This window comes from Salvia hispanica, chromosome 2 (assembly GCF_029641045.1).
Source record: "Salvia hispanica isolate PSC_SH4W2 chromosome 2, Shi_PSC_v1, whole genome shotgun sequence".
Taxonomy (NCBI): domain Eukaryota; kingdom Viridiplantae; phylum Streptophyta; class Magnoliopsida; order Lamiales; family Lamiaceae; genus Salvia; species Salvia hispanica.
This window is the reverse complement of record NC_142693.1, coordinates 13086867-13158538: the sequence shown is the minus strand read 5'-3', so window position 1 is coordinate 13158538 and position 71672 is coordinate 13086867. Positions and strand designations below refer to the sequence as shown.

General features: G+C 37.2%; 6 protein-coding genes and 1 non-coding gene across 8 annotated transcripts in view; 3 read left to right on the top strand and 4 right to left on the bottom strand.

Annotated features, from left to right (window-relative positions):
* Window positions 1–13708: 13708 nt before the first annotated feature.
* Window positions 13709–15912, top strand: LOC125211648 (glucan endo-1,3-beta-glucosidase 2-like). The gene is made up of 4 exons (XM_048111532.2): window positions 13709–13806; window positions 14180–15382; window positions 15491–15524; window positions 15597–15912. The coding sequence occupies exons 1-4, from the start codon at window positions 13749–13751 to the stop codon at window positions 15736–15738; spliced, it is 1437 nt and encodes a 478-aa protein (XP_047967489.2). The 5' UTR covers window positions 13709–13748; the 3' UTR covers window positions 15739–15912.
* Window positions 15913–34608: 18696 nt separating this feature from the next.
* LOC125200953 (THO complex subunit 4D-like) lies at window positions 34609–37603 on the bottom strand. Its single transcript, XM_048098801.2, has 7 exons — window positions 37384–37603; window positions 36736–36977; window positions 35835–35978; window positions 35682–35750; window positions 35288–35475; window positions 35126–35179; window positions 34609–34989 (listed from the first exon to the last, which is right to left on the bottom strand). The coding sequence occupies exons 2-7, from the start codon at window positions 36934–36936 to the stop codon at window positions 34812–34814; spliced, it is 834 nt and encodes a 277-aa protein (XP_047954758.2). The 5' UTR covers window positions 36937–36977; window positions 37384–37603; the 3' UTR covers window positions 34609–34811.
* A 9979-nt stretch (window positions 37604–47582) lies between these two features.
* On the top strand, window positions 47583–47689 carry LOC148931606 (small nucleolar RNA R71). Its single transcript, XR_016136076.1, has one exon. It is a non-coding gene; the product is annotated as a small nucleolar RNA R71 (small nucleolar RNA).
* A 5199-nt stretch (window positions 47690–52888) lies between these two features.
* On the top strand, window positions 52889–58402 carry RAD4 (DNA repair protein Rad4 family). The gene is made up of 14 exons (XM_048098799.2): window positions 52889–53008; window positions 53130–53171; window positions 53278–53390; window positions 53659–53925; window positions 54014–54106; window positions 54283–54375; window positions 54465–54566; window positions 55023–55072; window positions 55444–56214; window positions 56326–56671; window positions 56766–56960; window positions 57055–57210; window positions 57482–57691; window positions 57852–58402. The coding sequence occupies exons 1-14, from the start codon at window positions 52969–52971 to the stop codon at window positions 58248–58250; spliced, it is 2877 nt and encodes a 958-aa protein (XP_047954756.2). The 5' UTR covers window positions 52889–52968; the 3' UTR covers window positions 58251–58402.
* A 933-nt stretch (window positions 58403–59335) lies between these two features.
* On the bottom strand, window positions 59336–60665 carry LOC125200954 (HMG-Y-related protein A-like). Its single transcript, XM_048098803.2, has 2 exons — window positions 60471–60665; window positions 59336–60019 (listed from the first exon to the last, which is right to left on the bottom strand). The coding sequence occupies exons 1-2, from the start codon at window positions 60519–60521 to the stop codon at window positions 59588–59590; spliced, it is 483 nt and encodes a 160-aa protein (XP_047954760.1). The 5' UTR covers window positions 60522–60665; the 3' UTR covers window positions 59336–59587.
* Window positions 60666–61921: 1256 nt separating this feature from the next.
* Window positions 61922–64380, bottom strand: LOC125188588 (mitochondrial carnitine/acylcarnitine carrier-like protein). Of its 2 annotated transcripts, none has more exons than XM_048085649.2 (3): window positions 64176–64380; window positions 62956–63357; window positions 61922–62573 (listed from the first exon to the last, which is right to left on the bottom strand). In XM_048085649.2, the coding sequence occupies exons 2-3, from the start codon at window positions 63345–63347 to the stop codon at window positions 62072–62074; spliced, it is 894 nt and encodes a 297-aa protein (XP_047941606.1). In that variant the 5' UTR covers window positions 63348–63357; window positions 64176–64380; the 3' UTR covers window positions 61922–62071. The 2 variants fall into 2 exon arrangements, with proteins under 2 accessions (XP_047941606.1, XP_047941521.1); XM_048085564.2 differs by having other exon boundaries at window positions 62956–63347; window positions 64176–64378.
* Window positions 64381–68319: 3939 nt separating this feature from the next.
* LOC125214630 (senescence-associated protein AAF, chloroplastic-like) overlaps window positions 68320–71672 on the bottom strand; it is a 3820-nt gene continuing 467 nt past the window's right edge. Inside the window, exons 2-12 of the mRNA XM_048115736.2 lie at window positions 71210–71438; window positions 70550–70623; window positions 70173–70249; window positions 70009–70080; window positions 69678–69746; window positions 69500–69546; window positions 69301–69418; window positions 69158–69226; window positions 68975–69078; window positions 68722–68797; window positions 68320–68647 (exon numbers count right to left, since the gene is read on the bottom strand). Of these exons, the coding sequence (XP_047971693.1) occupies window positions 68471–68647; window positions 68722–68797; window positions 68975–69078; window positions 69158–69226; window positions 69301–69418; window positions 69500–69546; window positions 69678–69746; window positions 70009–70080; window positions 70173–70249; window positions 70550–70616 (876 nt within the window). The 5' untranslated portion in view covers window positions 70617–70623; window positions 71210–71438 and the 3' untranslated portion in view covers window positions 68320–68470. The remainder of the gene's footprint in view (window positions 68648–68721; window positions 68798–68974; window positions 69079–69157; window positions 69227–69300; window positions 69419–69499; window positions 69547–69677; window positions 69747–70008; window positions 70081–70172; window positions 70250–70549; window positions 70624–71209; window positions 71439–71672) is intronic.

Genomic DNA, 71672 nt, shown 5'->3' with positions numbered 1-71672 from the left:
TCTTGCGATATCCCAAGTGCGACATCTACTTTGCGATGATGGGAGTATCATGCAGTTTTCATTTCCTCTACACTACTCTGTATGGAGACAACTCAGACGAGGGTAAACGATTCCCTAAAGGGGAAAAACGATTCTAGGCGCAGAGTTACAGCGATGCAATTGCTTTGATAACTGATAGAATCTATATACTTAAAGTAAGATTTTATTTTTTATGGTATTCACTTTGTCATATTTGAATTCGACAGTTAAATTATTGTTAATTATTCTTTTCTTATTATTTGAAGCCATAACCAAATCATGAAGTATATGATTCAAATCATGCCTCCAAATTTCTCACCCACGAAGAAAGATTGTCCAAAACTTCGCTAGAATTATTTATGGATCTCGTATGAACTAAATATTATGCACTTTTAATTGGTAGTAGAAACAATTTTTTTTTTTATCGAATCTTATATGGCATGTCGGAATATCTGTGTGGCTCAGAGCAGCATCGTATTGGCATGTCGGAATGTCTACCTAGACCATAACATTTTTTGGTCCACCTTAGTAATATATAGTAGTAGGAGTACTATATTTTTACATCCTCCTATCCTTCTCATCTCAATATAACTCCGTCTCATTCTTTCTCTCTATCTCATCCGTCGGCCACCATTCACCATAATAGCCAGTTGTAATTGCCGACAATCAGGATTTTCTTAAGAAGAAATCAACCGATGTGGGGGTAGGATCCTCTGTTGTGTACAAGTGCACAGCAACCCATGCTGTTCCTCACAATATAATAAAATACTACTCCCTCCGTCCACGATTAGGAGTCCCGGTCACTTTTGCACACCTATTTTATAAAAATGATAATAAATAGTTAAAGTGGAGAAATTGTAAAATAAAAAAGAGAATAATGTTGAGAAGACTCTTGTCAACATTATTATCTCTCTTGCTTTACCATTTGTCCACTTTAACTATTTTTTATTATTTTTATAAAATAGGTGTGCAAAAGTGACCGGGACTCCTAATCGTGGACGGAGGGAGTAATATATATTTATTTGATTTATTTAATTTAAGTTATTTGAATTTTTTTTAATGTAACAGCAGAGGCTGCTATGCATTTGTGTTTGTGCACAACAGATGATCCTCATCCACCGATATGTCACATTTGAACACCGATTTGGGAAGATGCAGAGTTGGCATATGTTGCTATGCAGCAGGGATGGTCGATGACTTAAAATGTTCGTCCGTACGTAGCTAATTCAACCTTTTCTAGAGAAGCAAAGCAATTGATGTTTGAATTTTATTTTAATTTGAAGAAAGAAAGAAGAAAACGACGTCATGGATAAGTTATATTTTCATCTTAATTTTCATTTCAATTTTGATATATTGATTTGTCACTTCAACTTTAATTTTGCCACATCAGTCCTGATTTGGCCAAAATTCTAAAAATGGGAATATTAACTAGTACTACTTACAACATTAAAATTTATGGCTTTTATGTCTAACTTTTTATGTTCATAGAATATACATAAACATTATCACGGTTCGTGATTTTACTAAGTATTCCTACTATATAGCTAATAAAAGTCCAATTTATAATAATAAGTGACACTTCAAATTTACTCGCACTTATATATACTTTCCTCCACTGGTTTACCATGGATTTTTCGTCTATCTTTTAGTAAAAATATGATAGGTTGTCTTTATTTTCCCTATAAAATATGCACCACTAATCTGTCGCTAATTAGGTAAGTAAAGACTATCTTAAAAGTCAAACACAAAACGTTAAAAAGTCAACGTAAACTCTTTTGAAATCGTAGACCAACATGTTCAGTCGTCGAACTAATTCTAATATTACATTATCAGTATAATATTATTATACAGCTACAAATTTTCAGCTCGAATACGTGTTTAAAGTTCAATATATTCAGCTGAGTGGATAAAAATTAGTATGAAATGTTTACTTACCCTTAAAAGTCAATGTGCACGGTTCACTCTTCAACGATGTAGACATATTCATCGATTTAGTATTTACCAAAAAGCTAAAAATATCTTATACTTGTACTACTCAGTACTTACTAGCTATTAAATTTAATACTCGAATTTCAAATTTTCGTCCTACTAAGTAATTATTGCAAAAAAATTTCATTTTGTTGTTCGACACTTTGTTTTTCAATGCACATAGATAGATGTCATATCATGGTCTTTGCACGGGCAACAACACTAACTATTTCATTAATAAAAATATATGAGGATGTAAGATTAGGGGAAAAAGTTGAAAGTACGATACATTTGAATTTTTGGGTTGTTTGAAAAAAATTGAATGATAATTAACATTGACATGCTAAACTAATATGAACACGGATCATTGCCCAGAATATATATATAAATAAACTTTGACTATGGGAACATCCATCACTTAAAGAAACAACATCTTTCATTTTATCCATTCCATTTTTTGTACATTTTTATATATTTTAAATTAAATTAAATATGCAAAAGATAATACTAATAGGCTAATTATATTAATATTCTAATAAAAACGTGAAAATCAAAAAACAAAATTAAACAAAAAAAAGAGTTAAAAATGAAAAATAAACCAAAATAGAGAGTTGAGTTGTAAATCCATAACCTTTAGATTTGACCAAAACACATCTTCCACTAAACTAAGCTTTGATTTTGTATTTAGATTTCCCTAGTGTGTAAAACTAATAACCCACATCAAAGTAACAAGCAAATACACTAAGGAAAACTAGCTTATTAAACTTACCAAAAATGCACTACAATATTTGCTAAAATTTTGTCCCACATCGAATACATAAGTAAACGAGGTGGACGCTACGTATAATAATGTATACAAATGATATTTTAGTCAAATAAACTTTTTAAACAAAATTTGATTTTATAATTATAGAGTTTTTTCAAATAAAAATTTTAAATCCGGAATATTGATGCTCACCAGTAGAGCCATGACGACTACTAAGTTACACCCCTTAATAGAATTAAGTAATTTGCTAATACAATATTTGAATAGTATTTGTAATACTTTTGCCTGTGTATGTAAAACTATATTAACACATGTTAAATTCACCACCATGAAAAGTAACACGGTTTTCAAGTAATTTGTTAATACAATACAATTAATTTATTATTTGAATAATATTTGTAATACTTATGCCTATGTAAAACTATATTAATTATTAACACATGTTAAATTCACCACTATGAAAAGTAACACGGTTCAAATAATTTGCTAATAAATTTTATTTGAATAGTATTTGTACTACTTTTGCCTATGTAAAACTATATTACCACATGTTAAATTCACCACTATGAAATTGAAAAGTAACACTGTTCAATTCCTTTGATGTGATCCATTTCGGATATTGTTTGAGGAAAGTTCCATTGTAAAACCGCGTTTCTAGAAGTCGTATTAATATCTGTATGATGAATGATGTAATGGTGTGTAGTGAAGTCGTGGGAGTTGAACTGATTTCTTTTGAATTAAGTAAAAAGCGCGTTACATTTGCAGTGTGAACACGGGAAGTTATGACGTTTTTGTTGAACTAATGCTTTTATAATATACCTATAGCCGATTCCTTTCACATTCTTTGTTACTACGGTAAATAAATATTTTGTATATATTCAATCCATAAAATGAATAACAACCGCATACAAATGTACTATTCTTTATTGAATTGGCCTATCCTATCTGTTTTATTCCAAGTTTCTTTTAAAGAGATTGAATTGGTCGAATATTTGACCCAATAATCCAATTAAATGACTGATTCTATGCCCTATTTGGTTGATTATTGTAGTTATACTAGGATTGTATTTTGTACAATTCCTTTCTTGGCGATTATACGAATACTCCTAATATGCCCAGACCAAATTAATGAGTGAAATTCAAATCGGCAATGATGAAATCTCCTCTTCAATAAGACCCAAATTTTATGTAAACACTAAATGAGTAACAAGGACGTCAATGGCACTCTTTTTTCCTTGTAGTTGGAATTTTGGATGTCAGAAATTAATGTGTTCGTGCAATGCCAAGAAAAGAGAATTCAAAGAAAAAAAAAGAAAAAAAGAAAAAAAAACAACACACAGAAGAATCCCAATAATTCCATATCAAGTCAATTATTCGTATGACACTTTCACCATTCAAATAAATCAATAAAAAGACAGATCGATGCTTAAGTGCGCGTTGAGACGTCCTCCGATAAATAAACAACATTTGAGTCATGCTATATATCATGGAACGTGATCAAATGAAAACTCTAAATATTCTACAAACTCAAAACTATAATCTGGACTATTAAAAATGTCAACAGATCACAAAAAAACATCAGCATGAAATTGTCTCAACAGAATTTCAACGGTAGTCAATAATTGATGTTGTGTTGACATTAAAATCTTGAAATTTTACACTGTATTGATATTGTATTGAAACTGTGTTGAAGATATGTTGAGAAGTTTTGAATCTGTACAATATATAAGTTTGCATTTTATCACTGTCATACATATCATATATTCATATATAGTGTGTATGTTCATTTTGAGCAGTGATATTATTTAGTTTTGTTCTTTAAATTTGGAAAAGTAATAATACTCATATTTTATATTCGATTCCATTTAGTTTATTTTTAATTACTCTATTGTAAAAATTCTACTACTATATAGATGTGATGATCTTATAGTCTAATTTTAATACTCACACGCATACATTAATTCATATATATATACGATGATAGGGGAGTGTTAGGGTGCCACCACCTCTTAAATTAACACCATACCATCATTCCTAGCCAATCATTTGTACACGTGGACGAATAATAAGCTGTCACGTGGTAAAAAAAATTCTAAAAAAGACGGTCAACAATATTTTGTACACTATACAACAATTTTTCTTGGCCAGCAATATCCAACACGCTATATAGCAATCTATATTGTTGTGTAGCGTTTTAATATTGTTGTGTAGCATTTATAATATTGTTGTATAAGTGGTATCACAGTGTCACTTTAAAAGGGGTTGTCATTTTAACACAAACCTGAGATGATGTCATATATCTATATACTTCTATTTGATTATTTCTAATATATATGCATGTGAGTGGGCGCATGGGCGGACCCAAGTATAATGGGGGAGGGGCTTAAGTCCTCAATGATTTTTCTTTTTACTTTTTTTCTATTAATTGTTTTTAAAATTTATTCAAATTTAATGTAAATTATAGTGTAAAAGTCTCTACAAATTATCTATATTTTACTCAAATGTATACTTTAAAACAAAATTTAGAAATTCCAGCCCTATCAATAAATATTTCTGTGTCCGTCGCTGAGTGAGCGTGAGTTTGTTCATTGGTAGAACTGAGAAACGACCTTTGCCAAGAGAGGGCTTGGTCGACTAGAACAAGGAAAAGTATAATACAAAAAGGAAAACTCTTTTCCGTGTTCCAAGCTATTTAAAGTATTTTCTTTGAATAAAGAATTTTAAGAAATTAATACTTAAAGTGTAGAGATATTAGCTTCTAATATCATGGAATTTTCTAAAGTTTGATTTTTCCCACGATCTTTCAACTTGATATATAATAATATCACGAACTTTACTAGAGTTTGTTATTTCCCACCAATAAAACAATTATGGCTATATTAATGGATTGAAGAACAATTTTGGAGAGTGTTTTAAGAAAATTTATCTCAAAGATTGAAGAACTTGAAGCTCTTTAAGTTGTTGTCGGAAAATTACGAAAAAAAAATTGTATCATGATATTATTTGTCAACTTGAAAGTTCGTGTAAAAAATCCAACTTTTTGAAAGTTTCATATTATTAGGGACCAATATTCCTAAAGTTTAATAGAAAAAAGAACTAAATACGAAAAAGAATAAAGTAAGATAAGGAAAGAGATAATAAAATAAGAAAGAGTGTAAACCTTTTTGTCAAAAAATGAAATAAATTAAGTAGCTTTGGTCAACATTATAATCAAACGATTCAAACCCACATGATAATCAAACTCCGAGTAAGAATAATAAAATAGAAGATTCAAGGTTTAAATCAAATGATAAAAGTGATGAAAGTTGCAAGTCGTCCACCGTGAAAAGAAGATTGTATTCACCTGATCCAAAAGAACATCATAGGAATAGGATCTCTTTATTCAGATCTATCCCTTGATTTAGGAAAGAGAAATATCACAAAGAACTATACAAATTTAGATCATTCTTATAGGTAGAATTCAAAAATTCTGATGTTGTATAACGAGGAATAATATGCTACATACCTTATGTGAACACCACTCTTGTTTGACGCGCGTTTAACATTGTTTGTTTCGATTTATATGTATAATATGATTATAATATATTAAAAAATATTATTTAAATTTTTAATATCACAAAATTCACAAAATCAAAAGCACAAGCAAGAAATAGTAAAGTACGTAGATGATGGAATAAAGTAGGAGTAATTGGATGTTTTGTTTTTCTCAGAAAAAGGAAAGGACACAACTTAGTTGCAACAACTAAAAAAAGAAATATGACTCAATTTAGTTGGAACGGAGTACTTGTTTATATAATTCTAATTGCATTTGTTGTTGGATGTAAATTCCATTTTAAAATCGTACTGTAATTCAAATAATTTTTTAAAGTCATAATTCTGCATATGAAAAACCCTTACATTTTTTTTTGTGATTATGGTGATTAATTAATGTTAAACTGGAACAACTAAATTTGACATTTACTCATAATTAGGTATAGAAATTTAATTTGCAAACCAAATGTTACCAACTCGATTAGTACTATTGGAACTAAATTGAGTTGAACCGATTACTAATTTATCCATAGTTGAAAGTTCTAAACCATACCAAACTAGGAAATTAACAAACCAAATCATGCCAGGAAATTGACATATAAATGAAGTACGATATATAAACAATTTTATAGATTGCGATCGAGGCTGGTAATTTGGTTAGAATCGGAGTTGTTTAATTTGTCATCTTTATGACTATGAGTAGGTATATAGAATTAGATAATCATATAGCACTTTAAGAGTAGGTAAATTCACAAAGAAATTGATCATAATTATACTAATTACTCAAACTGAAAAGTGCATAAATTGGATGAAACATTGCTCTTGCAAGCATTTCATAAGCATAACATCAAACACATAGTACTCCATTAATCAACCAATTATTTTAAGGTAGTGATCTATAAGTCCCACATAAAAAATTGATGATTGCTTTTTTAAATGTCCTATCTATCTGCGTCACACATATATCATCACTTAATGAAAAATTCTAAAGTGGGAAGATCTAAGTCTCATTGCATATTCCACAACAGCCACCAAATTAAAGGCAATGTCCAGACAAATGTGGCTTCGATAACACTAAAAAAGTATTGTTTAATTAGTATAATTAATCCAAGTTTCTGTCAATTTTATGATCTTGATCACATCCAATTTCAATGCAACAAAATAATTATCGTTGATTAATTTGTAGGACAAAAGTTACTCATGCGGTACAATATATTCTTGCCGACTCTTTTACTTTATTTTTTCAAGTTGGGAATTTGATTTGTCAACATATATATTTTCGTATTTGTATAAGAAACATATATATACTCCTATTATATTTTTTATTATTATTCTAGACAATTAAAAGGGCTTGAAATCATATTACTAATAATATCTATCAACAAATTCCTTTTAGATCTGTTAGTACCAATAATAATGAATTTTCAAGTTTAAATATCCACCTTATATTTAAACTTAAAAATTCGATATTAAAAATTTAAAATTTATATAAAGTATGGCTTCTATTTCATTCAATATATTCAAGTTTAAATATCCACTTTATATTTAAACTTAAAAATTCGATATTAAAAATTTAAATTCATATTAAGTGTGGCTTCTTTTACATTAAATAAAGTTCATTGAACTAAATAGTACTCCCTCCGTACCACATAATTTTACCCAGTATTCCATTTTAGTCCGTTCCACATAATTTTACGCATTTCACTTTTATCATTTTTGGTAGTGGACCTCATATTCCACTAACTCATTCCTACTCACATTTTATTATAAAACCAATAGTACTTTAAAAGTAGGACCCACATCCCATCAACTTTTTTAACTCACTTTCTATTATATTTCTTAAAATCCGTGCCAAGTTAAATTGTGGAAAATTACATGGGACGGAGGAAGTATATATTTTGACTATGTGGCGGTAAATATTTTAATAAATGATTACGTTAAATCAAGTTGGTGGAACAGATATGTGAAATGAAATAAGTTATCCAAGAAAGTGAAGTTTAGTTATTGACGATTGGTGTATATTTTGAAATGAGTGAACCATATTATTGTTAATATATCAACTCATGAATACAAAATTCGACATTCTTATTATGATAGTCAAGTTTGAGTCAAGATTTTAGTTGATCCAAGTCGCAATCTTATCCTAATGTCCAAAATGCCCCTACCAACTTTACCTAGGATGACATCAGCATGATGCAGTGCAAGGGCCGGGACTGCAATTTATTACTCCATCTTCCCACTTTAAGAGTCTCATTTGAGTTAAGGGTTTTAAGAAATATTAAGGAAAGTTGGAGAAAGATAGTGGAATGTATGTCTTATTTTTATATATTAACTTTTCAATAAAATATGAGTGAAAAAAATTAGTGGAATATGATACCTATTAACATTTATGGAATATTTCAACCACGACTCCTAAAGTAGAACACCTAAAAGTGATAAATCGAGACTCCTAAAGTAGGACGGAGGGTGTATACGTGATGTATAGGGATGTCAGTGCCGTCCGAGACATGTGACTCGAACAACCCTAAATTTAGAGGGTTAGAACTAAATAACTATTGAATAAATATAATTATTAATTACTATTGAATAAATGCAAATGTCAAACTAAACGTTATTTAATGTATCATAACACAATAGCTTAAGTTTGGCCAAGTGATCTATTTGGGAAAGGATATACTATTATTTTGTAGGTTCTACATTCTTCTTTCCACTCCCAACTACTTGCATAAACTATACATAAAGTATTTCTAAGTTCTTTAATGGATATAAAGGTTTCCCGAAATAATGAGAGCGATATCCCAAATCGATGACATTTGCCCCTAAATCGAAAAGGTCTTCACTATTATAGACAATTGGAAAAGCAGAAATTGTAGTGGAACAGTGAGATGGCTATAGATTATAATCCGTTTGATAATGATTGGTTTTTGGAAAAGACATGTAGAAAAGTTTTGGTTGGTAAATATATAATATACCTATCCATACAAGAGGACGACGGGGTTGGCAAATTAATTTCATTTTGGATTTATGTTGATGATCATGATACTATTTTATTCGACTAGAAAAATGGGCGTGGGATAAAATTATGTACGGTTGTCTCACGAATTGAAAATACAAATGCATAGGCTTTTCTTGTATAATCCCGTCCCCAAATACGCACTTTGGATACGGCACGAGTTTTAATGTAAAATTGGTAAAGTAAAAGAAAGATAGAGAAAAAAAAGTAATTAAAGTATTATTAGTGGAGAATGAGTCTCACCTCATTAGAGATAAAAGACTTTTTAAAATTAAAGAGAAAGATAGAGAAAAAAAAGTAATTAAAGTATTATTAGTGGAGAATGAGTCTCACCTCATTAGAGATAAAAGACTTTTTAAAATTAAAGAGAAAGATAGAGAAAAAAAAGTAATTAAAGTATTATTAGTGGAGAATGAGTCTCACCTCATTAGAGATAAAAGACTTTTTAAAATTAAAAAGTGCATATTCTTGTGGAACGGATTAAAAATGAAAGAGCGCATATTCTTATGAGACGGAATGAGTATATTGTAAAAATGGATCACTCACCGGGATCAGCGTTAAGTCGATATGGATTAAGTCAATACGGAACAAGAATGGAGGCTTTCAACACGCTCCTACATGTGTGGGCCGAAATGCGCATCACACTTCTATATATACAGACAAAGAAAGAGATTCGCATCAACTTGACTCTATTTGGATACTATGTAGAAATTTGTTTCTCCTCTCCCTAAAAAAATTTGTAAAGGAAGAGGATTATCAAGTGCTCCTATATATTTATGAAACATGATTATCATCAAGGATTCAAGGGTTTCAACATACTGCGAAAATGTAACAATGCATTTTAGTAGGTTGCTTTATTTTAATTTTGATTTCAATTTTAATTTTTGGACTGGCTAATGGCTATTCTGAAAGCTTATGCTCAATTACATTATGTTGTATCATATATCTGTGACTATGACGCACAAATAAAGTTCTGAAAAAAATAAAAACACGTAAATATAATAGAGAAAGGAAACATGTTGATATTGGGGCGGTTACCAAACCACAAGAGCTTTCTCCCATGCGTACATTTCTACTGGCTTCTTTGAGTGGAAAGCTGGTCCCAATTTTCTCTATTTTATCATTTTTGCTATTATTACGTGCATAACTGTAGTACTAATTTATACGTGTAATTTTATCACTTCCTCATATATCGCCTGTTTTTATTTTGGATACTCAAATTGCACATAAAATTTAAAACCAAAACCAGACTGTCCTTGTCAATTCTCATGCAAACTTAAATACTAGTATATGCTTACTCTTTCTGTCCCAATTAAATTAAAATGAGACAATTTTTTTTAGTTTGTCTCAATCAATATAATATAATTTTTTTTAATAAATTTCTCTCTCTAATTAATACATTTTACAACTTTTTTCTTTCTCCTACATATTCAACTATTTTTTTCTCTCCATTTAACATTTACACTCAATCTTTCTCTTTTCAATTAACCATATTAACCAACAACTTCTAAAATCTCGTGCCAACTAAAAATGTGTCATTTTAGCCGAAATGAGGGAGTGCATAATTTGGTGAGGGAAAATAGTCAAGAGTGGAGTATATTTAGTGGGTATGTATTAATAGCCATATTATCATGTTGCAGTGTGTTATAATTATTGAAACATTTTTATCTCTTTCTTTTACTCATGGGTTTTATTTGATCAAAACAATTTAAAAGGGATGAAATAGTATTCTGAGTACATCCTCGTAATAAATCCAAAATAGAGTAGAAAAATAGCTCTAATTATTCTGCGAAATTCATCCTATTTCAGATTTTTGAACAAAATATACTCATTTTTGAGTTTACACTATAACAAGCACAAATTGTTTTTTCAAATTTTATTAGTATAAATGTAAATGGAGAGTGTATTATTTAAATTTTAATCTAGTAGAAATAATTATAGTAAAATTACTACTCCCTTCGTCCACAAATAGGAGTCTCATTTCTTTTCAGCACGAATTTTAAGAAATGTTAAGAAAAGTGGGTGGAAGAAAGTTAGTGGAACAGGGGTCCCCGCTTGTACATATTATTTTTAAATGATATGTGATTGAAATGAGTTAGTGGAATGTTAGAGCATCTCCAATGGTCGGCTAGCGACCGGCTAGCCGATTCGCGGCGCTGGCCGATCGGCTAGCCGAACCATTGGAGGCGGCCAGCGCGAAATCGGCAAGCCGATCGGCGTGGGCTGGCCGATGCGCTGGCCGCCATTGTGGCGGCCCGATCGGCCAGCGCCGAATTTTGTTTTCTTTTTTTTAATTTTTTTTAATTCTTTAAAAAAAATTAATTCTTTTTTTTAATTTTTGAAAAACTATATAAACGCGATTTTCACTATCTCTAAATTTTTGTACAAGAGCAACATCTAGCGATGGACAACAACAACTAGCCCAATACAAAATTAAGACCTAAAACAGAAACATGTCATACCGTCGGGACCCCCGTTCGGCTAGCGGCAAACTATAACAGATTCAAGGTGGCTCGTGTGTGGAAGCCCAGATTTTTTTTTATTATGTTATTTTTATGATTTTTAGTTAATGTACTTTTTTTTATTTAAATAAAATTAATGAATTTTCCCGTATATGTCTCGTAAATTTAATTCCGTATTTTAATCGTAATTTTAATTCCGTAAATGTAGTATATTTTGAATTATTTTTATTGCGGCTGGCCTATGGCTAGCCTATGGCTGGCCTAAATCTGATGTGGCAGGTGGATTTTTTAGTGTTGCTGACGTAGCAGGGAAGAGAATGGCTGGCCTATTGCTGGCCTAAGCACCATTGCGGATGCTCTTATGCCTTTTTACTATTTATGGTAATCATGAACCGGAACTCCTATTCGTAGATGGACTAAAATGAAAAAATAGGGCTCCTATTTATGGAAAGAGGGAGTATTTGATATTACTATAACATTTATGCTGAAATAGATTTAAGTTTTGGCGTAAAATCACTATTTAACGCATAAAAAGTATTCAACTTATAAAGTTTATTAACTTTTGATTAGAAAGTTATCCTCATCATGCATACTTACGCGAAATGTCCTCATTAAACACCACTGATTAAATATGTACGAATATTCAAACTAGCAAATTGGCTACAGCCTAGCATGATAGTTTTTTTTTCACTGTAGGTAAATTTCCTAATGGCTAATGTGCAAAAATGGTTGTTAACTACACCATTTTTACTGAGAGGAAAGAGAGGACGCACGTTGATCTTAATCACTTAGTATTTTTCTAAATATTGACCGTAGTAAGTTTTTCATTGACCGTAGTAAGTTGATCTTAACTACACCATTTTCATTATTTTATTTAATACTTTATAAAATGATCAATCTAAAAAGATAGTGAACTAGTAGTACGAAAGCAATTCAGAATATAAATAATATTAAATGAAAATAATAAAATTAGCGTTCTATCTAAAACTGGTATTAAAAAATGGGTAACGTAATCAAACAAGCATGTTATATCACAACATTATCCGTCGATCTTCATCAACCAATGAATAATGGTCTTATAGTAACTTTAGACAGGATGAGAAAAATAAATCAAAGATAATTATTGGATGTTGCTTATCAATTCAATTAGTAGCCATATTTTAAGACAATTTTGAGCAAATATGTTATGTTAAATTAAATGAATGTTCTGGATTATTATTTTTTTTAATAGTGTGATTTTGATGATTCGTCGTAGAATTTTGCCCCAATCCAAGGAGTGGTTTGGGCTATTTCATTGGGTGAGAAAGGATTGCAAAGTGGTTTGGGCTATCATACTACTCAAAAATATAAGTTATAGCCCACTTTATTATAAGTTGAAGGCAAACCCTAACTACAAATCCAAGTTAAAGAAAAACTAATAGTAACAATTAAATTTCAGGTTAGATTTATGATATAATTATGTTAAATCGAAAATCATCTAACACCGTGCTAAAGCGTTGTGGAGCAATCGGCTAGGTTGGATTTTATTGACATAGTTTTTGTCATAAAGAGACAATAATAATATTACTAATTGCAAATTAAGAGGCCAATAAATAACCATATTTTAAGGCTATCATATCATATACTCCACAATTACCTCTCCAAAACTCAATGTAGAATCATCGAATCAGACACACATACATACTGAAACTGACAGTGGATTCTAACGAAAAGATTAAATTCCAAAGTGAAAAGCATTAAAGAGTAGTACATGACAAATGAGGATATTTCTTTATAATTTGGATAATACTTTTTTTTACTGATGCTCACTAATTTTAGCCTCCTAAATTCCCTTTTTTCTTTTGCATTTGCACTACTTTATTAAATTTTCTAGAAAAGTTGTTATTCCATTTACTTTTTAATTTTTTCCCACACCCTTTTTATCTTCTTAAATTTTCTTGCTTTTCCACATTTGTTTTAAGAGCCTCTCAAGCTAGAAGAAGAAGCAAACATGGATATACTAGTGTTGTTTCTTTTGGTCTCCACACTCTCAATTGCTGCTGCTGAAGGTATAAATTACAACATCTTCTCATATAGACTTAGTATATAAAAACACACATTTTCTAATACTATACAAGATTCTTAACTTAATAAATTTGAAATTTTGTCAATTTTTTAAATCTTAGCACCCTTGTTACATGAGACAAAATTATAAGTGCATAGCCGGAGCTAGGGTGGGCTCGAGCCCCCTCGTTTTTCATATTTTGGTTTTAAATTGACTCTCACATTTAAGATTTTATCATGAAAAATTGATCTTAGCACCCTTATTGCATGCGAAAATATTATCAATGCGTAGCCGGAGCTAGGGTGGGCTCGAGCCCCCCCCTTCTTGTTTTCATGTGTGCGTGTGTGCGCATTAACAAAACGGCCTCTCTTTAACAGAAGTGTTCGTGGGCGTCAACATTGGAGCAAATATCTCGTCGATGCTACACCCGACGGAGGTGGCGGCCCTCCTCGAGTCCCACCAAATCAACCACGTCCGCCTCTACGACGCGGATGCCGCCATGCTCCTAGCGCTCGCAAACACAAGCATCGCAGTCTCGGTCTCCGTCCCCAACGACGAAATCCTCGGCATCTCCCAATCCAACTCCACCGCCGCAAAATGGCTCTCCCAAAACGTCCTACCACACTACCCTCACACAAACATCACAACAATCTGCATCGGCACCGCCGACGCCCTAACGCCCCTTCTCCCCAACGCCCTCAAACACGTGCACTCTGCCCTCTCATCCGCAAATCTCGAAAAACAGATCAAAATCTCAGCACCTCTCCCCTACACAACCATCCTCAACCCCTTCCCTCCCTCCCAAGCCCACTTCAACAAATCCCTAAACCCAATCCTCATCCCCCTCCTCAAATTCCTACAATCCACAAACTCCCACTTCATGATCTCCATATACCCCTACCTCGAACACGCCCGATCCAACGCCTCTGTCTCGTTAGACTACGCGCTCTTCAAGCCCCTCCCGCCAAATAAACAAGTTGTCGATGCAAACACCAGCCTCCGCTATGACAACGCATTCGACGCGATGGTGGACGCCGCCTACTCTGCGATGGCTAGCCTCAACTTCAGTAACGTCCCTATAACCGTGTCAGAGACCGGGTGGCCGTCCCAAGGCGGCGGGAACGCTGATGCCACGTCGGACAATGCGAGGACCTACAATACGAATCTAGTCCAGCATTTGATGAAGAACAAAAGTGGGACCCCCGGGCGCCCCGGTGTCGCGGTCAGCGCCTACATTTACGAGCTCTACGACCTAGCTTCCGGACCCGAATCTCAGAATTGGGGATTGTTTGAAGCAAATGGAGAAGGTGTTTATACGATGGAATTCGGGAGCTCGAATGAGAGTTACTGCGCGGCGAAGGCGGGGGCCGATGAGGAGGCGGTGCAGGCGGCGCTGGACTGGGCGTGTGGGGCAGGGGGAGTGGACTGCTCGGCGCTGATGGAGGGGCAGCCCTGCTTTGAGCCGGATACGTTGTCCGCGCATGCCACGTATGCTTTCGACTCGTATTATCAGGCGATGGGGAGGGCTGAGGGGAGCTGCGACTTCAATGGAGTGGCCACCATCACTTCCACAACTCCGGGTAAAATCATACTACTACAAATTAATTTTTTTTAGCATGATTAATTAATTTGTGTGGATTTATTATATGGTGTTGATTGTTTTTATTTTATCCTAATTGTTGATGCAGATCATGGTTCCTGCATAATTTCTGAAGCTGCCAGGTTTGTATAACTAGTAATTTTACGATTGAAAAGGTTCATTTGGTTAAATGAATAATTAATTTGTTTGTGCAGTGATAAAAATGGGAGTAGGCTTAACAGCACAGCTCCGGCTATGGATTCGGAGAGCTCTTACGACTCTTCTGCTAGCTTGGCTTATGGTTATGCGTTTTCAGCTACTCTTGGATTTATTGGATGTGTTGCTCTTCTGTTTTGAGGTTTTAGTGTGTGTTGCTTGTGAAGTTACTTAGGAGGTGATGAAATTAAAAGATAGTGTGGTTTTATTTTAAGATTGATTTTGTGGGAATAAAAGTTGTAATTTCATTTCAATTTCAATTTGTGAAATCTCAACGGACACAGAACTAACATGAATATGGATTTCGTATTTTTACTAGCGTTTCAATAAATAATGAACTACATAAATAGTACTACGAAGGTAAAGAAATTAGAAAGGTGAGTACTTTGTAAAAGTATGGTCAAAAATTGTTTAACTATGTGATGTTCAATGGAGTTCGATAAAGTTCTTTTTTTTCACTGCTTCACAAATAAACGGGTATAGTTTTGACTAATCATGAATTAATATAAATTTATTGCTTCCTATGTCTATAATTTTTTGCCATTTTATAGATATTTTTAATTTTCATAAAATAATTGATAGTGCACATAGAATAAGAGTCTCAATTTAAATATGTGATGAATATTGCAAGTGTTGGCAATTGAAACTAAAAATATAATATATAACTGTCCCACATCGGTGTCAAAAGAAAACTGAAACTAGTATATAAGTCTCATGGACCCTCCTCCTATCACCAATTGGTTTTAGGATGGAATCCATGGATTTCTATCATGGCGTCAGAGCAGGAAATTTTTTGGCTCAGAAAACATTCATCATAGTCGGAGAATACCAATCTCGACCTTTTTTTTTTAAGCCCAACCGACCAGAATAGCCAGAACCCTACAATACCAGAAATATGTCAGATACCGAAGACACCAAACACGATCCAAACAGCCAACGAAGTTGAAGAACAGCAAGAATGTCATCGTGGCATTCAAGCTCAATGGAAACAACTACCCATTATGGTCAAGACTTATGAAAGTCAAGATCGGAGGCCGAGGGGCCTATTCGCATATCAGAAACGAACCCCCTGTACCCGGGAGCAAAGGGTACGACGACTGGGAAGAAGACGATTTGGTGGTATTTTCATGGATCGTCGATAACATCGAGAACGAAATTATCGCCGATTTCGCTCACCACCAGACATCAAAAGCACTCTGGGATAGTCTCGCTGTGACATTCGAGAACAAGGCAGACAAGTACTTGATCTACGACCTGGAAGAAAAGGCAATCGAGTTAAAACAGGGGAACCTGGACTTGGAAACATATTACCGGAGAATCCAAGGGCTGTGGATCAACATCGATCGCTGCCAGAAGCAGCCCATTACGTGTTGCGACAAAGGAGTTAACCAATACAAAACGCATTCGAATGAGAAGAGGTTGATCAAGTTTCTGTCTGGACTCAATCGAGAGTATGATTCGACCAAACGGGAAATCCTCAAGGAAGATCCCTACCCATCAGTTGAATCGGCCTACGGGTGGGTGAAGACGGAGGCGGCTCGACGTCAAATCATGCCACCGGCATCGCCTCTGCCCACCATAGATGCCGCCGGCGATAACGCCGGGAACTCATCACTTGGGGAAATCGGACTTGGTCTCGCCGCCCAGAACAGTCGCCCGCCGCAACGGAGCGGACCGTCTCAGCGCCCCACCGCCACCAACCGACCAGGAACCACCAATCGACCGGGAAATCGCCAAGATACATCCAAGCTATGGTGTTCCCATTGCGGCAAACAAAAACACACCTGGGAAACATGCTTTCAGAGGGTAGGATACCCTGAATGGTGGGAGGAAAGGCAGAAGGCGAGGGCGGCGATGGCGAAGCTCGCCGTCGCTGACGGGGCAGGACAGCCGCGCCAAATCACAGCCGGAAACAGAGAACCAAGCGGCGGACAGGGAACGCCGACATATCTGGAAGGCAATCCCGGTGGGGGCAACGTGCGGGGAGCCGGAAATTTGGCCCAGAGGACGGAGATGGTGACCGGAGAATCCTCACAGAGGGGGAGTGGCTGCGGCGGAGGTAAAGGGTTTGGTTATAAACCAAACCCTATTTCACCTTTTGCTTTTAAATCCCCAAATATACTTAAATCTCAAATATCACCCCATTTTATGAATATCCGCCCCCCAGACTTCCAGAAATTAAAATTTGAACCCCAGACTCTTGAAAAACATGAATTGACCCCTAGGCTGAGTATATTTGAATCCAAAAACCCCTTTGCACCACTAGAACAATTTTCCGCTGCATTTCACGTTCAAAACGGGGCTGAGAGTACTAATACGGGATGGATTTTTTATTGTGGGGCAACTGACACTATGACTCCGTTTAAAACTGATTTTAGCAGCCTGGGTGGAATAACAAAATCATATATTAGAACTGCAAGTGGTGATTTGATTACAGTTGAGGGGTCGGGCACCATTGAAATATCCCCCACTCTAAAACTTACGAATTGTTTATATGTCCCGACCTTGTCACAGAGATTGATGTCTATTAGCCATGTAACGAGAGAGTTGAATTGTACACTTCTAATGCAACCCAGTTTCTGCATTTTACAGGATATTCGGACGAGGAGGATTATTGGGCGTGGCACTGAGAACCAAGGACTCTACTACGTGGACGAGATAGCTCAAACTGGTACTGCAATGCTGGCTCACGGATCCACGAGACAAGAGACTTGGCTATGGCACCGAAGACTAGGACACCCCTCTCCTGGTTACTTTAAGCTCCTTTTTCCAAAACTATCTATTCCTTCTGATTTTTGTTGTGAAACTTGTGTTTTGGCCAAGAGCCACAGACAGTCCTTTAAACTTACAGACACTCGTATGAATTCCATATTTTCTTTAGTACATGCTGATGTGTGGAGACCTGCACCTATTGTTGGGGGGAATGGCTTTCGTTATTTTGTGATATTTATTGATGATTGCACGAGAATGACATGGATTTATTTTTTGAAACATAAGTCTGAAGTAGTTGATAGGTTCATCCTTTTCTTTAAAATGATCCAAACACAATTCCACACCACAATCAAAACACTCAGATCCGATAATGGGAGGGAATTTGTGAACAGTGCTATGACCGATTTCTTTAAGGAAAAGGGCTTACTCCACCAAACCTCTTGTGCCTACACACCCGAACAAAATGGGGTAGCTGAAGGGAAAAATAGGACGATTCTAGAAATGACCCGTGCCCTAATGATCGAATCCAAGGTACCCAAACATTTTTGGCCTGAAGCTATTGCTACCTCTGTCTACCTCATAAATAGATTACCGACAAAAATCCTAAACAAAAAGACCCCCCTCGATACCTTATCCAAAATGGCCAAAATCCCTGACCACCTAAACCTCTCACCCAAAGTCTTTGGATGTACAGTATACGTCCACATCCCAAAACATGAACGATCCAAATTATCCCCTTGTGCAACCAAATGTGTTTTTTTGGGGTATGGGCAGAACCAAAAGGGATACCGCTGCTATGACCCTGTCACTAGAAAAATCATCACCACCATGAATTGCAATTTTTTTGGAAACCGAATTCTTTTACCTCACCCACCTTAGTAGTCAGGGGGAGAGTGATTCAGGTAGTTCTACGGACTATCTAAGTTGGGTCGTGCCATTGCCAAGTCCCTCTATTGAGGAACCAACCGAGCCAGTGGTCGTCACTACCGCCGAGCACGTCTCATCTCCACCTGAGTCAGCTCATCCATCTCCCTCTGATCCTCCTCAGACGATATCCGAGGTAACTCTAGACTCAAACTGTGGTGTAACTCTAGACTCAAACTGTGGTGAGAATACGGTTTCCACTAATCGTGTTGGCACAGAAGAAGACAACACTATTGATAGTGACACAGGACAGTACAGACTTCCGTATAGGAGTACACGGGGAGTGCCACCAAAACGGTACTCACATGAGAAGATTGGAAAGAAAAGCAGATACGGAGTGGCAAACTTTGTGCAAGGAAACCTGACCAAGATGGCTCGAGCCTTTGAGGCAGCACTATATGAAGATGAGGAAATTCCACAGACAGCAGAGGAAGCCATGAGGCATAAGCATTGGAGAGAGGCAATGTTTATTGAGATGAAGGCCTTATTGAAGAATAGTACATGGGTGAAAGGCAAGCTACCAGATGGTGCAAAAAATGTCGGGTGTAGATGGGTCTTCACGATCAAACGGAGACCAGACGGCACGATAGATCGCTACAAAGCCAGACTTTTTGGAACCGGCAGCGGAAGCGGGTGCATAAATAACAATAAATCAAATAATAATCAGATCTATTTAGCAGATTATTTAGACAAAAGCTATTCGCGTAATTATCACATGTATCATGCTCATAACTTGAATTAATCATGCTTTAAGAATATTGAAAACCTAAAACATGCTTTTCTACGGAGCAGGAAAAATACCTAATTAATTCTCCAAAGAATTGAAGATGGCTAGCTACTTCTCCACGTGATGCTTTGAGTACTAAACCACAAATCTTCTCTCTGGTTCCCGAACTGTATCCCAATATCAGTGTGGGCTGATCTTACTAGAATACTAGGACTTAAATAAAGAAGACAGAAGAAATCCTTTTTGGAATAGAAGAGGAATTCGAAAATCTCTACAGCTTGGAGCTATAATTTTCGAAAATTACACTAATCTGAATTGTGTTATTTCTGTCTCCTTTATTCTCCTATTTATATTAAGTTCCTTTTGGGCCCAGACAGGGATCTATGGAAGGTTTTGGATATGGGCTCATCCAATTTACTTTTTACTAATTAAATTGAACCCACAATTTAATATAAGTTATAATTGGAATATTACGAGCAGCCACTACAGAAGTAATATTGAACTCTCCCCATCCAAATCCGAAATTATAAGTAATCCGGGTTTCCGTTTAACTTTCATTTCCCGTGCTTAAGATTAAAATGTTCATTAATTAATTAATGTCTGCTATTGACTTAATTAATTAACTTCTTATTAGTTCCAAGAGTGGACTTAGCATGAAACACTTATTTATTATTCATAGAGTAATCACACTCCAACTAGCTAGGTTCCGAATAATAAAACCTCGTTTCGCGCTCCTCTTGTGGACATTATCAAGCGAGACTCAGCTCGCGCACGATTCAATATAATAGCAATCCTAGCACCGCTAGATATTGATCACCACTACCCAATATATCAGGATCATTGGGTTACGAAAAACCCGCACCATTTGATAAGTCAAAGTAATGCATAATCAATACCGTATGCTCAATGCTAACCTACATTGATTAAGAAATAAATATTTATCAAGACCTCGCCTTTCAGTAGATAGCCTAAGGCAAGTCTTGCTGTTAGATCCGTTCAGTGCTATACCACACCAATGTCATCTTATTTCAGTAAGGCTTAGAAATATGCGGACTGACATTGCAACCTTTCTCGATGGGTAGTCAAATTCCATCTAGGTTGTGAAATTCATCTTTTTCTTTGTTTAGAACTGACCGTATTACCTTAAAGTGGACGACGCCCACAACCGGTCTACTAAAACAAAAGACTTAGACTTTGTTAAGTTAACTTATACATTCAAACATGCATTAACATCCATTAAATGTAAAACATAACAACATTATGACAAAAATAATCTGTTTTATTTATTGGAAAATAAAATAAGAGTTTTACAGTATTCAATCACTCGAAACGTGATTTCTAGTATACAAACTCTAACAATCTCCCACTTATACTCAAAACACTTTCGAGTATACAAAAAATGTGCTAACGTCTAATATTCTCCCACTTATACTGAAAGCGGATTGAGGTCTTGAATTAGTCGAACTCCCATTCCTTCAACATGGCTTTCATACGGCTTTACCGCTAATGCCTTCGTGAAAGGATCTGCCAGGTTGTTCTCTGACTCAATCTTGACCACTTGTATGTCTCCTCTCTGCACTATATCTCGAATGATATGATACTTCCTCTCTATGTGCTTTCTCGCCTTATGAGCCCGCGGTTCCCTCGAATTTGCCACAGCACCAGAATTATCGCAATAAATGGTGATGCTCTTGGGCATATTCGCGACCACTCCTAAGTCCAGAAGGAAGTTCTTAAGCCATACAGCCTCTTTTGCAGCCTCCGAAGCGGCCACATATTCGGCTTCCATGGTAGAGTCTGCAATGCATTTCTGCTTTACACTCTTCCAAATTACGGCTCCACCTCCTAAGGTAAACACATATCCGGAAGTTGATTTCCTCGAATCTACATCAGATTGAAAATCTGAATCTGTATATCCTAAAGGACAGAGCTCGGCTGCATTGTAAACTAGAACATAGTCCTTAGTCCGATTAAGGTACTTGAGTATGTTCTTTACGGCAGTCCAATGTCCTTGGCCGGGATTAGATTGATATCTTGCTACCATGCCAACAGCAAAGCAGATATCGGGTCTAGTACAAAGCATAGCATACCTGAGACTACCAACTGCCGAGGCATATGGTATTCTTCTCATCTCTGCTATCTCAGATGCTGTCTTAGGACACATCTCTTGAGATAAATGGATGCCATGTCTAAAAGGTAGAAAACCTTTATTGGCATCTTGCATGCTAAATCGTCTAAGCACTGTTTCGATGTAAGATTCTTGGGATAAGCACAACATTCTCTTAGCTCGGTTCCTAAGAACCTTGATACCGAGAATGTGTCCCGCTTCACCCATATCTTTCATCTCGAACTGGCTGGACAACCAAGTTCGCACTGATGACAACATCTTTTTATTGTTTCCAATTAGAAGAATGTCATCTACATACAAAACTAAGAACACAACATTTCCTTTTTCAACCTTCTTATACACACAGCTTTCATTAGGGCATTTTTCGAATCCAAACTTTTGAACTGTTTGATCGAAACACTGGTTCCATGATCTAGATGCTTGCTTGAGGCCATAAATGGCCTTCTTAAGCTTCCAAACCATGTGTTCCTTGCCCTTTACCACATAGCCTTCGGGTTGTTCCATGTAGATGGTCTCCTCAAGACTCCCGTTTAAAAACGCAGTCTTAACGTCCATCTGCCATACTTCCCAATCCATGTAAGCTGCTATAGACAAAAGTATACGGATCGATTTGAGCATGGCCACTGGGGAGAAGGTCTCATCGTAATCGATGCCTTCCTTTTGGGTATACCCCTTAGCCACTAGTCTTGCCTTGAAGACTTTAACTCTTCCATCGAGTCCACGTTTACGTTTGTATATCCACTTGCTCCCAATGGCAGTACAGCCTTCGGGTAGGACAGACAAAACGTAGACGTCTTTGTCTACCATTGATTGTAGTTCCGAATCCATTGCTTTCACCCATTCACAATGATCGACATCTGCCTGCGCCTCTGCAAAATTCCAGGGGTCAAGTACATTGCTGTCCGAGGAGTGATCCATGCACTCACCCAAACCAATGTATCTATCGGGCTCATGAGAGACCCTCCCACTGCGGCGCGGCACTACAATATTTGGAGTATCAGTTGAAATTTCTGGAATTGTTGTTACACTAGGTGATTGTTCTTGGTTAATGGAAGTTGTAACTTGAGTGAGCTCTTCAAGAGCTATCTCACTGCTGGGCTTATGATTCATTACATAATCTTCCTCTAAGAATGTGGCATGGGTGCTCACAATCACTTTCTGATCTCTGAGACTATAGAATTCATAAGCTTTCGTTCCTCTAGGGTATCCTATAAACACACAAACCTCCGTCCTAGATTCCAGCTTAGTTGGATCCTTTTCCAATACATGAGCCGGACACCCCCATACTCTGAGATGTTCCAGATTGGGCTTACGCCCATTCCACAACTCATACGGGGTAGTAGGAACTGATTTAGAAGGTAAGTTGTCTAAAAGATAGTTTGCTGAAAGCAAAGCGTGACCCCAAAACGAAACAGGTAACCGTGCATAACTCATCATCGATCGGACCATATTCAATAAGGTCCTGTTCCTTCTTTCAGCCACGCCATTCTGCTGGGGTGTGCCCGGCGCAGTCGTTTGGGATTCAATTCCCGCCAATGATAAATAGTCCAAAAACTCGGCACTTAGGTATTCGCCTCCGCGATCAGATCGCAGGCATTTGATACTCTTACCATGATGCGTCTCTACTTTAGACTTAAACTCCTTGAACTTGTCAAAAGTTTCAGACTTGTAGCGCATCAAATAGACGTATCCGATTTTCGAGTAGTCATCTGTAAAGGTGACGAAATATCGAAAACCGCCCCTTGCCTCGGTTGACATTGGTCCACACACATCAGTATGAATGAGCTCAAGTACTTCCTTGGCCCTATTTCCCTTTGACCTAAAAGGTCTCTTAGTCATCTTGCCTTCGAGACAGGATTCACACTTCGAAAATGGTTCCTTCTCAATACCTTTGATAAGATCTTGATCAACCATCGCATGAATTCTTCTTTCGTTGGCATGGCCAAGTCTAAGGTGCCATAAGTACGTTTCATTCATTGAAGTTGAAGGTTCTTTTCTTTTCTTAGAAATTTTCGATGCATTATTGAGTTCTGATTTACGTTGATTAAATTGTGTAGAAGTGATTGTGTACAGATTATTTTCCATGATACCATGACAGATATAAGAACCATCTTTCTTAATAACGCAATTGTCATTAAAAGAAATCGAATATCCATCAAAAGACAATTTAGAAACTGAAATTAAATTTCTTCTAAAAGAAGGTATCAACAAAACATTCTTCAAAATAAAAAATCTATCACTAGAAAAACGTAAATAAACGTCTCCCACTGCAACGGCCGCCACTTTCGTAGCGTCGCCCAGCTGGACTTCGATCTCACAATCATGTAGCCGTCTTGTCACCTGCATTAAGTCAGGATCAAAACATATATGATCAGTTGCTCCAGTATCAATAACCCAAGTATGAGTAGATGTCGAAGCCAAACATGACTCGACTACTAGAGCATGGTGCATACCTGTAGCCTTGCCCTTTTTAGGACAGTCTGGCTTCCAATGACCTTTCTCTCCACATTTGAAGCACTTTCCAGTTTGCTTCTTGTCACCCCGCTGTTTCTTCTTTCCCTTAGCATTCTTAGCTGCCACTGGGTTCGGTGCCTTTTTCTTTCCTCTTCTAGGCTTAGAGCCAGAGGAATTAGGCGCCAAACTCAACATGGCCACCTCAGCTTGAACCATGAGGTCCTCCGCCGACTGAAGTTCAGTCAGCAGCTCTGCCAAAGTGTAATTCCGCTTGTTCATCTCGAAGTTGAGCTTGAACTGTTGGAAGCTAGGGGGAAGACTCTAAAGGATAATAGTAACCTGGGACTCGGGATCGATCGTCCCTCCCAATACCTCAATTTGGTTGAGGTGACTCATCATCTCGAGGACATGTTGCCTCACAGACGAGCCTTCCTTCATAGACTTCGTCATGATACTCCGAAAAGCTTGAGACATAGCCGTTCGATTCTGAGTACCAAAAAGATTTGCGAGATTTGTCATGATCTTGGCGGCAGTTTCCATGGCAGAATGCTGATGCTTGAGTACTGATGACATAGAAGCCAACATATAGCACTTAGCCATCTCATTCGCCTTATGCCACCGTCTATGCGCATCTCGCAATGCTTGCGCGGCATTAGCTGCCGGCACAGCTGGGCGTGGAGTAGTGAGCACGAACTTGTACTCTTCGGCTGTGAGAACGATATCCAAGTTTTGTTTCCATTCGATGTAATATTGGCCTTCGAGTTTGTTTTCTTTGAGAATGGCAAAAAGAGGATTAAAAGACATCTTGACGGATTTTATTGCACTGCAAACAGAAGATTTTACTATTTGTCATAAACTTATGTAAGGAAATTGAGTAGATTAACCATAAAACTTTTCAAAATCTTACAACAGCCAAATTAATAAATTGTATCCTCCTCTGGAGGTTAATACGCATTAAAATTTTGACAATTTACTGGTCACAACACCGACATATCAATAGCTTCCTCCTCTGGAGGTCGACATATCTAATGCTGCCTAAGCACGACCATCAGGTTTAGCATTACAGAATTTTATTTCTACAACACACTCCCATAACAATGTTCATGTGTTGATAACAAAACCAAGCTATCTCATAAATTCTGATTGAACCCTGAAACTCGTAGTTCCTTAGGATTATTGTCCTTACTCTGTAGGTGGCGATAATATTAGGAACCACTTTCTAGTTCATTCTATTTATTACTTGAGAAGTCCGCCCTTATGAACTTACTGTTTTCGTAGGATTATTGTCCCTACTCTGTAGGTGGCGATAATATTAGAAAATCAGCTTCACAAAATTTGGCAGTCCAACCGATGGAGACCATATATAAACTTTTAGTTCATAATTATCGCTTAGATATTGAGTTATGGTTTTAATTAATTATCCTTTAGCCTTAAGGCAGATTAAGACTAATTAAATTCTGTTGGTATTTAATTTGACTGGATAATTAAAACTTTTATTATCTTTAATATCTTAGTTTAGGAATTATTGTTCTAGAATTTAATTCTTATTCATGTCATACTATAAGATATATCTAAAATAAAGTACATTATTTATAATCTTAATTAAACATGAGAAATTAAATTCATATAATTTCCAAGTTCAAGATTACGAAGAAAATTAAAATATATTATTTAATGTAATCTTATATATATCTTATCTTATTATAGATTCTAGATATATTATATTTAGGAAACTATTAAATTATTCTTATCTATATCATCTAGGATATAAAATATTCATAGATATAGAAAATAATCCTAATATTCCTAAAATCTAGGGAAATCTTCCCTAAATATTTTATTTCATTAAATAATATTATTTTTAATGATTTCTATTAATTTAGGAATTAAATAATTATTAAAATAATCTTTCGTCACTATCTTGCGATTCGAGATTTGCACGAATCATCACGACGAAGATTTGAAGATTCCGCCCGGAGACTCTCGCCGGAGCCGCGTGTTCGCCGCCCGACAGCAGCCGGCAGTTCGCGCCGATGGCGCGCTGCTTCCTTCTCCCTTCCGCGGCATCGCCGCATCTCCCTCCGTCGACGTCAAGCAGCCGCGCAGCCAAGGCTGCCCAGCTCCGTCGAGCTCCCACTGCTCCGGCGGTCCTCGCGAGAACCAGCAGCTGCCTCGAGAGGCATGGCTGCTCTTGGTCCAGCGACGTCAGGGCTAGGCGACTAGGGTTCTAGGGTAAGGGTTAGGGTTTCCGGCGAAGAAGGCCGGCGCTACTCTCGGACGAGCAGCGCGTTCCGCCTCCTTCCACCGCCGATGCAGCAGGTTCCGGCTAGGGTGTGTGGTCTCGATCGGCGGCACGCACGAACCCTTGCTCGTCAGCGCGTCGCCGCGTGATCACTTCCCTCGGCTCCCACTCGTAGTCGGTCATCGTCGAAATTGATCGGGGCCGTCTAGGGTTTCGACGGATTTTGGCCGGCGTCGCGCGCGAGCCCTTGCTTGCCGGCGCGTCGCCCCATAGTCGTCGACCCTCGGCTCCCACTCTATCGACTACCCTACTCCGATCGCACGTAGTGCGATTCGTCCCGGCGCAAGCGCCGACGAATCGCACATCTCGCCCGTTCGAATAATTCAAGTTCTATGATTCGAATGTTCTTGAGTTCATCATGCAAAGACATAAATAATAAAAACACAAGAACATGCTTCGTAATCAAGTAATACATGCATACATGAATTTCGCGAAATTTAAATCCAAATAATCAGAGCCAAAGACTGGCTCTGATACCAATTTTTGGAACCGGCAGCGGAAGCGGGTGCATAAATAACAATAAATCAAATAATAATCAGATCTATTTAGCAGATTATTTAGACAAAAGCTATTCGCGTAATTATCACATGTATCATTCTCATAACTTGAATTAATCATGCTTTAAGAATATTGAAAACCTAAAACATGCTTTTCTACGGAGCAGGAAAAATACCTAATTAATTCTCCAAAGAATTGAAGATGGCTAGCTACTTCTCCACGTGATGCTTTGAGTACTAAACCACAAATCTTCTCTCTGGTTCCCGAACTGTATCCCAATATCAGTGTGGGCTGATCTTACTGGAATACTAGGACTTAAATAAAGAAGAAAGAAGAAATCCTTTTTGGAATAGGAGAGGAATTCGAAAATCTCTACAGCTTGGAGCTATAATTTTTGAAAATTACACTAATCTGAATTGTGTTATTTCTGTCTCCTTTATTCTCCTATTTATATTAAGTTCCTTTTGGGCCCAGACAGGGATCTATGGAAGGTTTTGGATATGGGCTCATCCAATTTACTTTTTACTAATTAAATTGAACCCACAATTTAATATAAGTTATAATTGGAATATTACGAGCAGCCACTACAGAAGTAATATTGAACTCTCCCCATCCAAATCCGAAATTATAAGTAATCCGGGTTTCCGTTTAACTTTCATTTCCCGTGCTTAAGATTAAAATGTCCATTAATTAATTAATGTTTGCTATTGACTTAATTAATTAACTTCTTATTAATTACAAGAGTGGACTTAGCATGAAACACTTATTTATTATTCATAGAGTAATCACACTCCAACTAGCTAGGTTCCGAATAATAAAACCTCGTTTCGCGCTCCTCTTGTGGACATTATCAAGCGAGACTCAGCTCGCGCACGATTCAATATAATAGCAATCCTAGCACCGCTAGATATTGATCACCACTACCCAATATATCAGGATTATTGGGTTACGAAAAACCCGCACCATTTGATAAGTCAAAGTAATGCATAATCAATACCGTATGCTCAATGCTAACCTACATTGATTAAGAAATAAATATTTATCAAGACCTCGCGTTTCAGTAGATAGCCTAAGGCAAGTCTTGCTGTTAGATCCGTTCAGTGCTATACCACACCAATGTCATCTTATTTCAGTAAGGCTTAGAAATATGCGGACTGACATTGCAACCTTTCTCGATGGGTAGTCAAATTCCATCTAGGTTGTGAAATTCATCTTTTTCTTTGTTTAGAACTAACCGTATTACCTTAAAGTGGACGACGCCCACAACCGGTCTACTAAAACAAAAGACTTAGACTTTGTTAAGTTAACTTATACATTTAAACATGCATTAACATCCATTAAATGTAAAACATAACAACATTATGACAAAAATAATCTGTTTTATTTATTGAAAAATAAAATAAGAGTTTTACAGTATTCAATCACTCGAAACGTGATTTCTAGTATACAAACTCTAACAAGACTTGTGGCGAAAGGGTACACCCAGACATACGGCGTAGACTATGCCGAAACTTTCTCACCAGTGGCAAAGATAAACACCGTGAGAGTCATGTTCTCCATTGCAGCCAACAAGGAGTGGCCATTGCATCAGTTCGATGTAACTAATGCCTTTTTACATGGAGAACTGCCGAAGCCTGTGTATATGGAACCTCCACCTGGTTTTTCGGAAGAGTTTCAGGATGGGGAAGTCTGTCAGCTCAAGAGAACATTGTATGGGTTGAAACAATCTCCGAGAGCGTGGTTTGGAAGATTTACTGAAGTGATGAAAAAGTACGAATACAAGCAAAGCAACTCGGATCATACCTTGTTTCTCAAGAAGAGGAATGGCAAGATTACTTGTTTGATCATCTATGTAGACGACATGATTATCACTGGAGATGACGAAGAAGAAATAGCTGAGCTAAGAAAGAATCTTTTCAGAGAATTTGAGATGAAGGATCTAGGGCAGCTCAAGTACTTCCTGGGGATCGAAGTATTGAGGTCGAAGAAAGGAATCTTTATCAATCAAAAGAAATATGTGCTTGATCTTTTGGCAGAAATAGGGATGCTAGATTGCAAACCTGCGGAGACTCGATGGTGCAAAATCATGGACTTCAGATTCGCAAAGAAGGAAAGTTGGCGGACAGGGGGAGATATCAAAGGCTGGTAGGTAAATTGATCTATTTATCTCATACGAGACCAGACATTGCCTATGCTGTAGGAGTAGTGAGTCAGTTTATGCACCTGCCTCAAGAGGAACATTGGGAAGCCGTTCTAAGGATCGTTCGGTATTTAAAGGGAACTGCAGAACATGGGTTACTATTTGAAAAACATGGTCATATGGAGATACATGGTTTCACAGATGCTGACTGGGCCGGAAATCCGGTTGATAGGAGATCGACTGCCGGATATTTCACCTTTGTAGGAGGAAACCTTGTTACGTGGAGAAGCAAGAAACAGAAAGTGGTGGCACTATCTAGTGCAGAAGCTGAATTTCGGGGAATCAGGAGTGGACTGACAGAGATATTGTGGCTAAGAAGACTTATGACTGAATTAGATCTCCACTCGTCACAACCATGCAAACTTTTTTGTGATAACAAGGCGGCAATCAGTATCTCGGAGAACCCAGTGCAACATGATCGAACCAAGCATGTAGAGGTGGACAGACACTTCATTAAGGAGAACATTGAAGCGAAAGTGGTGGAAATACCATTTGTGAAATCCGAAGATCAACTGGCTGACATTTTAACGAAGGCGGTAAACTCGAAGTCCTTTCGTGAAGTACTGTGCAAGTTATGTATCGGTAATCCCGTTACTTAACTTGAGGGAGAGTGTTGGAAGAAAATCATGTGAGATCCGGAAGATCACAATTAGAGGATATTGATTTATTCTATACCATACTTAGAAGATATCAATCACTGTAATTATGCTAATTAGGTTTTCCTTATGTGGATACTCCTAAGTCTATATAATCCTTGTATCTATGTAAATCAAAGTAGAAGCAAATAATACAAACTCTTTTCTACCGATCTCGGTCTCTTCTATCATGGTATCAGAGCGGGTCATCGACTGTGGGTCAAATTTAACTGGCCCAGCAGTATATCTGGGCTGAAACCGAAAAAATGACTGACCCAGCAGTATATCTGGACTTAAAAATTTGGGCCAAGTGGTCCAACCGATCAAAAAAAATTGGGTCGATTGTCCAATCGATTAGAAAAAAAAGTCCAACCCCTCCAAGGTGAAAAAAAGTCCAACCCCTCCAAGGTTCACCTTGAAGGGTTTGAGGGAGGGTGTTGGCAATTAAAACTAAAAATATAATATATAACTGTCCCACATCGGTGTCAAAAAAAAACTGAAACTAGTATATAAGTCTCATGGACCCTCCTTCTATCACCAATTGATTTTAGGATGGAATCCATGGATTTCTATCAGCAAGTTATAGAAAAATTTCACGTACAAAGTCATAGAAGGAATATAATTTGGGGTGTATGGCATAAAATGGTCGATTCATCATTATTTGTAATTTTGTATTTGGTCAAATTATTTTGTACCACAATTTTAAAATTTATAGGAGAAATGATAATCATGTACTTTTATTTCTATGTTAGCTTATGGTGTAATGAACGATTGAAACGGGCTTGCTAGAATGGACTCATTTGAATCTAAAATAAAGGCCCAAACCCAATTCTCACTAAAAACCCTAATTTCCCAAATTCTTCGCCGCTCATTTTAATATATATGCTCATTTCCTCAGCTTATCTTTCATGGATTTATTTTTATTTTACCTCAATCGTTTGCATCTTCTTCGATTTACTCTGGTTTTTTGAATAATAAAATCACAGAGATCCTTCGAAACGATGCCAAATAATCGATACCTATGGACGCGCAGATCCAATTTTCGCAGTGGTTCCTGCGTTTTCTCGTTAGGTTCCACATTCAGGATTTCTTTCTAATCATTTTCCTGTTTTTTTTTCTATTGTTTTGTTTTGATTTTGGAATTGGCTCGATGATGATTCACTTGCTTTAACCACACCGAAGAGAGGCTGGTTGGTCTGCACATTTTCGATTTTGATTTTAGTCTAAAGGAAATTTCTGCCGTTTCACTTTGGATCTGATTGGCGGCGGCTTTATGAGTCTTTTATCGATTGATTTAAGATGAGAGTTCTATCGATCTGTTCAAAGTGGGAGGGCAGATTTTTGTGATAAACTGTTTCCTTTCGATTAAAATTTTATCGGAATTACCGATCAGTTTCTGATGTGGAAAAACCGTGGCCTTTTACTGAGAGCATGTTTTTAAACTGTTGTTATTTTGAGTTGCTTTCTTACATTTTTTTATATATTTTGAGTTGTTTTCTTACTTTTTTTGAATGAACTCTATTGCTTAATTGTTTTCTTACTTTTTTTGAATGAACTCTATTGCTTAATTGTTGTCGAGAATAATGAAAACCTGTTCAATCACTAATTTTCTGGAGGGCATACATTCGAAGTGGTAACAATTTTTAATACATTCACCAGCTAGTCTTTCAAATAAGTATTTGTAATACTATGAAATTTATGGAACAAATCATATGTACAACATATCACATCATTTTACTAGCTCATTCCTAATTTGATCAATTTAACAATAACGCAATAGCTTCTTTTTTTTTATGTGGAGAGGTGATGCTGTAGAAACTAGAATCAGCAAGTCAACAAGGGCATAATGTTCAAAACCATTTGTGTTAACTTCGAAATATTCAGTAAGTCCAGTAATCTACAAACCGTACTAATAAAATCAACCTGAAATTATGTTAAACCGTTAAATTTACATAAAGTGAAGATTAATTATGTCCTCTAAATTTCTTAGAACATCTCTGGATAAAATAAAAACCAAAAAAGACTAAAGTAGTCTATGGAAACGCAATACTAGAAACCAATCAATTTAGTTGGATGTGTTTCGAGCAATGGGCTTTTTAATCCTTTTCATTAAAACCAAAAGAACCTGCAGAATAGGGGTGGTAATACGGGTATTTGTGGATACCCGACTCGAAAAAATCGGGTATTCAACTCCGAAAATTATCTAAAATGTCTATCCAAAACCTGACCTAACTTGATATATTTTCGGGTACTCCAATACCTGCCCTGGGTATCCATATCCGTATCGGGTACCCAAATATCTGGCTTTTTACATGTGTTAATATCTAATAAAAAAATTCAAATTTTATATTTTACTCCATAAATATAGAAATATTTAAATTGACTAGTATCATTAGTATTGCATTTATTTTGTACTAAAACTATAAAAGAATGGGTCATTTTTATTTTAAAGTATATGATTATATTTATGGGGATTGGTTATGCAATATGTAAGTAAAATAATAAAAGTTACACATTTAATTAAACTATAGAAGCAACCAATAATACAATTTGAAAGTCAAAATAATTAATTAAAATATAAAAACCACTTGAGTTGGTTATGCAATACGTAAAACTTAATTAGTAAGAGAGATTTGACTTATTTATATAAATTTAGAGAACCTAGTAAGTTGTAATTAGTAAATAAATTAGCCCAGCTCTAGAAGTCTAAAATGGCTAAACCTAATTTAAAAAATATTAAATAATAAATTGGATATTTGGGTAATATCCAATTCTCATTCGGGTTATCCAATACTCGATTTGTCTTAAATTTCAATACTCAATCTCATACCCATTCCCATAAAATTGGATATTGGGTATCCAATACCCGACGGATATCGGATCGGGTATGGATAAACCCAATACCCGATATCCGTATTCCCACCCCAACTGCAGAATTGGTTTAACATTTCCTACCGACAACACCAGCGGACATACTACACAAACCGGCAATACACAAGATTGTATGTGCGTGTGTCGTATGTGTCTTGTGTCTCCTATCCTATGTGTGCATTGTAGAGTATATATGTTTTGTGTACTGGATGTGTCTAGTGACTTGTGTGTGCAATATGTGTATTATAGTGTGGTTAGTATGTGTTATTTGTAGTGTTTGTATGTGTGCATTTATAAAAATTGAAATATCATCAATTAGTGAATCCCGTTTATTATTAAGTTTTACCCATAATAGATCTCAGCATGTTATAATATGCAATGCTTCTTTATTTTTGTACAAATTTAAACTAAGAAGAAATAAAAATGGAATGATCTAATTATTCACATGGTAGATGGAAGTAATGTCTATTTTTTGTGAAAAATGAAATGGTGATTCATGATTGAGACACGGGACAACAAGATTGATCTTTTGGTTACATGAGGAAGAAGTTGTTAATTAGTACTCCCTTCGTCCCTTTGTTCTTTTGGTATGGAATTTAAGAAAAGATATTTTAAATGAGTTAAGTAAAAGGAGAATAAAATAGAGAATAAAGTAAGAGAATTTAACTCAGCTATAATGGGATAACCCAAAAAGGAATGTGACTTAGCTACAGAGGGATGGATGTATTTTTTTCAAGGAGGCTGTTGCAATTCTTATATGTCAGGTTTTTGAATCAATATATCCAACGGATCCTTCGTCTATCAATTCCTAGAAAAGATATTAAGCACATGTTAAAGAGAAATTATGGGCACCAATTCCACACACATACATCGACAACATATCTGCAACCGTCACAGAAACTGTAGTCACCACTTGTGGAAGATGTGAAAGAAGAAGATAAGGAACACGATTTCTGTGGATGTTTCCAGTGATGGGGAAGCTCCAGATTCGATGCCTTCTTTTTGGCATTCCGGCATAATTCCAAAATCAGCATGAAACTAGTTATTCAATCGAATGAAAATTACGTTCTGTCGATATTGTCATTCTAATCCACTCATTCCTAATGACAACTACTATAATGATTTTCAGATAAGTGTATTTCAATCACATGAGATTAATATGGATATAATTTATTTTATGCTTAAAATTAAGCTCATAATTTGTATATTTGTTTAATATTATCTTTATAATTTATTTCCATAGTTGTAATATTTGATACTAGCATTTTATTTGTATCTCTACATACGGTTCTCTTTCCTTCCCTATTTCATGGATTATTTATCTGTATTAACTTATCCCTGATCCTTCTTTCAATCATACTAAGGATGGTCTTAATTTCATTATACAGTTCGACATAATCCTTTTGTGCTTGCACTTTTTCAAAAAATATACACAATCCATTTCATTGTTCAAACCTCAAAGCCTAAAAGAACACGTAAATTAACTTTAAGAATGAACAAATAATTTCAGAAATATGGAATTTCACTTCAAATCACCATTGAATTCTGCGATTAATAAACTGTGAAATAAAGATAAACATTTCATTTAATACTAGAAAAAGCAAAGGCTAACAAATTCACGCCACTACTTAACTAACATCCAGCTACAGAGCAAAATATAATCCAAACCATCATCAAAAGATAACCACTCAGTAGTTGTGAGCACACCCAGATTAGATTGTACAGCTAAAACATCTCTTAACAGGTGAATCTAAAGACCGTCTCTAAGACTGCATTGCCTCCGCATGGTAGCTGTCGAGTTCCTTATCGAGGTCATCAGCAGATTTCTCGACCTTCTTTCTCCATTGTGCGCCTCCACGACCACGGCCCCCACCACGACCACGGCTGCCGCCACGACCGCCACCTCCACGTCCAGTGTTCAAACCTCCACGACCTCTTTGTCTGGAAAATCATTGCCATTTTATTCAAAACATATCATGGAAATTAATCCTATTACACATATAACAGCTTGAACTTGTACAGCACTGGGAACCCAAGAGCAAAGAACAAGGAAAAGAACAGTCAACTGGCAGCTTACCCAGTGCCACGATTTGCCGGTGTAAAACCACCTCTAGAACGAGCAGGTCCAGACCTAAAGAACACAGCAAGAATCCAGTTAGTATACACATAAACTCTCGAACAGGCTAACATGGAAGAAAATAAATGAAATATCCAATTTAAAAAGTTTTTGTCCACGTACGCCATGACAACTGTCCTCTTCTTTCCATTTGCTCCTCCCACTACATTAACACGAGCTGACAATGGGATCCCTGCGTTGGCACCAACTATCTCTATCTTCATAGGCTTTCCATCCAACTGGACATTGTTATATCGTTTGAGTGCTTGAAATGCATCACTCCGCCTTGCAAAAACCACTTCAGCTGAACCCTGTTTGACAATTCATAAAATTAATATTTGGGAGGAGAAATAAAATTGCATACAGTATCCTATACAGAAAAGTCAACTGTTCTCTAAGCTAGGCTGAAGAAATATGCTTTATGATAAATGTATACATAGCCATTCTAATATTTGTAGAACATTATTAGTGACTCAGTGTTAACAAGTGGAATATATATCAACAAAAATCAACTTACACTTGGGCGCCCATTTTTGTCGAAGTGAATAGCATACCGAATCAACTCTCCAATCTCAGAAAAGAGCTCCTGTGCAGAAGTCTTCTTCAGCATATTTCCAAAAGAGACCATTCAAATATATATAAAATGGCAAATGGCAGACAAAACTTATACCCTTATATCTTCGTTGGAAACCCCAACATCCAAGTTTGAAATAAACAACTTCGTACCAGCTTCCAACCCTGACAGCCCAACTGACTTCAGACTTTCTTCAACCAGACCACTATGCCATGGTAAGTTCTTGGTTCTGCGGAATGACTGATGCAAGCAAACCAAAACATATTCGAAGTGGAAGTAAATGTCAGCACATGACCGGAAAATATATTTACCGCTCTTGAAGATAAAGTAGGTATCATCAAAGATCCAGGAAGGAGTCAGAGGGAAAAGCTCAAAGAAGATTGATTATCTAAGTCCATTGAAAATTGAGATGTATATTAGTCAGTATGGGGATGAAGATTTGACGCACACCATGCCAGTGCCATACAAAAGTGAGAGCTCCAGTTCTCAAGCTCAGCGAAGGAAGCCATCCTTGCAAGATTCCATAAACTGATGACAGAAATTTCGCCCAAGAGTATTCCACAGTATGGTACGCATCACAAACTCCCCCTCTTATGATTGGCAATACTAACTAGAGAGATCTCGATTTAACAATTATAGCAAAAAGTTCAAGCCTCAAAATGTTAGGATTTTAAATGGAAGAAGTGAAGAACCATCTTATGTTATCACATAAGATGCTCCTCTAAGTAAGATGATTAGTAGACATCCACTGAATCTCTCAATTTTCACAAACATCTTGCACAGGTGCTGGAAAAAATCCCATAGGAACAGGACCATCATGAACTTAGAGCATTCACTAGAATATGATAGCTGTTTCCTTCCAAGGAGCTGTGGGCATCTCCAATGACCAAATATGTTCCAAACCTCTCAAATTTGAATTTATAAAACTAGAGAAGCTTCATTGAGGTACTACATCATAGGAGATTTGTCTATGTAATGCATAAGACATCGAGCTTGCCTTGGCAATAGTGTGAGCTGAAGGTCGAGCATTGAGTCCAAGAGGATTTCTGCGAGGAACACCAAATGGTGCCCTTCCACCACGGGCTGGCCCTCCAGGACCTCCTCTTCCACGCCGGGGCCTGCCTTGCCCTCTGCCTCCTTTAACAGTATTTTTTCTACTCTTTATCATGTCATCCAGAGACATATCCAAAGAGGCCATAGAGAACAAATACGGAGAGTCTTGTCTGAATCTAACGAAAACTGCAAAAGCAAAAACAGCAAAGGCGCAACAAATCAGCATGACTTTCAGGCACAATTTTTTTTCCTACTAAAGTACGCATCAATCAATTAATAATAAGCTAGAACAAGGTCCAAACTCATTAAAATTCAGAATCACGCAGAAAATCCGTAGATATCGTGGATTGGTGGGATCAGCATAACAGCAAAGTCAGATCAAGGTAGATAACGAAAGAAAAACAGATTTTTGGTTAATTTATACAACTAAAACGAAAAGAATTTATATTCCATACATTAAAATGCAAATCATGAACAAATATAGATTCCAATTTAGGGTAAAGGGATATGAAATTTGATATTGCAATCAATCTCTACATCAAGATACAGATCGATAGAAAAAACAGCGAAATCAGAAAAACAAAATTAGTACCTAAAACCAGATCGTAGAAGGCAGGACAACAAAGAAATCCGTCGATCGCTCGGCAAGAAAAGTACAAGCAGTGGAAGGTAAATCGAGAAATAGGGAGATATGAGGTGAGCTGTGAATTGGTGGAGGAATTCGCAGATGGAATTGAGAGAGAAAAGGGGGAGTATATGAAGAGAAGCTAGTGCTAGGGTTTCAAAGGATGAGAAAAAGGAAGCAATGCAGAAATTTCCTCGAAATCTGATTTTATAAATAAATTACGGGCCCTATTGGGCACTTTCAGTGGGCTTTTCTTGGGCGGTAAGTTTTTGGTATTAATTTATGTATTTATGTAATATAAATCAATTTATTCTTTCTCTATGCATATACTTCGTATAATCAATTTAATCTAAAGTATGAAACTTATGTGAATTGATTTTGTGAATCCTATTTAGGAACAGTTGAGGCTAATAGATTCAATTGTTATCACAAATGCTATTAGTACGAGAATGAGTACGTTTAAAATAAAACTATTTTATAGAGATATGTACTAACAATTGTACAATACTAGTATATTTTATATTGGTACTATATTATAAGAATCATTTCAGTTTACTATATTTGTTTTATTTTATTTTATTTTAATTTTTATTAATAATAATAATATTATTTTATTATAATAATATTATTATTATTATAATATTATTATTATTATTATAATAAACTCTAAAAATATTATTATGATAATATGATGTAAGAATTTATTTTTATTTTATTTTATTGGTTGATTATAGCAAGCACCTTTAGTTGTGGTATTGATACTAGCCCTAACACATACAAATATTTACTCCCTTCGTCTGCCATTAGACTATCTCTATTGGTGCCACTCACCCAACCCAACCCCAAACCCCATCTAACTTTTGAATAAAATTCATTTCTCTTTCATCCACATATAAAGTCCCCAACTTATTAAAACTCTTATTTCCATCAATGACCCGAACTCAACCCAATACATATTTTATTTTTCATATACTTTCAATCAATATAAATTTTATATTTATTCAAAGATATTAAGAAACTCATATAAAAATTATATAAAATATTTGATAATTCAAATTTATAATAAAAATTATTACACATCCATATATAAGTGAAGTACAACATAATAAAACTACACAAATAAAAGAAATACGGTACAATAATAGAAAATAAACAAATCAAACTACAAACTAAAGTGAAAAAATAAGAAAGATTACTAAAAAAGATAAACATTACACGTTCAACTATTTGTGCCAAATTTTTTTCAAATGTGCTCAATCAAATCATCTCGAAGAGCAATATAAGCTTTTCTATTGCAGAGTTGATCTCGAGTTGTTATATAAGAAAGCAAACTCCCGATCCGTTGAGAAGAGTAGCAAAAAACTTCAGCATTTCCTTCTTGTGCTCTTGTGGGTGTATCTTCAAAAAACTTAGTAGATCATAATAATTTTGATATGTATCACGTTCATCTTCTACTATCATATTATGCATGATTATACAAGCAATCATAATTTTCCCATCAACATCTTGTCCCAGACAAGGATGGCCTTCGCAAAAATGCGAAACGCGCTTTTAGGACTCCAAATGCTCGTTCAACATCTTTTCTGATAGACTCTAGGAATTGAGCAAACAACTTATGCTTTTGAGTTTGTGGAGAAGTGATTGACTTCACAAATGCAACCCATGCAGGGTATATGCCATCAGCAAGATAATATGTCCTATTATACTGATGACCATTTACTACGTAATTACATATGGTGCTCGACCATCTAAGACATCATAAAAAACAGAAGACCTATGGAGTACATTAATATCATTGCACGAACCTGGAGTTCCAAAGAATGCATGCCATATCCATAAGTCGTATGATGCAACAGCTTCCAAAATGATCGTTGGTTTGCTACTTCTCCTTGTATATTGTCCAGCCCATGTGTTAGGACAATTCTTCCATTCCCACTGCATGCAGTCTATACTCCCAATGCATGCAGTCTATACTCCCAATGCATGCAGTCTATACTCCCAATCATGTCTGGAAAACCACGTTGACTTGCTACATATAAAAGTCTAGCGAGATCTTGTTCATTAGGTCTTCTAAGATATGTGGCACCAAAACATGAAATAACACCTTCAACGAAATGTATTAGAGAATCTCTCGTCACCGTTGAACTCATCCGCAAATATTCATCAACGACATCGGATGATGTACCATACGCCAACACCCGCAGGATAATGCATGCGATGACAAAACATTTGATTGACACTGTGATGGATGTGACATTTCAAAACTTTTGTAAGATAAAGAACTGATGTTTGTAAAGCATGTGACATATCTAATTTTTGCAGGATAATGCATGCGATGACAAAACATTTGATTGACACTGTGATGCATGTGACATTTCAAAACTTTTGTAAGATAAAGAATTGATGTTTGTAAAGCATGTGAGACACAATTGCAGTAAAGCATGTGACATTGATGCACTTTTTATTTGCACTATAAATACTTGCAAGTATACAGAGTAGGTATAGTATAGCAAAAGGTTAGTACCGGGTATCGAACACGGGGAAGATGTACACAAAGTGTCTATCTTCTACTAGAGCTCAATTACTATCTGGAGAAACAAGAATTTTTGGAAACTTTTGAAAACAGTAAATATTAAAAACAGTAAACAACTAAATGCAAGCAAATCACGGAGAGAAAAGTATAGAGATAAGGGGAATTCCAGGGATGTGCTTTCACTTTTATGGTTATACAAATTCCAAACTACAATACCCTAGCACAGTTAATACTTTGAAAGGACGAGTCACCTAGCTTATGCTCATGCGATACAAACGTTGATTACTAACATTAGGGTTGTCAATCCTAACACGTAACTCCAAAAAGCTCCTAAGACCCTTGAAAAGTCCTCACTCTCAATTAACAGTGCCGTTTTAAAGGAAGCTAACTGTAGTGTCTACTAAGTGGATCTAACTCGCTAGAACTTTGTCACAGTTATGAAGCAAGTTGTATTGAATCATACATAATTGTGTCACTCAATTATGAAGCATCATGATTAACTTAGGGAAGAAACAAAGTAAAAACAAAACGGATATTAAATAGAAAACGGAATTGTATAACCAAAGTTGCTACTAACACATCCCTAGAATCCTATGAGTTTAGTTACACATGACTGAATAAACTAAAAACATAGATTGAAGGGAAAACAATTTAAACATAAAACTAAAGCAAATAAAACCCGTAGGTTGAATCCTTGTCGTTCTTGATGTTCTTGAAATCCTTCTCTAACTCCTTGCACAATTGAAGTACTCTAGCTTTTGATCTCTATGAATGTTGCAAGTAGTCACTCTCTTTCTCTATGAATGTGTTCTTGTTGTGTGTAACTCTTTTTGATGAAGCTTGAGGTCCTATTTATAGGGGAAGATTATTCCTCATCATAGAAGGAAAAGATCTTCAAAGTTTGGTAAATCTTGGAGCAAATCTAGGGCTGGTCGGATTCGCCGCCTTTCTCCGGCGGGCCGCCGCACCTTGGCCGGCGGTCGCTGCGTTGGAGTTCAGAGACTCTGACCCTTCGGTGGCGGACCGCCACATGTCCTCCGGCGGTCGCCGGGCGAGACTCTTCTCCTAGCGTAAATTTCCGAGGCGGGCCGCCACATAGCTCTGACCGCCGGGCGCCGGCGGTCGCCGTACAACTTCGCGGCGGTCGCTGGTCGCCGTCTGACTCCAGATTTTCAGACTATGCGTTTTTACTCCCCTTTTCGGCTCAAATATGCACATTTCTCACAAAACACGTCAAAATACCAAAATGTATAGAATATGCAAATAATGGACATGTAGAGTGATTTTGATAACAAAAACGGACCAAATAATGGCCTTAAAATAGTGCAAAATCCTGGCGTATCAACTCCCCCAAACTTACATTTTTGTTTGTCCTCGAACAAAACACTAAAGACACAAGAATAGACGCACGGAATGCACAAGGACTAGACGTCATAATTGCCTCAAAAGATGAAAGAATAGATTAAGCATGGATTAACACAATCAAATCAAGCAAGGCTTAATAGTGCACTTTCATTACTAACTCGTGGAACACCTTGAATTCAAGCACTCACATGTGGCAAACTTCCAAAGATGGGAAGTGTTCTTTCTCTCACTCTCAAAGTGTATAAAGGTAAAGTGTAAATCACTCAAATCATGCATCATGCAAAGTTTACCATAGGCTTGCTCAAAGTCTAATCCCTCCTCTACTCAATGTGATTAAGCATCAAAAGTCCGAAAGGTCTTTCTTTTCGGTTGTAACGTAGGCTCTTTGGTAGGTGAGGAATATTTGGCTAAAAAGTGACTCAAATATAAAAATATCCCAAGTAGAGTTAAGATGACTCCACTTTTATAAAACTTAAGGCACTTCTAACACTTTATTTTTCTCCTTCAATTTACTTTCAATCCTTTGATTTTATTTTCTTTTCACAACCTTTCACACATTTTTTTTTTCCTTTTTTTTTTACACATCCTTTCTTTTTTTTTTCCTAAGATCAAGCACATATTTGGAATTTTTCTCAATTTCACAACTTGTACTTTCTTAATATTAAGCACACTACTTTTTATACTTTCCTCCTTATCTCTCCAATTCCTTTACAAAAGAAGATAACAAAAACTATACTAACCCAAGGAATTGTCCCCCCATTTATTTTGGCTTCCAAAGAAAAGGCTTAAAGGCTCAAAATTGGCTACAAAGGAAAAATTTGAGAGGGTCGAAAATTTTGGATATAAAAGTAGCTAAGAAAAGACGGCCTAACATCCTCCTAAATCAACTTAAACACTATGTAAACTTAGGCAGACTAGGAGCAAGTTCTAGAAACATATTCATGCATACAGATAAATCACACAAGAAAGAATTTAAGGCTCAAATCTCACAAGGTAAAAGCACGATTCAAGGCGAACAAGCAATTCACTAATTATGCACCTTTTCACCCAACCATCATATAAAAACGTTAAGCCACACTTAAACATAGATGGAATATAATATCATTGGCAACTCGGTCTAATGTGTCCCTAAGCATGCGTGTTTCTAAGTTCTTCATGTTATGTTCATGACATGGATTCAAGAAAACATTTTTAGAACACAAAAATCTCCTACGGGTTTTTGGAAAATTAAAGCAAAAACAAACTAACAACAAAAAGAAAACCCTAAACTCACGGTCCACCACTTCATCCCCCCAAACTTATTTACAACAAAGTGTAAAATAAGTTTGTAGAGTCGGTAGGGACGTGAGTATACTACTGAAAACAAAAACGTACCCTGAAAAATTTCGCGTAGAGATTGAGCGGGGCGAAAATTCGAAGAATTTCAAAAAATCGCGCTGGAAAATTGTGCCCAGGTGGCGGTCCGCCGCAGCTGTTCGGCGGTCGCCGCACGTCAAAGATGCTTTCCAGCGTTCAGGCGGCGGACCGCCGCAGAGCTTGCGGCGGTCGCCACGGAGAGGTCAGAACCTGCGAAAATTATTGCAAAGCACAAAATTAAACCAAAACCAAAAATACTTAAAATTAAAGCAAAAATTGTTAAAACAAGGAAATAAATCGTCTCAAAAATATCCAAAAACATGGTACAAATGCTCATTTAAAGTCATCGAGCTTGACTTCTTCAATCTTGAGGAGGTGGAGGGAAACGGGCGCTAAGATCCTCGAAAGCTCCAACGAGGTACGTGATATCACTCCTCATTGTCTCTCGTTCCTCTCTAGCTTCGGCGGCCATCCTTCGGAGCTCTTCATATTGTTGACGCCGATGAACGTCTTCCAAACGTTGTTGCTCCCAAAATTCTTGCTCCGCCGTGCGCCAATCGCCTTGAGCCGTCCACCCTTGGCGGTTGTAGGCATTCTCCGCTTGTTGCTCCGCCCATCGATTGTCCCAAGCGTTGGACATGTTTTGCATATAGGAGAAAATTTCTCCTAATTGGGCGGAGGTGTTGACTTGAAACTCCTCTTCCGGATTTGGCCTCCCGCGGCGGCGGTTCGCTCTTGTCCGGCGGCGATGTCCTTCCACTTCCTCTTCTTTTCTTCCTCTTCTCGTCGTGGTTGGGATTGCGGTGGTGGCGGTGCTTCACTCCTTTGAGCTTGTGAATGCTCCGCGCCTTCTTCATAGTTATCAATGGCATCAAATGCGGAATCCTCATCGGGCTCAAATTGAGGAATGCGAGAGGGAATGTTCCTCTTTCTAAATTCCCCATTGACGGGGTTAGCCTCGATAGCTCTCCGGTGGGCGGGTGTGTCGAGCTTCCAATTGGCTTGGTTTGCCCAAACATCGACCTTGGTCAATTGCGGGAGTGGAACGGGAAAGTGATCCCCCGCTACTTGCATAAAATACCCTTGACCCCAATGATCGGTCTTCAAAAGCCCCACCGAAAATAGCACCTCATAAGTGATAAACTTTTCTCCACCATCCTCCGTCATACCGGCAAAAGAGACCCCCAAATGTTCGCCAATTGCCGTAATCAATCCCCCACAACAAATGACGCCCCCGTCTTTCTTCGTGATCCTATCCACATAGTAAGTAAAGAGGGTCCCATAATCGATTCCCTTCTTGTTGAGTAGGCACCACATCACGTTGAGCTCCGTTTGGGAGACACTTCCCCCATCGATACGAGCAAACATAAGCTGAGTCATAGCACGATGGAGGTACCTCAAGACGGGGTTGCGAATTGATGAAGACTTGGCATAGCCCGCTGCATGCTCTTGCTCATTTGTCATCGCCCCCCAAACCTCGGAAAATTCATATTCATTGTCCTCTTCGGGGTTGGGGTCGAAGCAATGGAAGATCCCACTAAGCTCTTTCATGGTGAGCGAGTGCCAACGGTTCCCTAGGCGGAAATCGATGCGAAGTGGAAAATGTTGGCGGCGATCCTTAGTAACCTTTAGCGAGCTGAGGAACTCGAGAGTATACTTTCGAAACGATGGCCACTTCCTTTGGAACATGTAGACGAGGCCATTCCCATCACCCACGTCACACAACTTCCAAAAATCCTCCATGATCCCCAAAGTTTGGAGAGGGAAATCGTGGGGATATCTAGAAGGTGCCGTTTCTCGGGCCGACACTTTCTTCCACATAGCCTTTTGCTCTTCCGTGGCAAGGCTAATGCCAAAGTTCTTTGCATTCTCCGGTTTCCCTTTTGATCCCATTATCCTACAAAAGAAATTACACTCTTAAAAGAGCATCAACAAGTAGGAGATCAAAAGTTCCCCCAAACTTGCATTCAACCAAGTAAAAATCAAGAGATAAGAACTTATATGCAAGCTTGGGTAAAATAGCATCCCAATTCTTAGCATAATAACATTTTAAGCAAAAACAACCAAATTAGGACACAAAAAATCATCCCCCAATGTAAATTCATCCCCCATGCAGAGACGTATCAACCAAATATCCATAAAAACCAACAATCTCTACAAAATCACAAATATTGCAATTCATGGAAGTAATAATAGCCTCACAATGCTATGAACATGATTGCTACTTTTAAACTCTAAAAACCAAGAGAGAATCATCATTCACAACTTAATAATCACCAACCAAGCAAATTTTAAACCATAGAATTCAAAAATTCATACACATAATCATCCCCCATCATGAACTAAGAGATTCTACCGAACAATTCACCCAAAATAAAACACAATCCATGGAAGAAGTAAAGAAAAACCCAGAAATTGAGTTAGGATTCATACCTTTTTGTGGAGAGAATTTGTAGAAGAAGAGCTCTAGACTTTGAGAGAATTGAGAGAATGATAGTGTGGGTGTGTGAATTTGGTGATTTATATAGGTGGGGGTTGTGTGCAAGGAAGGAATTTGAGAAGGAATGTGAAAAGGAATGGAAAACATACCTTTTATGGTGGAAATCCCGTCTCTGGACTGCGTGTGGCGACCGCCGCGTCTCTCGTGGTGGGCCGCCACACGGGCCTTCGTAAACAGCAATCCTGGCGGGCCGCCGCGGTCCGTGCAGCGGTTACTCTGGCCCGCCCTAAGCCTGCCCTAGGCCCGATCCTTCCTGCACATGTTAACACACGTGTGGCGACCGCCGTGCTTTAAGTGCGGCGACCACCACCAATTTTTTTTTTTTTTTTTTTTTTTTTTTTTTTTTTTTTAGCAGAACATAAAAAAAAATGAGAAAATAAAAAATAAAAAATAAAGTAAAAGAAAATTGGGTTGTCTCCCAATAAGCGCTTTTGTTAAAGTCGTTAGCTCGACTTGAAGTGGCCCACTAGTTGGGCGGATCAATAACTCGAGTGTTGAAAATTGGCATAGGGAGCAATTTGGTCCCTAGCTTCTTCCACCACTTGTACTTCCCCTCTTTCGTTTTGATGACGTATATCTCGGGGTCCTCTTTGGGTGTTTTCTTTCTCTTCTGTTTCTTCTTCTATGGAGCAGATGTAGAAGAATTAGCATCACCCTTTTTAGAAGAGTGTCTTATCTCTTTGACAATGTAGATAGTGGAGGTAGAAGGATCCTCCGCTTCAAAGGGATCTTTGGACTTGGTCAAGTCGGTAGCCATGACTGCTCTGCACTGTTGTTCCATTTTTGCCCGCTTTGCCTCCTCAAACTTTAGCATCTCGCTCTCGATCTTATAGGTGGATTGACCATGATTATCACTGATTGTGATCTCGCCACGACCTACATCAATCAAAGCTTTGCAAATGGCAAGAAAATCTCTCCCTAAGATTAGAGGGACGTTCTTGTCTACTTTCATGTCAAGCACAATAAAGTCGGCAGGAAAAATAAAATCATCAACTTTAACTAAGACATCCTCAATCATACCTACAGTCTTGATGGACGAGTTATCGGCCAACCTGAGTGTTACTCTGAAGATTTGAGTGGCCCGATGTTGAGCTTTTCGTAGTACTTCAGTGGCATGAGATTGATGGACGATCCTAAGTCGCACAGTGCTTTGTCAACCTTCCCTTCTCCAATTCGGCACCTAATGATGAACTGGCCCGGATCTCTTTGCTTCACTGCCCTTTCCTTTTGGATGATCTCGCTGCAATGATGCGGTAGCTTAAGGTCGGCTTTGGTCGGCTTTTTTTTCCTCATTACCGCCTCCCTTAGTAGCTTCGCATACTTTGGTATCTCCTGCAACGATTCAACAAGTGGAATGTTAGTATGGACTTTGCAAAACATGTTAAGAAATTGCTTGAACTGCTCTTCAAGCTTGAACTTCCTCTTTGGCTGAAAAGGGAGTACAATCCCGTTGTGCCGCACAAGCTCCTACTTAGTGGACGATTCTGCCTTCTCAGTGGCGGGCCGCTGCGGGGTGTGCGTCCGCCGGCGACTGGGCAGTCCTGCGTGGTTGACTCTGCCGTCTCAGTGGCGGGCCGCTGCGGGGTGTTCGGCGGTCCGCCGGCGACTGGGCAGTCCCCAGATTTCTGCTTTGCCACCCACTTCTTGTTAATATCATCCACTCTTGCTGCTGCCTTTGCTCTATCCTCATCTAACTTCTTCTGAATTTGCTCCATTTGAGTGGTAATATTGGTTATAGCTGCCGAGATTGTGTTCATTCCTTGCTCGAGGTTGTTTATCCTTGCTTCGACCACTCCGATCTTGGTGTCATTAATCTTCCTATCTTGCGTAATTACCTCCAAAATCTTCGTGATTCCTTGTTCATACTTGTCTTCCTTCTTCATCGGCTCAACCACTCCTCCTTTGCTAACATTAAATCCTGCAGGGGGTTGCAAGTAATTATTGTTAGAATAAGAAAGATTTGGGTGCGGACGGTTCTCATTATAATTATTGAAATTACCGCCCCCCTGATTAGGGCGATAATTGTTATTGTAGTTTCTGGGACCGCCTCCTTGCACGTAGTTGATTTCTTCCACAGTTGATATGGCAGTTTCGGGTGCCTTGACCGCCACTATGGAAGTTGCCGGAATTGGATCTTCCTTCCTCGAGATGTCCATTTGATCAATCCTGACTCTAAGTTCTGCTAACTCCTTAGCAAAAGAACTTTCTTCGGCCTCTTCTATGGCTGCTACTCTTCTCGTGGCATGCCTTTCCTTCGACCACCCCCGACTGTTGGTGGCGAACTCCTCGATCACCGCCATGGCATCCTCTCCTATCTTTCTTAGAAATCCTCCATTTGCCCATGAATCAAGCATAGCACATATTTTCTCATTAAATCCATTATAGAGGATTCCTACCTGATGGTCCATGGAAAAACCATGGTTTGGGCACTTTCGAAGAAGAGCTTTGAAACGAGCAAATGCCTCATAGAGGGGCTCGTCATGGCCTTGTGTGAACTGAAAGATCTCACTTTTGAGCTTCAAAATAGTGCCTGGCGGGTAGTATTTGTCGAGGAAGGTAGCTACGATGTCCTTCCATGTGGAGACCTTTTCTGGTGGCATACACTCAAACCACTCCTTAGCAGAATCAATCAATGAGAATGGAAAAAGTCTTACCCGTATGGCATCGTCGTCGACACCATTTAATTTCAGAGTGTTTGCGATTTCCACGAATTTGGAGAGATGACGGTTAGCATCTTCAGTCGCCCTACCTGCAAAAGGAGTTTGCTCGACCCTTTGGATAAGGGGCATGCGTAACTCAAAATTGTTAGCATCAATACGAGGGCCATTAGGAAAAGTGATCATATTCCCATGATTGAACATGTTCATCACAGGTAATGTTTCTCTGTTCTTCTTTTCCATGGCTTCTCGGGCTGCTCTCTCCGCATCTCTCTCATCCATCAGCAACTTCACCATCTCCTGCAGCTTCTCAATATCTGTTCGGTCACCCATTGTTCCTGATCCTTTTTCACTTTTTATTATTCTACGAGTTCTTTCAAGTTCTAAATCAAGCGGCTCTAAGATGTACTTCCCAGAACGCGTTCGCATACAAAACCTGCAAGACTCGAAAATGAAAACAAAAAAAAAATTAAAACAAAAAGCAATAAAAATCCAAAGTAGTAAAATTATTGTTTGAAGATATCACTCCAAAGTGAATTGTCTTCCCCGGCAACGGCGCCAAAAACTTGATGCACTTTTTATTTGCACTATAAATACCTGCAAGTATACAGAGTAGGTATAGTATAGCAAAAGGTTAGTACCGGGTATCGAACACGGGGAAGATGTACACAAAGTGTCTATCTTCTACTAGAACTCAATTACTATCTGGAGAAACAAGAATTTTTGGAAACTTTTGAAAACAGTAAATATTAAAAACAGTAAACAACTAAATGCAAGCAAATCATGGAGAGAAAAGTATAGAGATAAGGGGAATTCCAGGGATGTGCTTTCACTTTTATGGTTATACAAATTCCAAACTACAATACCCTAGCACAGTTAATACTTTGAAAGGATGAGTCACCTAGCTTATGCTCATGCGATACAAACGTTGATTACTAACATTAGGGTTGCCAATCCTAACACGTAACTCCAAAAAGCTCCTAAGACCCTTGAAAAGTCCTCACTCTCAATTAACAGTGTCGTTTTAAAGGAAGCTAACTGTAGTGTCTACTAAGTGGATCTAACTCGCTAGAACTCTGTCACAGTTATGAAGCAAGTTGTATTGAATCATACATAATTGTGTCACTCAATTATGAAGCATCATGATTAATTTAGGGAAGAAACAAAGTAAAAACAAAACGGATATTAAATAGAAAACGGAATTGTATAACCAAAGTTGCTACTAACACATCCCTAGAATCCTATGAGTTTAGTTACACATGACTGAATAAACTAAAAACATAGATTGAAGGGAAAACAATTTGAACATAAAACTAAAGCAAATAAAACCCGTAGGTTGAATCCTTGTCGTTCTTGATGTTCTTGAAATCCTTCTCCAACTCCTTGCACAATTGAAGTACTCTAGCTTTTGATCTCTATGAATGTTGCAAGTAGTCACTCTCTTTCTCTATGAATGTGTTCTTGTTGTGTGTAACTCTTTTTGATGAAGCTTGAGGTCCTATTTATAGGGGAAGATTATTCCTCATCATAGAAGGAAAAGATCTTCAAAGTTTGGTAAATCTTGGAGCAAATCTAGGGCTGGTCGGATTCGCCGCCTTTCTCCGGCGGGCCGCCGCACCTTGGCCGGCGGTCGCCGCGTTGGAGTTCAGAGACTCTGACCCTTCGGTGGCGGACCGCCACATGTCCTCCGGTGGTCGCCGGGCGAGACTCTTCTCCTAGCGTAAATTTCCGAGGCGGGCCGCCACATAGCTCTGACCGCCGGGCGCCGGCGGTCGCCGTACAACTTCGCGGCGGTCGCTGGTCGCCGTCTGACTCCAGATTTTCAGACTATGCGTTTTTACTCCCCTTTTCGGCTCAAATATGCACATTTCTCACAAAACACGTCAAAATACCAAAATGTATAGAATATGCAAATAATGGACATGTAGAGTGATTTTGATAACAAAAACGGACCAAATAATGGCCTTAAAACAGTGCAAAATCCGGGCGTATCAGACATATCTAATTTTTGCAGGATAATGCATGCGATGACAAAACATTTGATTGACACTGTGATGCATGTGACATTTCAAAACTTTTGTAAGATAAGGAACTGATGTTTGTAAAGCATGTGAGACACAATTGCAGTAAAGCATGTGGCATATCTAATTTTTGCAGGATAATGCATGCGATGACAAAACATTTGATTGACACCGTGATGCATGTACATTTCAAAACTTTTGTAAGATAAAGAATTGATGTTTGTAAAGCATGTGACATATCTAATTTTTGCAGGATAATGCATGCGATGACAAAACATTTGATAGACATTGTGATGCATGCAATGGCGGATCCAGAAATTAAATATCGTGGGGTCGAAAATAATTAAATTAAATATTTAATTATTTTTAAAAATATATTTTAATATCAATCATTTATGCGAGTGTGGATATTCTTAAAACAACATACTCCCTTCGTCGCACCCTTTGAATACAGATTTAAGAAAATGATGTTTAAAGAATTAAGTAAAAATAAAATAGAAGATGAGATAAAGCAAGAAGTAAAAAGATAAAGTAAATGAATAATTATGTTATATTTTGCCAAAAAAAAATTATATTTTTTGGGACATCCATAGAAAATACTAGTCGATTATGGCCGGATGAAATGAGTATACTTTTTCTGTAATATTCTAAATTTTTAAAAATTAAAAATAATTTGAATATGAATAATAAGGTTGAAGTTTTAAATTATAAAACTGAAATTAGAAGAAATTAAGAAATATTTACTTCATATAAATATGTGCTTATTTAGTGATATATAAAAAATATACTATGTAACAATAATTAAAATATTAGATGAGAATACACCTTTAATATAATTATGAGAACTAATATAAACTAAAAAAAAGGAAAATTCAATGGCTATTTTACAATTAGATTACATAATTCTAGATCACTAATCTTTTAAATTTAGTAAATGATTTCATTTAATTCTAGGTCCCTAGGTAAATGGAGTATTGAAAAGAAAAAACAATAATGATAAATTCCGTCTCTCTCCTCACCCACATTGCCAAACCCATTTCTTTTCTACCGGCGAAAAAACACTGAAAGCCTCTTGACGTTTCTTTATCCTTGACCTCTGCCTGCCCCACTTTCTTTCTTTCTCTCTGCTCGGTCTCATCTCACACTGCGTGAGGTGGGGACGGAGACGCAAACGCCGTAGGGTCAGAGGTCGAAGGAAGGAGTTTTCCGGCGGCACTCCGGGGCAGGGTGGTGGGGTCTGCCGACCCCACCTGGATCCGCCGCTGGATGCATGTGACATTTCAAAACTTTTGTAAGATAAAGAACTGATGTTTGTAAAGCATGTGAGACACAATTGCAATAAAGCAATAAAGCATGTGACATATCTAATTTTTGCAGGATAATGCATGCGATGACAAAACATTTGATAGACACTATGATGCATGTGACATTTCAAAACTTTTGTAAGATAAAGAACTGATGTTTGTAAAGCATGTGGGACACAATTGCAGTAAAGCATGTGACATATCTAATTTTTGCAGGATAATGCATGCGATGACAAAACATTTGATTGACACTGTGATGCATGTGACATTTCAAAACTTTTGTAAGATAAAGAACTGATGTTTGTAAAGCATGTGAGACACAATTGCAGTAAAGCATGTGACATATCTAATTTTTGCATGATAATGCATGCGATGACAAAACATTTGATTGACACTGTGATGCATGTTACATTTCAAAACTTTTGTAAGATAAAGAACTGATGTTTGTAAAGCATGTGAGAAATAAAGTATTAAAGAGGAAAACCCGGATTACTTGTAATTTCGCATTTGGATGCATAAATCAATATTATTACTGTAGTGACTAATAATAATATTCCAATTCAAGCTTATATTAAATTGGGGTTCAATTTAATTAGATAAAAGCTAATTGGGTGTGACATATATCCAAACCTCCATAGATTCCCTAATCTGACCCATCATAACTCTATATAAAGGAGACTAGACAGATACATAATAATTATTCTTCATTATTTTCAAAAATCCCATACTGGGAGATTTCGAAATTCCCTTCTTTTTCTAGTTGTCTTCTTTCTAAGCGAGTCCTTTCGGTTTTGACAAGCATTGCCCACCCAAAGATCATAACTTGAGTTCGGAAACATATTAGAAAATATGTGGTCTAGTATTGAAGATTATCGTGGAGAAGGCGCAAGCAATCGACTATTCTTTGGAGAATCAAATCGGTATTCCTAAACCGTAGATTCATGTTTTAAGATTTATTTTCTTTAAGCATGAATTATTTGCGTTTTAGCATGCAATTCTGTGTTAACATGTAAATTGATTATCCCATAATCTGTCAAATAGATTATAAGTTCGATTTATTTGTTTTGTACAAGTCTTCCGCTGTGCAAGGAGATTCAAACCCTAGCAGCGTAACCACCGACGAGTCTAGTGACTATTTCTAGTACTGATTTGTAGGCATCTCGAACGATGGTACAACTGACCCAAGGATATAAAGTTTCTCCTTACCCAAAGACATGGATTGATCCTCTGATCATTTGGTCAAAGATGAACAAGTCACATACCACTCGACCACACGTCCATACTCTTGGGTTTCGAATTTTTTTTTTCTGGTTTGACCGTAGGTGTACCGAAACCGCCTTTGGCGAAATCCGACTAATCCGACTCAATCTGGTTTATGGATTAAGGCTGAAAGTCTCGGGTTTGAACTCGTGACCTCAAGATCACCACAGCTACATGCTGCCAACTGTGTTACAACCATTGCTAATTCTATTTTAATTACTCCCTCCGTCTCACTCTAAGTGAACCATTTTCCTTTTTGGAATGTTTCACTGTAAATACACACTTTTAAAAATAGAAACATCATTCTCTCTATTTTTTTCTCTCTTACTTTAATCACTCCACTTAAATTACAAAACAACGCTATATAAAATTTTATGTGAAATAGAAATGTTCCACTTAGAGAGGGACGAAGGGATTACGATGCTATAGTAATTGGAACTTATAATCTAGATGCAGGTTTTAAAATGTGAATAACTAACACTAAATTCCTTACCAATATTTTGAGAATAATTCCTGCTTGGTGTACAATTTTCTACCGCGAAACCGCTGGTCGAGAATGCGAACCAGAAGCAAATCGAAGCGCCCGAATTCACCAGGTAATTCCCTCATTTTTCAACACAGACCGTTTCTGAATTTTATTGCGAAGCGGCACTAATAAGGTTTAGAGGAGTTTATTCTTTTCCGAATCACTCGTTCTTTCACTTTCCAATGGTGTAGATGAACACGAAGCAAACCAGGGCGACGGCACTGATGATAATGGTTTGTGCATTCAGTTCATTAAACTAATACTGCTATGTATTATGAATTCAAGTTTCCTTTTTTATTTGTGCAACTTTAATGCTTGATTGTATTGCTGCCATATCAGAGACTCTCCCTAATATTTCTAGAGATGCTGTGGGAAAACTTTTGAAAAGGGTTAAGAAAGGGTTTATCAAAGAGGATGTCGGTTATCTGCGTCACTGTGAGCCTGTTTCATCGGTGAGCTCCGTCATTTTTCTTGTTTCCTTTTCACCTACTTCATCATTCCTGTTTCCCTAAACCCTCTAATAACTATTGGTGTTTCAGTTGAATGCTATCTGACATTATCAAACTGTTTATGTGTGAGAAACAAAACCAATTCTTGATACCAGTGATCAAAAGGAAATAAAAAATGTTGCTACTTGTTAGCTTTTCTGTGATGTTAGGGAAAGCTTGACTCAATTAACAAGTTTTTATGTGTTCTATGATCACTTGAAACATCTATCAGATGGAGAGAAGATCAGAGGAGTTTGAGAGAGGACTTATCGGTACACCTGGTGGAGATGATACACCTCAGCCTGAATCTCACGGTAGTGAAGCAATGGAGTGTGTATCTGACCATCTAACAGATGATGAGGATTATGGTTCTGAATGGGAAGATGGTTCGCTTCATACATTTTCAGAGGATTTAGTGAATGGAGTTTCTGTTGAGTTTGATGTTTTGCCTGGGTCGGCAAAGCGGAAGCTCATCCGGCGAGCCACTGCAGAAGAAAAGGTCGACTCCATTATTTTGTTAAGCATTCATGACTACTGAGAGGGCACTTTGCTGGCTGCATTCTGATACAAATTTTGTTTTGTGACAGGAACTCGCTGAGCTTGTGCACAAAGCTCATTTGCTTTGCCTACTGGGAAGGGGAAGGTTGATTGATAGTGCTTGTAATGACCCTCTCATTCAAGTAATTAGCTTTCTCTTCATAACACCCAGACATACTTTGGCACAGCACCACCCACCTATACTATCAAAATGTTATAAGATATGATTTTTATTTATTTTTCCGGTTGTCTTTTGGTATCAACAAGATAGAGTTACACGTATAAAATTCCCTTGATCAAGATCTCTTTATCATGGCAGGCTTCCCTTCTTTCTCTTGTTCCAAAACATTTACTGAAGGTAGCAGATGCGCCAAATCTTACTGCTAGATGTTTGTCCCCCCTTGTCGATTGGGTATGAGCTTTGCTGTGTGATTTCTTTGTCCTTTTCAAAACTGATAATTGAGTTTTGACTTCACTTTTTTGGCCCTGCTTTGGTGATAGGTCCACAACAATTTCCGTGTTAGAAGCACAACTTTGGATGAAAAATCATGTGATTTAGCGATGACATCCACGTTGGAAAGCCAAGAGGGGACACCAGAACTGGTATGGTCTACCATCATGTTTCAGAATTTTTTTGCTATCACATGTTTGGATAAAATGTAACATTGAAGGGATGCTTAGGGGCTTATGCGGTCGGGATTTGAGTCTGTCTATGATCCAAATTAAAAAAATGAAACAAGTTTTAATGCTCTAGGATTCAGATAATGTCCAGATTTGCTTTAGATAGTGAAAGCATCATTAGGTTGTCATCGCTTTACCTTTTCCATACAAACATTCACAAGGATGGTGGCGATGTTCTTGAAAATACAACACATGACGTTTCAGTTCTTTGTTTCACTCTATTTTTAGTTTATATTGATATTCCTGAAGGATGGAATACTTAGTATCAAAACCAAAGTCTTTCATGGGTTATTTCTAGAGTGGGTGGCACATGCATTAAAATGGGATGTATTAGATTGTATCCTAACTGAAGGCTTTCATGGGTTATTTCTTCTGCAGGTTACAGCGTTATCCGTGGCACTTTTTAGGGCCCTGAATCTGACCACTAGGTATAGAATTTTGCTGACATGAAGAACTGACTGCTTCGGTTTCTGACTGCAGTCCATTTTGATGAGAGTGGACCTGCTCACCTTTTTCTGCCCTAATGTTTCTGATTTTACTTCTTGTTTGCCTTCTTGCTTAAAATTTAATGATGATATTATGAATAGTCTTTACTAGAAGGATCAGTTATCTAATTTCCTCACTTTTTGGTTTAGTCCATGACCTCTCATGCCTATTTGAATACAGTTTGGCAGTGTCCACTCTTTTATGTTATACTCCAATGGATCATTGCTTGTTCTAGATAAAATGGTGCTAGTATGCAAAGGAATTATGCTTCTAGAGTGCTATAATCAGTTTCTTCTTAATCTTCATATTTCAGGTTTGTCTCTATTTTGGATGTGGTCTCCTTGAAGCATGGTGCTGACAAATCAGAGCATCAGTTGGAATTTGGTAGCAAGAGGGAGAGAAATGTATTTAACTCTGCAACTCCAATGGTTGCTGGACCCAGCAATTCTTCTGCTTCTACTGTCAAATCGTCTCCTGATGTTGGGCCGAACTGCAGTCAGACTGCTGGGAGTGGTTCTGGCAGGCGGAAGGCTAATAAATCAAGAAAGGGTGGAATCCAACCTCAAGATGCTTCAAGTACCGATAAGCCTAAAGAGAATGTGTCAGAGTTGTCAGTATCTGAGACCACAACTGATACTTCTGAACAGTGCCCCGTGAAGAATGAGAAATTGAAAAGGAAAGGAGATCTGGAATTTGAGATGCAGCTGAAAATGGCACTTGCAGCTACAGCAATTGGAAGTTCTACCAGTGATGCTGAGGCGTCTACTGTGGTAGAACCATCCAGTACATCTGCGATTCTCACTCCGCCTCCTAAAAGGATGAAAAAAATTATAAAAGATGAACCTGAAACATCCTCGAGTGGAATATCTACAGCTATTGGATCGAAAAAGGTAGGAGCCCCACTTTATTGGGCGGAAGTTTTCTGCAGTGGAGAAAACTTGACAGGGAAATGGGTGCATGTTGATGCCATCAATGCAGTTATAGATGGAGAGGATAAAGTAGAAGCTGCAGCTGCTGCATGCAGAAAATCTTTGAGATATGTGGTTGCTTTTGCTGGAAATGGTGCTAAGGATGTGACCCGCAGGTCCAAAATCTTTCATGTTTTTGTTGCTTTGGTATTTTAGTTACATCTCCTCTGTTGCATTATTTGTCCCCTCCTAAATTATTTTAACTTGATAAGAAGATATTGTTGCAGGTATTGCACAAAATGGTACAAGGTAGCATCTCGCAGAATCAGCTCAACCTGGTGGGATGCAGTGTTGGCACCTTTAAAGGAGTTGGAGTCAGCAGCTACTGCTGGTATCAGCAATTTGGAATCTGAAGCCTCAGGACTTGAGAAGGTCGAGTCTTCTCGAGTAGCAAATGCAGATCATGGAAGCCTACCTCATCCAGACGGAATAGTTGGAACATCCAGAGAGCTATGTGACGTAAAAGTTTCAACGTCGCCTATGAAGAACAAATGTCCGTCTAACCGGAGCTCCCTAGAAGACATGGAACTAGAAACTAGAGCACTTACCGAACCCCTTCCTACCAATCAACAAGTATGATAGGCTTTTCATCATTTATATTCAGTTTTACTCAAGTTATCATAATCTGTATTGCTATTTATCTAGTAAGATTCTTTGAAATATTCAGGCTTACAGAACTCATCCCTTGTATGTGATTGAAAGATGGCTTAAGAAGCATGAAATTTTACACCCCAAGAGGCCTGTCTTGGGGTTTATTTCTGGCCATGCTGTATATCCACGCGCTTGTGTCCAAACTCTTCATACTAAGGATAGATGGCTGCGCGAAGCGCTGCAAGTGAAGGCTGGTGAAGTTCCTGCTAAGGTTCGACGTTTTAGGGAGTTTCATGTTAGATAATCTCTCAGTTTGATCAGCACGAGAAGTTTATGAAATTTACATTTTTTTCCATTTCAATTAGGTACTTAATCGCTCTTTAAAGTCTATCAAAGAAGAAGCTCTGGATGATAATAACTATGCAGCTGTGGATCATCTAGAGACTACTACCGCTCTTTACGGGAAGTGGCAGACTGAACCACTGTGTATTCCTCGAGCTGTTAATGGGATTGTGCCAAAGGTCAATTTGTTTTTCTGTTTTGAAGTTATGCTAAGCATTTAGACCGTGGCGCCCCTTTACATATGTTTTTAGATTCAATCATTTTTCAATATTTGACTTGCTTGTATGAAATTCATGGTCAAACTGCAATTAACAGTGATCTCAGTTGCAAAATTTGTCCTGCAAGTTTAACCTGCTTAAATGAAATTGCAGTATTTGTATTTTATCCTTATTGTTTTCCCTCAGTAATCAGATAGGTTGTTAGGGCTTATTTCTCAACTTCAATTTCTAGAATGAGCGTGGTCGAGTGGATGTCTGGTCTGAGAAATGCCTCCCACCGGGTACAGTCCATCTGCGCTTGCCAAGGGTGGCGCAGGTTGCAAAAAGGCTAGATATTGACTATGCTTCTGCTATGGTTGGATTCGAGTTCAGAAATGGCAGGTGTGTTCCTTCATTCGAGGGTATCGTGGTTTGTGAGGAGTTCAAGGATGCTGTTCTAGCGGTGAGTGCACACTATCCACTTTTGTTAATTTGATTGAACTGGCTGTAAAAAATCTGTCTTCATCACCTGCACACATGCCTCATCTGTCGTCTGCATTGTCTCAGCGTTTGATTGTAGCAACTGTTTGCTGCATTTGATGGGAAGTTTGTTTAAATGCCAGGCATATGCAGAAGAAGAAGAGAGAAGAGAGGCCGATGAGAAGAGAAGGAAAGAGGCACAAGCGCTATCGAGGTGGTATCAGCTTCTTTCCTCCATCATTACGCGACAGAGATTGAACACTCTCTACGGAGATGGAGGAGCATCATCGCAGTCCATCGATGAGATCCCAAAACCGAGTGATAAATGCCCTAAAACAGCTACAGCAACAGCTACCCAGAAAAGGAAGGCATCTCCAATACGACAAGTGAAGACACCCGAGGAGAAACACGATGTTTCACCCCTGACACCCACAGAAGACCACGAGCACGAGTTTGTAGTGGAAGAGCAGGCAACCAGCGATGGTCTGATGCAAATAAAACGATGCCATTGTGGGTTCGTATTACAGTTTGAGGAGTTGTAGAAAGTTATTGGCCTCGTGCAATTTTTCACTGGATGTGGTTGCTAATGTTGTAACAGCTGGTGTGCCAATGCTGATATAGTAACATAAGTATTCAGAGATTATGTATCTTTTTGGTTTGATGATAAGGAGTAGATGATTGTGATTGTGATTGTGATTGTGTGTTAAATTTCTAACAGCAACCATATCGCAATCAAGAGAACCAATCATCACTGTAATTACATGAAAAGATAAAGAAATTATTGCATTTTGCAACCTCTAATCAGATTTAAGAAAGAACAATTCCAAGACATTAACGGATTGCATTTCATAACTAAATTTGCAAGATTTTGTGTACAGCTACTGTGTTATCATTGTCCCCATGTCATTGAATGGCAATAACAGGGACATAGAGATGCATCTGGTCCACAACTGGTAGACATTAGATTAGTGGGCGACGGCGTCCCCACCAATCCGAACACACCCACCCACACACACACACACAGAGAATGATGCTGCATCTATGCACACTTCCTTATCAATGACACTCAAATCTAATTCACAAGAACATAATCAAATCAAACAGGCTAAAAAGGGCACTGGCCTAAGGCTTCTAAAGTTGTATTTCATTTTTCACCACTACTCACACAGCAAAGTGTTGACAGATCAAGATTCTATGGTGGGCCTAAGTCTTCTAGATAAGGACATGATTGATTGCATATGTGCCACAATCTAAGGATAAATGATCAAGCATCTTATGTCCAAGAAAACTAGCACCACACAAGTGTCGTACCTAACAATCCGAGATCTTTGACCCTTCACTATTAGCTGCAGATTAGCTTCGCTTCCTCATCACAGCCATTCAAATTGGTTGAGAACCATAATCCGATGTCGAATCAGTGAATCACACTATGGTACATTAGCATATATACCCAAATCACATATCACAATATCTACTTAGGCATTCACATAATACACATATCACACACTAGATATATGCCAATGTTGCATACTTAACCAAATTCAAAGAAGGACCACACCTACATGGCAATAATCAACAAATTCCCAGCAAAGAATCAACAGCAGTAAATTTCCTAGAATGGCCCACCTTTGCAAGAGAAATTGAACTACTTCATGGTTACTCAGAGGATCCACATGCAAAGCCAACGGTTGTCGGAGAATGCATGTGACGTAAATGTAACAGTACACACAACACCAGAAATTCAAGTGAACACTATCGAAACAGCAAGTTCTAGCGGACCGAGACAATCGCTAAGCAAATATACATCGGGCTACACTACACACGAACACTAAAAGTTAAAAAGCACAATTCACCTCTAAGATAAACAAGAGCCACCATCTCAGGCCTCAACACCAGTCTGAAATGGCTGCGGATTCACCTTCCTCGGCCTTCCCCTAGGCCTGCCAGTCTTGGAGATGCTCGGGGCAGCTGATGGGGGCTTGGGCTTCTTGGGGGCAGGTGGTGCATTAGGGTCCTTCCTCGGCCGACCCCTAGGCCTAGGAGAAGCGGGGGTGGCGCCCGGGGGAAGGGACTCCTTTGGCTTCGGGGGTCGGCCTCTACCACGCTTGAGAGGTGCATCCGGACCGGGCTTAAGATAGTTGTTCTTGATGAACAGAAGCTCCCCAATGTCCTTCATTCTAGTCAAGTGATTCGATAACAACTCAGCATGCCCCGGAGGCATTTCGCCGTACTTGGATTCCATGTACTTGGAGATCGATGACTTGTTAGCACCCTCCACTTGTTTCAGTGCATCAATTGCCTCCATAATCATCTGAGAGCAAAATACAGCTGAGAAAACTGGAAAGAGGCAAACTTTTTTAAAAAATTATGATTTTTAACTCTTTTATAGAAGTGCAATTCCACTCAAACTACCATCAAGACTCAATTTTTGGAAATAACAATGAATTTATGGCTGTGTTACAGTAAAATTCTAGGATCTATAAACAAATGGAAGAAAAAAAATAAAAATTGCATGCGACAAATACACACGTTAATAGCTACTAAAAGAAATTAATGAGGGTTTCGCAAAAGGGTTTCCGAAACAAATGCAAAAGGTTGTTACAATTCTTCAACACAAAGCGAACAAATTTTGAAAATCGCATGCACCAGCAGGAAAGAGTAAACGGCTAAGAGAATCATCAGTTTGGAACACAGAAAATGCGAAATGAAAACGACAATAGAGAATTTGTAAAACATGAAAGAGGGCAATTTATTGTTGTGACCTGGGGATATGGAGGGAGCGAAGGAGATATGTTGAGTTCTTGGGTCGCCATTGAAGCTAGCTGGGTGTGGAGAGAGAGAGAGAGAGAGAGAGAAAACGGTGGTAAAAGAGATGAAGAATAGAGAGAGAAAGGGGCACAGCGAGTGACAAGTCGGGATCAGCTGCACATCACGGAGACGACATGTCGGATAAATGTTTTTCTTTTCCAATTAAATGGAAAGGATAAGTTTTTTTTTGAAATTTTATTTGGCTTATTTTGTGCATGTAACAGAGAAAAATAGATGATGCATTTCGGCTACCTGAGTTTGACGCAAAATTAATTAATAAAAAATAAAAATTGATTTATATTATTTCTGAAAAATGTGAGTTTTGACGCAAAATTAATTAATAAATAATAAAAATTGATTGAGATATTATTTCCGAAAAAATAGACTTTTATTGAACAGGAGTACTTATAATTTTTTTACTATAAATAGACAAAGACTTACTCCATCCGTCCGCAAATAGGAGTCTCATTCCATTCCGCCACGGATTTTAATAAATATTAAGAAAAGTGGATGGAAGAAAGTTAGTGGAATAGGAGTCTCACTTATATATATTAGTTTTAAATGATATGTGAGTGGAATGGGTTGGTGGGATGTGAGGCCTATTTACTATTTATGATAATTATGAACCGAGATTCCTATTCGCGGACGGACTAAAATGGAAAAACAGGATTCTTATTCGTAGACGGAGGGAGTAGTATTTTATTTTAATTTTATTCATATGGTAAAATTGCATCAAGAGGTTCATAATTTTTTTTATTATTTTCTTTATTTTATGGGTAAAACTATTCTAGATAAAAATACAATCTGCATAAAATAGTATTCCCTTCGTCCAATTGTTGTTCTTGGCGGGCAAATGATACTATTGACTATTGTTGTTCGCACTTCGCTTGCGCAATCAACCGAACAATTTCTTCCGGATCAACCATAATTGGATTGAGAATGCAAATGAATATTTTTAGAGAGAAGAATGAGTGAGAAATAGCTTCTTTTTTTTTATGTGAAATAAAATGGTGATGAATGGAATATTTATAGATGATTTTGGGATGAATTGCAAAAGAAAAAAAAATAAAAAAGGGGAAAAATAGTAAAATTTAGGAAAGTGAAAAAATTTATTATTTTTATTTTTTTTCTTGATTTAATAAAAATCAAAATTAGAAACGGCGTCAACTCGCAAGGCGTCACAGTCCCACCACAGCATGCGACATGGGGGGCAGCGCGTGGCCTGTTGGAACCGGTGCCTCCCTCCACACCGGGAGGCCCTTTAGACAGTTCACCTGCCTGAACTAGTTAAGGGATGGCATGAAAGAAAGAGAAAAAAATTGAAATGATATTAATGGATAGTGAGACTCACCTTATTACTCATGTATAATGAAAAAGATTTCAAAAATAGGAAAATGAGACTAACTTTGAGAAATTTAATGGTTTGTCCTTATACGATCTTTAATGGTAAGATATACCAAAGAGGGTTCAGACAACAGTCAAAAGTGCAAAAAATGATCTCATTTTGAGTTTTAAATCGATAAAATGGGTATCAAATCTCTAAGAAGACATCAAATCATCCTAAGCTAGACCTGGTAACTTCATACGCCAAGAAGCATGCTGCATTTGCAGGAACGCTGCGGGCCATGGCTGGCCCGAACCCCTTGTACAGGCCTTTAACTCCTTCAGTCTTCAAGATCTTTTTGAATGCATCAATGGAGCCTGAAAACTTGGGATTCTTATAGTCATCCACCTGAATACTGCTCTTCACAACATCCGTTGGGTACACAGCGAGCCAGAACGCGCCTCCGGCTAGACCTCCGGCCAGCATCAGCGGGCCCCTTCCCAGACCCGAAGTGTCTCTCCCACCAGCCATATACTGCTTCAGTCCTTCATACACGCCAAACATGGCAGCATTGCCTGGTATCTCTCGTGCCATCGTAGGAACCAAGCCCTTGAACAAGCCCCTCGCGCCTCCTTCTGACTTAAGGACTTGTCTCGCAACATCCATTGGGCCACCATACTTCGGAGCAGTTGCTCCTGCGCCAACAGTTGCTAGTGCGCTCTGGGCTTGTAGTCTGCATCAGAGAACACTATGATTTCGTGTATAGACATTAAACTAATAATAAAAAATTAGTTCACCTGTCTAACTCTTGTACATTCTCCATAACTGAACATTCCATAGATTTATTACACATTATCATTTTACTTCCATCAGAGCTGATTCAGTCACATAATGATATGCTATTTAACCACTGGTTAGTGATCCAAGCTCAGGGAAAAGATGAACTGGGCATCTAAGCATTAGGTCACACGGTACGAGTTCTACCCCATATGTAACTTTATCTTTCTTTAACAAAACTTTTACTGATGAAACAGCAGTTTGTTGAAAACAACTGCATAACAAAGGAGTTTAGTATATCACACTAATCTAAACCAGTCTTGCAGCTGAAAACTGACCTGCATTTGATCAATTCAGTAGGGCAGGCGAGAAGGGAAACAGCAACTCCAGCTCCAGCCCCACAAACGATCTGCTGGTTCACTGTGAGAGGAGCACCGGGTTCAGACCTCAGCAACACTTCCATCTGACCTCGGACTGTAAACAGCACTGCATTAAGGGCTGCCACAGTGGCAAGAGGGGCTCCCATGCCCTTGTACAGACCCCCCGCACCTTCAGCAGCTATTGTTTTTTTTACAGCATCTATAGCACCAGCATATTTCGGCAGCTGTCCAGGAAGGGGAACGGGCTGACTTTGGAGCTTGACCTTAATGGTATCGAATGGATGTCCGCATACCAATTGTGCTGCCCCTCCAATGGTACCAGCGGCAAGATCTTTAGCTACGTCACCCATCTATACAAGTCTTGTAACAAGAAAGTTAGAAACACAAAGTTTTATACAAACATACTCTTACAAACCACCATAGGCATGGATAATTTTGTACAACTATTTAACTGTCCACCAACTCTCTAGCAAACAAATCCACAACTCCGTTGACAGAGAAATCATCAAAACAGGAATATTTGTATATTCAAGAATTCATGTTTATGGATGAAAACAACATTTCACAAACATCACAAAATTTGGCTTACAACATTTCAACTTGTATTACCAATGTTCGGAGAGGGAAACAAACACAAATAATCACGAATATAACAGAGATGAATACATGAACTGTTTACCCCGTTAGATACTATGTTAATCTATGTCTGGGAGCAATCCAGTTGAATAATATGTTTATCTATGCCAAGCCACAGATCTTCAATGTATAATTTTGGGCCGCCCAATTTACAATGAGAGAATAGCTTTATACTACAAATTAACATATTTCCTCTTGCATAAGATGTTTATAATCTAATAAACTCAGAGAAAATAAAAATTAGCCCACTTGTATAAGAAAATATAAACTACAGTATATTGCAAAAATCATCCAGATCTCAAACATGAAAAGCATCAAAACGGAATCCAGATTCCGATTTAACTAGGACTGTGCGTCAAATTCTAGTCAAACATGAGATGCAGTCAGCTTGCAGAATCCAAAAATACTGTGATGAAATGGTATATACAAAGTGAAAAATTCTAAACGGAGCTCCTAATAAAAATGAATTACAGTGATTACAGTGAATCTAAGAGATGTAGGACTACTTGAATCACAGATAAACTTATTATTCAAAAAAGCACCTTAGCTGGATTCGGCGTTAATCGCAGATGACGATGACCTAGAGCGAATGAATACCCAAACGAATCACATAAACAGAAGATTTATAATCACATCTTCATACATTCATGTGTATATACTGATAAAAATATGCAGCGAATCTCTTAAATTAGGGAATTTTATGGAATGGAAGAAGAGTTATAAATAATAAGACGCCGGCAGTAGCTAATTGCCGTGGAAGTGAGCAATTTTTTTTTATTAATAATGGGTAAATAAAATTCATAATATAAATGCAAAACAAATAATGTCATTGGAAATGGTGCTGTAAAGTATAGTGTTTTTTTAATAAGATAAATTAAACTACATATGCTAGAGATCGTAAAGCGAGCAAATGAGTAAAATATTAATTGATTATTTTATTTTATTTTATTTCTTGTAGCACCAAATTTGATACAATATCTTGTTTTGGACAAGATTCTGCGTAATTAAATTAGTGATTTTTAAAATTTTGTAAATTTGTTTGGATTCAACTATTTTGGTATGAGAATACCGTTCATTAATTGAAGAATCAAAATTAAAATTAATCGACCAAATTGGTTGGTTACGAGGTCGAGAAAATTTTTTATGTTGAATGAGTACTAAGGTGGCAATCCTATTTAGTACTCTTGGAGTATGTTACGGTCCCATAAACATTTAACAAATGAAAATTTATATATATAATCTCAATTCCAACTAAATATATAAAATATGGAAACACTCCAAATATAAATGTACACCGTTTATTATATGGAAAGTTTATGCATATAAAAGTTGGATAACATTATATAAATATATATACTAACACCGGGAAGTGATCAATTGTTAACTAATTAGCAATTCCAAATTAAGATCAAATCTTAGCTATTAGATTAGGAAATCTAGTGGTTGAAATAATGGCACATGAATTATATTTTTAATTAAGAAAATTATTAAATAAAATTAAAGGGTATTAATGTCAATTCTCCCTCATTAAAATCATCTTAAAATTTTAAATTTACGTAACTTTATCGATTTAAATTATTTTTTTGCAAAAAATATATCAAATTAAAGATAATTTTATAAGGATTCCAACGAAATCTCAATTGCATATGTTCCAACGACGTTCGGATGATGAAATTTGATATTTTTTATTTTAGTTTTCGAAAATGTTGATAACCAGATTTTTATCAACAAATACATCAAAAAAATTCAATATAATGCATATAAAATCTCTATAAAACCATGTAAAAATCTCAATAAATATATGTTGATATTTTGTTGTACTAGTGTTGATATTCTTATGTCATATTATTGATATTTGTAATACACCATGTTGATATAAAAAACCCTTGTGAAAACTATCATATGATAACATATATTACCCTTTTGTTGATATTTTGCCTACTATTTATTGAAATTCGTAAGGTTCAATCTTATCCACTCATTTTAAAATCTAAGAACGTAGATTTTGTCTTAATTTTGAATTATGATACTATAAGTAATGGAAGATGACCTAACACCCACGTAGTATAAATATAAAGTAATTGAAATGATGAAGATTTTTTTAATAGTAGTTTTGGTTTATAAAATTTAAAATTTAAAATTTAATTGCTTTATCATGCAACAATTATTTGTCTTATTTTTTTTATGAAGTTTTTGCATGATATATTGAAAATAATGAATATAATAAAATTATGTTTTAGATCATCATCATCTTATTATTATAATTATTAATAAAATTATATTTTAGATTATCTTATTATTATTAACTATTTTTATAATTAACATAATGTATAATATTCATACAGTTATTTTCTATATGACTACATTATATAATTACCCATATAATTATTTAATTTATACTACATAATCATTTGTTTTATTAATTTAATTTTTATAGTATTTAATGCCATCAAATTTAATGTTATAATGTGATCATTTTTTGTATGGAGTATTAATTTACGTGTAATATGATTTGAGTGAAAATCATTTAATAATTTTAAATACATGAAATGATGTATATAAAATATATTATGTGCATATATATATATAATGTATCTATTATTTATAGAATATGCATAAACTTTCCATATAATAAATGGTGTAGATTTATATTTAGAGTGTTTTTATATTTTATATACTATCTAGTTGGAATAGGATTCTATAAATTTTCATTTGTTAAAAGTTTATGGGTGTGATATACCAAATAGGATTGCCACCTTGGTTGGTATACTAGGAAATTTATTCTCTGGTTATGAGTTATGACAGAATCAGTTGAATATTCACCTCTAATGTAGTACCAATAAATTAGTTGGTTCTAAGTGCACGAGCAGTGACCTATCTCCGGAGCACATCTCAGAGCCTATCTCTATTTATTTCTGCCACGTCAATAAGTCCATCCCATAGCCTATCTCCCTGCAATAAGAGCTCATCCCAGAGCCTATCTCAGAGCACATCTCATTTCCACATCATTGCTATTTTTATATATTTCATTTTTAATTGTTGGTGTAAATTAAAGACAACGTAATATACGGCAAAAAACAAATTTTATTAGAAATAAAATAAAACATCCTACATTAAAAAAAAAAAGGATAGATAAAATGTGAATTGATGTAAAATTGCTGAAGTTCATATCACTGTGGAGAGAAGTAAAATTGAAATTGAGACTGGAAATGGATAAATGTGAGAATTGATGGGGAATGAGGTATAACTAGTGGATTAAAAATTGAATTAAATTATAAAAAAAAAGAAAAAGAAAAAAGGGATATCGACTGGGCCGATTTATTGGCAATGGGGCGGAGCCGAAAGGGAATGGAGATAGGCTCCCTCCCACAAGACCTATGAGAGCCGATGGGGAACCGATCACTCGGCCATTGCGATCAGCTCCCATTGCTAATGCTCTAAGAAATTCAAATGCAAAGCCTTTCAATAAAATCAGCATAGCTAAAATGAAAAAAAAAAGATGGCTATTAAAAAATCGAGATGACACAAGTTTCATTTAGTCCATTGATAAAAATCAATGGATAATATTTTACTATTTCGTAGATTTTCCTTCTTTTAAGTCTTTTTTTTTCACTTTGTGAATAGAACTCATTCGATACACTAAATTTCTACTTCTATCTCTGCCTGACATTTTATTTTCTTCGTACCCTTTGTAGTTGTCTTTCATGTATCATGTTACGTTGTCTCACTTTATTTATCTCTCTCATCTATCTCGTTATATCTCACATAGCTTATTGTCGACAACGGGATTGCCGCTTGCACGATGTTGTTAGGATATCGACTTTTCTTCTTCTAACAACCACTATATATATCTCTAGCTTCCATTACTCATCCTCTAATTCTCTCTCTCGCGATATATCTTTTTCATTGTCCCTTAGGGCAACACTCCATTGTTTCAATTGCTTATAGTGACACTGACACAGAGAAATACTACCTTCGTCCCGTATTAACTATCACATTTACTTTTCTGCACTCGTTTTGTAAAAATGATAGTAATAAATAGTTATAGTCGAGAAATAATAAAATAAGAGAGAATAAGATAGAGAAGACGGTTCTTTACATTATTCTTTGGATATGTTTTTGCTTGTGCTTTTTAGTGTGTTGTTTTAATATTTTTATTTCACTTTTTATGGAAATGTCTAACAGGGACTCCTAACGCCGAATGGATGAAAATGGTCAATCGGGACTTTTAATGTCGGACGTAAGAAGTACTATTATTTTTACAAAACAAGTGCAGAAAAGTAAATGTGACAGTATGACGGAGGTAGTACATCAATTACCACTGAAATTGTATTGTGTATTGTACTAATCATTTCTTAGAAAACAGTTAATTACTAGTATAATAAATTAAAGAGCTTTTATTTCCAGGCCCACCAATACTACTCCATTTATGTCTAGCCTCAAGCTATACTTCCCTTGAGTCATGAGATGTTCCACACCATCAAGCAAAGCTTAACACATATATTGATAATAGCACTTCTTATTGTTCAACAATCCTTCAACATTTTTTCGCTTATAGTAACATGAACTGGATATGAATCACCTACTTCTGTTCCGGTCAAACGACGTTGTTTCTCACCGTTTCTCGAAAATGAATTTTTCAAGCCCGTATCTTGACCAACACTAGTAGGGCACAGAAGAGGATCCTCATCCCTACAAACTGAGGGCACTAAATTGGCATTACTTAACTCACTTTATTTTACAAAATGATACAAAATCAAGATTTGAATGAGCATTATCAAAATTTCTTAAAGAGAACCAATGATATAGGCCAGAGATTACAAATGAAAATGGATTCTTAACCAGTTTCACTCTCATCATCATCATCATCATCATCTGTATTATTTACTTGGGTATCTTGATTCATCATGAACCTCCAGCTATCACCTTCCTCTATTTCCCACTGCCTCTTCAATTCATAGATGGTTTTAGCTGCAGCTGCCGCGATTGCAGGATTGCTATCTTCGGCCAGCCTCTGCAAGTATGTAATGCGCGTTAAGCTTTGTACTTCAGAGGGAGAATGGTCTCAAGAGAGTGACTAAGAACTACCTGCAGAGCTCCCATGCCAGCATTTCCTAGAGTCCACATTGATGGAGCTGTTGATAATGCATTTGCTAGAGCTCTCCTGCTCATTGAAGATACATAAAATTGAAAGAGAAGAAATTCTAAGATCATGCACCAATGCACATGTGTGGAGCTAACGGGAAAAACTGACTCGCATATAGTTCACAATATCAATGTTTAATGTTAGTCGATGAACTAGATATAATAGAGGAATGAAGAAGGGACTGGTAGCAGATACCTGGTGCTGACATCAGGAGAGCTCGAGCACTCTGCCAATAGAGATACACTGCTTTTTCCATCCATTGCATCTAGATCAATAAGAGCTGCCACAAGCAACTCCAACTGCTCCAAACAGAGAATAAGTTATAGGAAAAGAATTGGGAATTGAGAATCTACTAAGCTGTATTCAATTGAATCAGACCTCTTCAGGATCGGTATAGTCAATTCCATCAGCTACAGAAAGCGCAACAGCCATGCTCTCATAAGCTTCCTGAGTTAAAGAAAGTCGGCATAAGGATATTTCTTACCTGATAGAAGGTATGCACAAATGTTGTCTACACTAACCTGAATGGCATCAATACGATCTATAGATACCTCCCCTGGGAGAAACTCAAGAGTTTTCCCGTTCTTTTCAAGTGTTACATGCCTTCTGGCATCCGCAGCATCTGTAGGATCACTTTTCCTGCATGGATCATATTTTTTAGTCAGGAAGTATTCATATATCTTGAACAATGAGGAAGGTATACTGTTGTTAGAAACTCACGATCTCTGCATTTTGCTCACCATCATATCATGAATGTTTTTGAGAAACTGCAATTCCAACAAACAGAATATTTGAATCCTCAAATAATAATATAAAAGTAAAGGACATGTATTTCCAGTAGAAGGGCAACTGAAGTTGTGAAAACTACAAATAAAACAAACTTTTATGATAAATATACCTCCAACGCCATCAGAGAATCTTCCATAGCACATCGTTTGGCAGCAAAGTCAGCTCGCTTTAAATCAGCCTGAACAAGATTACAAAAAGGCTATTTCACCAAACAGAAGACTTCCGATCATCATTCAAAGTTCCAATATCAGTTAGAAGCCTCTTAGTATGTTGGCCATTTAGTTAAAGGCATTCAACCCACTAGAAAACAGGGGAGAAAAGAATAAACAACAAACGAAACCATGTTTTAATAGGAAATCAAACATGCAACTCAAGAATCAAGATAAAGATGTTCTGACTGATTGAAAAGCTCTATAAGGCAGCTTAAGCACCATACTGACCTCCAAAGCACCATCACTCCAGTGTTTGTCAGCAGCACTTTTTAATCTTGATTCAGCTAATTTTCTCAGAATCTGCACATAGTAACCAGAAGAGGTTGATTTAGAGATCTTCTTTATTTTATATTTTAGGAATAGACGGGGATTGGGGGATGGAGATTTCTTACTGTAGCACCATGATGAAGCCTTTCAGCTCTTTTCTTTACATCATTATCAATTTTCTCTGTGTCTTCCCTAGCACGTGCTACCACATAACAAACGTGGTTATTGCTTGATCAAGCATAACTGAGTTCAGCATCATATACATCTTTTAGCTTTTCCCAAACTCACTAAAGTAGTTGCATCTGTAAATGTTGATTTTCATGGTTGTGTTCATATGATTGGATATGTGTCTAAAAGTAAAATGTAGATAAAAGTAGCATATAAGTTAAGTCCTTATGCATGCATATTAAGAAGTACTCCTAGTTTATTTCTGATGTATAATTACAAACACTTGAACCTAAGTCTTTATGCCACTCCAATATTGTTGCTGAGAAATGCTTACCATCAAGTTTGAGGAACTCTGAACCAAGAAAGGCAACATCTTGTCGTGCACGAGCATCCAACTTCATTATGCCCCTGAAATGTAAATTATAATTTATAGGTGGTATTACAGAGCGGACATGAAGATTGTTCATCTGGATTGATTCTTGAAACTGTTGAAGCTATAGAAACTTAAAAGAGATAGCCTAGTGCTTAAAAATTAGACATATTTTGCAGTTGAGACATATTTGCATGCTTCAGCTAATCCTTGACTAGATGAGATGGTTTTTCCAGTCTCTGTGGGATTCTCATCTCCACCTTGAGATCTATGCAAACAAAAGCATAAACTATTAAAATTAACCTCCAGAACAGCTTGGTTTATCAGAAAATCCTGATTATACAAAATATTATGGTGCACAATGATGTGGTATATGATGTTTACTACCACTGATCAGATTTTAAAATATTACGACAAAGGACATTCGTCTAAAATGTAATGTAACCATAGCTATGAGAAGACAACTAAATGCTCCACTACTCAATTGAAATGTAAAATTCATACTTAATTTTATCAGAAAAAGCTCAGTGAAGAGATTGAAATCCCAAATAGCAGGTGGTTATCGAGAATCATGTTGCGTCACGGAGTAGATGATTTATCATTCTCAAACAAAGCAATGTATACCTGGATATAACTGAACCATCACGATGGCTCCTCCCATGCTCTTTTGATTCTGTATTTTGTGTTTCTGTTGATTGGCATACCAAAGAAAATCCTCGCTGTCCAATACATACATTTAACTTTCGACCTAATGGCCAGAATCGCTTTGAACTGAATATCAAGTTAGGCAGCGATAGATGTCCTGTTCCCTGTCTACGATGATTTGCTCCTTGCTTATGATACACTTAGTGTGCTGCGGTGATCTCGCAGATGAATAAACAACACCATTTACTTTAGCCATGGATTCAACTCAATGCTCCTATTGCAGCTAGTCTTAAGATGAAGAGATGAATAAATGATGAATGCAGAAAGCAGACAGTCTGAGCTAGAGATTTTCCCCAGAATTTGAGGCTGTAGAGATACAAGGCAGACATCAGTCATCAAGTAAATTTTTGTATGATATCTCATACAGATGATCCTCACATTT

Bases quoted from the DNA above. Each gene is read 5' to 3' on its own strand.
- LOC125211648 (XM_048111532.2), top strand. From the start codon at position 13,749: ATGGATATACTAGTGTTGTTTCTTTTGGTCTCCACACTCTCAATTGCT. The intron at 15,383-15,490 runs GTAAAATCATAC...TTGTTGATGCAG, and splicing joins CATCACTTCCACAACTCCGG to ATCATGGTTCCTGCATAATT. The intron at 15,525-15,596 runs GTTTGTATAACT...TTGTTTGTGCAG, and splicing joins ATAATTTCTGAAGCTGCCAG to TGATAAAAATGGGAGTAGGC.
- LOC125200953 (XM_048098801.2), bottom strand. From the start codon at position 36,936: ATGGCCTCTTTGGATATGTCTCTGGATGACATGATAAAGAGTAGAAAA. The intron at 35,979-36,735 runs GCAAGCTCGATG...TGCTTGCATCAG, and splicing joins CAGCTCACACTATTGCCAAG to TCATTCCGCAGAACCAAGAA. The intron at 35,751-35,834 runs GTATAAGTTTTG...ACTTCTGCACAG, and splicing joins TTTCCAACGAAGATATAAGG to GAGCTCTTTTCTGAGATTGG.
- RAD4 (XM_048098799.2), top strand. From the start codon at position 52,969: ATGCGAACCAGAAGCAAATCGAAGCGCCCGAATTCACCAG. The intron at 53,391-53,658 runs GTGAGCTCCGTC...AACATCTATCAG, and splicing joins ACTGTGAGCCTGTTTCATCG to ATGGAGAGAAGATCAGAGGA. The intron at 54,376-54,464 runs GTATGAGCTTTG...CTTTGGTGATAG, and splicing joins TGTCCCCCCTTGTCGATTGG to GTCCACAACAATTTCCGTGT.
- LOC125200954 (XM_048098803.2), bottom strand. From the start codon at position 60,521: ATGGCGACCCAAGAACTCAACATATCTCCTTCGCTCCCTCCATATCCC. The intron at 60,020-60,470 runs GTCACAACAATA...TTTTGCTCTCAG, and splicing joins CGCTCCCTCCATATCCCCAG to ATGATTATGGAGGCAATTGA.
- LOC125188588 (XM_048085649.2), bottom strand. From the start codon at position 63,347: ATGGGTGACGTAGCTAAAGATCTTGCCGCTGGTACCATTGGAGGGGCA. The intron at 62,574-62,955 runs GTCAGTTTTCAG...TCTCTGATGCAG, and splicing joins ACTGAATTGATCAAATGCAG to ACTACAAGCCCAGAGCGCAC.